The 72,089-nt window shown below is 33.9% G+C and overlaps 6 protein-coding genes and 1 pseudogene across 7 annotated transcripts; 3 read left to right on the top strand and 4 right to left on the bottom strand.

Annotated features, from left to right (window-relative positions):
• Positions 1–4,094: 4,094 nt before the first annotated feature.
• On the bottom strand, positions 4,095–5,902 carry LOC111917745 (uncharacterized). The gene is made up of 7 exons (XM_023913404.3): positions 5,747–5,902; positions 5,510–5,636; positions 5,277–5,425; positions 5,105–5,200; positions 4,963–5,013; positions 4,507–4,878; positions 4,095–4,419 (listed from the first exon to the last, which is right to left on the bottom strand). The coding sequence occupies exons 1-7, from the start codon at positions 5,858–5,860 to the stop codon at positions 4,114–4,116; spliced, it is 1,215 nt and encodes a 404-aa protein (XP_023769172.1). The 5' UTR covers positions 5,861–5,902; the 3' UTR covers positions 4,095–4,113.
• A 3,004-nt stretch (positions 5,903–8,906) lies between these two features.
• On the top strand, positions 8,907–10,632 carry LOC111917744 (GDSL esterase/lipase At1g28570-like). The gene is made up of 4 exons (XM_052770190.1): positions 8,907–9,239; positions 9,356–9,577; positions 9,712–9,831; positions 9,952–10,632. The coding sequence occupies exons 1-4, from the start codon at positions 8,969–8,971 to the stop codon at positions 10,230–10,232; spliced, it is 894 nt and encodes a 297-aa protein (XP_052626150.1). The 5' UTR covers positions 8,907–8,968; the 3' UTR covers positions 10,233–10,632.
• Positions 10,633–13,999: 3,367 nt separating this feature from the next.
• Positions 14,000–15,724, bottom strand: LOC111917743 (GDSL esterase/lipase At1g28650). Its single transcript, XM_042901827.2, has 4 exons — positions 15,392–15,724; positions 15,012–15,275; positions 14,800–14,919; positions 14,000–14,680 (listed from the first exon to the last, which is right to left on the bottom strand). Exons 1-4 carry the CDS (start codon positions 15,660–15,662, stop codon positions 14,604–14,606), a joined length of 732 nt encoding a protein of 243 aa, XP_042757761.2. The 5' UTR covers positions 15,663–15,724; the 3' UTR covers positions 14,000–14,603.
• Positions 15,725–17,508: 1,784 nt separating this feature from the next.
• Positions 17,509–19,158, bottom strand: LOC111917716 (succinate dehydrogenase [ubiquinone] iron-sulfur subunit 3, mitochondrial). The gene is made up of 5 exons (XM_023913383.3): positions 19,098–19,158; positions 18,544–18,830; positions 18,236–18,474; positions 17,935–18,144; positions 17,509–17,845 (listed from the first exon to the last, which is right to left on the bottom strand). The coding sequence occupies exons 1-5, from the start codon at positions 19,156–19,158 to the stop codon at positions 17,653–17,655; spliced, it is 990 nt and encodes a 329-aa protein (XP_023769151.2). The 3' UTR covers positions 17,509–17,652.
• Positions 19,159–30,785: 11,627 nt separating this feature from the next.
• LOC111917768 (protein ALP1-like) lies at positions 30,786–31,484 on the top strand. Its single transcript, XM_052770827.1, has one exon. The coding sequence runs from the start codon at positions 30,786–30,788 to the stop codon at positions 31,482–31,484; it is 699 nt and encodes a 232-aa protein (XP_052626787.1).
• Positions 31,485–37,919: 6,435 nt separating this feature from the next.
• On the top strand, positions 37,920–41,323 carry LOC111917767 (NADH--cytochrome b5 reductase 1-like; annotated as a pseudogene).
• A 12,687-nt stretch (positions 41,324–54,010) lies between these two features.
• LOC111917742 (RNA demethylase ALKBH10B) lies at positions 54,011–57,814 on the bottom strand. 2 transcript variants are annotated; one of them, XM_023913403.3, is made up of 8 exons: positions 56,707–57,814; positions 55,864–55,986; positions 55,668–55,786; positions 55,472–55,589; positions 55,262–55,369; positions 55,069–55,181; positions 54,821–54,975; positions 54,011–54,718 (listed from the first exon to the last, which is right to left on the bottom strand). In XM_023913403.3, the coding sequence occupies exons 1-8, from the start codon at positions 57,287–57,289 to the stop codon at positions 54,310–54,312; spliced, it is 1,728 nt and encodes a 575-aa protein (XP_023769171.1). In that variant the 5' UTR covers positions 57,290–57,814; the 3' UTR covers positions 54,011–54,309. The 2 variants fall into 2 exon arrangements, with proteins under 2 accessions (XP_023769171.1, XP_023769170.1); XM_023913402.3 differs by having other exon boundaries at positions 55,668–55,789.
• Positions 57,815–72,089: the final 14,275 nt, after the last annotated feature.

Genomic DNA, 72,089 nt, shown 5'->3' on the forward strand with positions numbered 1-72,089 from the left:
TTCGGGTATTTTCGGATCGGATTTTCGGATGCGGATATTTTTTACCACCCCTAATGTAAACTAATAAACACTAGAAAAAAAATGTTGTTAGTGTTTCATTATTGTAAAGTATATAATGCAAGAAATGGAAAAGACAATAATAAATAGAAAAAACTATCTATTGTAAACCAAACTAAATGGCTAAATTAGTACTCAAAACATAAGGAGCCTGACAACTATTTATTAGGGAATTATGCTAACTAGGAGGAGAGTTTTATCTATGTATAAAAGGTGCAGTGATACACAAAACCTAAAACGACTATAGCTAAATGAGATCAAAACCTTGGAGGCAACTTGGCTTAACTGATTGGCTGGATTAATTTATGTAAGGTAATTTTCACATTCTTCTAGAGTTTTCGATCCCACTATTTTTTCCAACAATTCCCCACTCCATCTATATCTCGTTCTAAAACTTTCAAAGTAAAATAAAAGACTATAATATTAACTATAATCATGCTAATGTGGATTTCTTTTGACCATTGGTGGCACTTCTATAGGCACTTATTTGATAACTTGATCATCTTACTTGTAGAAATTTGTATGGAAGGTGAACTCAGAACACCACTCAAGGTATACCTTTTTTCATTCATATTATTACAAGAAGTTTGGAATTATGTTTTTTTTTTGGAATACCGTCCTTTTAAACAAATAGTGTAGGGGGACTGTTCTCGGTAGTGTAAGGAATTATTATAATTGCTTTATGAAATGTAGTGCGATTTTTTTTTAGAACAGGGAGTTATTATATGTCTGGGATTAAACCTATGACATCCTTGTTGGAAATACTTTGTTAGACACCTTGTTAGCCAAGTAGACTAGCCCCAACTTGTGTGCAAATTATTTAATATACAAGAAAAATGGGTCCTCCGGTTCCCAATTGGTTTGTATATCTTTTTTTTCTTCTTCATTTTCAATTATATTTTATTGTGTCAGGTTAAGGATTGTTAAGTTTAATCAGTTTTACGAGGAATGCAATAGATGAACTTTAGTATCATTGTTTGTTTGTTTGTGTTTTTTTTTTTTTGAAATGATTGAAGATTTTTCTGTTTTAATTGATGAAAAAAAATGTTTGTCATCAGCATAAGTTTATATTATCTATGTGTGTGGATTATGAAGATGGGGAAAAATTATCATTTATTTTTTTCATTTTAAATTCTGTTCATATATTCATGTGAGCACAAAGTCTATTTCGAACTATAACTAGGTTCTACAAAAGATGCATTGAGATTTTGATTTACATTGATCTATTTCTAGGTCATCCAAAATGCATTGTCACATCATCATTACATTCTTCATACAACTCTATCAAAAAATTTCTACAATGTATTGAACTCTACAAATTTAAGAATTAAAAGTGTTTGATTTTTACAATTAAAGAGTTCAATGACCATTTAACTTATTATACATGACATTTCACAATAGTAGAGTTTAATCAATTAAATATCAATTAAACATGTCATCTCATTCAAACATCTTATTAAACCATGTATTAGGGATGCTCGATGCTTTAGGAACGATTTAGGTTTTACAACTTATAGATTTCATAAAAATATCAAAAGTGACACAATATTTGTTGACAATCAACTTTTATTTTTCCTACAAACTAAAACAAACAAACATGAACAAAATATTTTGTTAAAGGCACGAACATGAACAACAAAATGTTGGTGATTTTATATTAGGGGTGAGCATTTGGACCGGTGAACCGGACCGGACCGAACCGTTTTTTTGGACCCCCGGGCCGGTTCTCGGTTCTAAGATTTCTCGCCGGTCCGGTCCGGTTTTTACCGGGTTTAGAACCGGTTGGACATGATTAAGATTTTTGTGACGTTTTTTAAACACACATAACTCATTCGTTTTAAGTCGGATTGACATGCGGTTTTTTCCAACATTTAGTTTATAGTTTGTAGATGAATTTAGACTATAATTTTGTTTATTTTGGTATTATATTTACCGTGTTTCAATCCTTCAAAGTAGAGCTATCAAAGCTGAAAAAATTCAGCTTTTCAGCAACATTTTGTAAGCTGTGACGTTTTTTAAACACCCATAACTCATTCGTTTTAAGTCGGATTGACCTTCAATTTTTTCCAGCATTTAGTTTACAGTTTGTAGATGAGTTTAGACTATAATTTTGTTTATTTTGGTATTATATTCACTGAGTTACAATCTTTCAAAGTAGAGCTATCAAAGTTGAAAAAATTCAGCTTTTTAGCAAGATTTTATAATCTGACGTTTTTTAAACACCCATAACTCATTCGTTTTAAGTCGGATTGACCTACGGTTTTTTCCAACATTTAGTTTAAAATTTGTAGATGAATTTAGACTATAATTTTGTTTATTTTGGTATTATATTCATTGAGTTACAATCCTTCAATGTAGAGCTATCAAAGCTGAAATATTTCAGCTTTTTAGTATTATTTTATACTATAATTCCGAGTCCGCGTTTAGCACTTGTGGTAGAGTTGTAAGTGAGTATCAAACTAGTTTATCGACATTGATAGTTGAAGCTTTGTTATGCACCCAAGATTGGGTGATAAAGTTTACAAATCCGATAGTTGACAACGTTGATGACATCTTGAACGATGATGATATAGCTTTGGGTAAAAAAATTACAATCTTTATTCTTTTTTTATACAATTATTACTTTTTATTAAATACTAACAACATTTTCATTTGTGTTTATGTAGAGATTGCACAAGCTTTAAATATGTTACATATGGATGACAATGATATGGGGAAGAGGCCAATGGAAGATTAGATTATGAGTTTATGAAATTTGTTAGTTTGATTGATTTTAAAGTTTAAACTATGATTTTGTTGTTACGGTAATACTTTTGTATGTTTGTCTTAAAATTGTTTAACTTTTGTTGGTGAACTTGATTTATATGTTAGTTGCTTTTATTTGGAAAATTAATTTTTGCAAATTGCAAGCTATAATATTATACATCAATGTAGATTAGTTAGGCGTGAAACGGAAACATATTAATTTTGCAAGTTATAATATTATACATCAATGTAGATTACTTATTATACTCTAAGCAATTAAAGTTGTACCGGTCCAAACGGGTCCAAAAACCGGAAAACCCGGACCTGGATCCGGACCCGGACACGGACACGGACACGACTCATCCGGTCCGGTCCATGGTCCACAAAATTCTCCATAACCGGTCCGGTCCAAGAGCCGGTCCGGTCCGGGCCGGTCCAAATGCTCACCCCTATTTTATATCATCAATATTATTTAAGTGTAATAGATTAAATTTGTTGACCAAAAGTGATATTGTTGAATATTGAACAAATTTGGATGGTGTAGGAGTGCACACTTGTTCAAGTTTTTCAAGATTCAAAGTACACTGTTATTTAGGGGTGAAGCCCCTAAACGAACGGGGGTCTGGGGCAGCGCCCCTAACTGGGGTCGAAAGTTGACATTTTTTCCTTGAGATCCGTTTAATGACATGTTTGGTAGTTTTTTATGACAGTTTTCAGGAATCATACAACCGTTTTGGTCATTTTTCTGGTACATCTTTTGAAGAACATTTCACATACATTCTCTGATTTCGTATCTCTGACTTTCATCTAATTGAGTGTTCGGTCTGTACCATTGAAATACTTCAATTTGATAGTGATTCACGACTTTCAGAGAATCCAAGCAATCTGTTCATCCCCTTTTTCTAACACAAAACTTATTTTTTTAGAATGGCTTACACATGCACCCACTAACTCTACTCTAAAATCTACATCTTTCACATCAAGGCTTGAACTCTAAAGGTTGAAGGACACTTATTCATCGACTTGTTAAGGGCCAAAGACCATTTGTTTATCTATTTGTGTTTGTTTATTTGCTCAGTTCACTTAAACAAACAAACATGAACATACCCTTGTTCTTGTTTGCTCGATTTGTTTACAACCCAAATTATATTCAACTTTTATGAAAATGCATTAGTGTTAATTTCTATTAAAAACTTGATTTTGATATCATTAAGTAGGATTTATGTTTCTTATTTGCTATGATATTTTAACATCACTTCTAATCAAAGATTGTCTTTAGTAGAACAACAAAATTAATCAAGCAACTAAGTCTCATTCATAGAAAATAGATTGGTTTGCAATCCAATCTGGTAGTCTAAAAACCAAATTATCCCATAAATTACTCGTATATGCTTCCCATAAATCAACCACATCACAAAAACTCACCCAATCATGTTCCACACTCCCACCACCATTAAAGATCACCTCTGCTAAATCTTCATCCTTCAAACTTTCAACCTTCAAAAGGCGAATTTCCTCCCTTTGTGACATAGAAACCTGAACTACATTCATAGCTTCCATTTTGAATTCTGATCTCTTCAACTCTGTGGGACCCTTCCAATGGTAAAACTGAACCACCTATTAAAAATTTACAAAAAATATTGGTAAAATTGATTTGGTTATCAACAGTGTTCAGATATTTAAATAATAGTCAAACATTTTCACCTGAAGCAGATGTAATATGTTTGAGAATTCCTTGTCAAACAAATCATTTCCTTTTACCAAATGTAAAGGTTCAAGCAGTATGTCAGAGAAATCCATGGACGATTTTACCCTTGCATCTTTACAACAAAACTGGTATCCTAAAACATGTAGTCTTCCACATCTTATATCAAATCCTGATTGGTATTTTAAAGATTCTTCAGATGGAAACCAGTACATGTTCTGTGAGGCTGGAAATGGAAGGTAGGGTTTTGAATAGGTGTCAGAAGAATTGCATGGATGTTTAGTTAGAGATGAAATCAGTTTAACATCTTCATCATGAGATTTATCACGGGTAAACCATAATGTTAGAGTCAGTCTTTCACCATTTGTAATCTGCAATTAACAAAATTAAGTATTTCTATCTTTATAAATAATACTGTCAAAGTGATTTACAGTTTATGAAGTTTATAAAGATACCTCTTCGACAGAATGAACATTTCGGGTGTCAGCAGTGTATATTAGAACATCCTAATGAAGTTAGAAGAAGTAGCAGAAAGCCATTCGACATAAGAAGAAGAAGAAGAAGAGAATATATATAGTAACAGAAGTATAAACTTACACCAGCCATGGGGACGAATGTTGCAGGGTTGCCATCTTGGAAGTGAAAGAGACCACCATTAAAATCGACGCCATAACTATTCAAATAACATACTGCCTTAAGAAAAGTTGAATACCACGATTAGAGTGATGATGAGCATTAATTACACAATTGAAGAATGAAATTTGTGTACCGCATAATCACGTTGCTTGAGATATGGTCTGTTATCGTCGCTATGCCACCCGATGCTTGCACCTTTGCACCAACTGATCAAACCAGTGAATTCGATGAACAGCTCATATTCACAACCGAAGAATTCTTCCACTTTCTCTTTGAGTTTCTCTGTGATTCACCAAAACAAGATAACTGTTATTAGTATTACCAACTAGTTTTTCACTAATTGCAAAAAGAAATCGAGTCCGTTACCTCGAATGGGGAGAAAGGGAAGAATCAAATGAGGAGAGTTGGTGGCAATGAGATGAGAAAGTGTAGTCGAAAACACATTTTCTCTGTACCCGATTGTGCTGCAGCTCTTGTGTATGAATTCAAGCTCCTGTAAGTCAATGGATTTATATGTGAAGCCCTAATTGAAAATTAATAACCATGAACAGGGAAATAGTATTTGTCAAGAGTGCCGGTAGAATGTCGTGAATGGAGACGAACCTTGCAGAGATCAGGGGAGAGAAAGTCGTGGAGGATGAGACGCGGATGTTCAGAGTCCGCCATTGAATTAGATGTACCGGTGGCGGTGGGGGAATGAATTCCGGCGGAGGACATAGTTTAATTCTTTTTGTTGTGATATAAAGACCCCTAATCATTTGTATAATAACACTCTGCCCCTTTACATTTTTCCCCCTACTCATAGTCGTTGCCGTTGCCATTGCCATATCACCCGACCTTTTTAGCTAGACTCATCAACATTTTTTAATCGGGATAATAGTAATTTAATAGCTTAATATTGTAATGAACTTTTTTGATTTTGTTATCTTACCGGTATTTTATGGGTTTACTAGTTACGATTTTACATGACATATCATTTGTCTCGATGTAAAAGAAAACAAAATGTTCAATGATAGAATTCAAACTCATGATCTCATGAACAAAGGCACAAGCTTTACCACCAAGCCAAGGTGTAATTTTGTAATTGATCCTTGACCAATACTCCTATGTAATTTATACATTCTATTAGGGAATATATATATATATATATATATATATATATATATATATATATATATATATATATATATATATATATATATATATATATATATATATATATATATTAAGAAATAGGGTTATACAGCCATTGTTTTTTAAATTGACGCCACTTTTTGTTCATACGTGTTTTTTACGGTAGAAACTTTAACTACAAAGCTAGCTAAAAGCAAACAAAAAAGAATAACGTAGTTCAAAATTACATGACCGGGTTATTGGTACGCGGCCAATGACATCGGACTGGACTTAGTCATATAAACCGTGCGTCGTCACCAGTTATGGTTGGCCTTAGTATTTCTATGACAAGGCCATTTAAAAGCAAAAGCTACAATAGTATAAAAAATGGAAGCTTTTCTATATTGTTGATGCCGGAAAACTATAGTGTTTGTAAGACCACAAAACCCCAAGAAGTGTCGAAAATACCGATTCCAAGAATTTTCGTTTCAATTGGACCACCATATGCAACCAATCCATTGAAATATATATATATATATATATATATATATATATATATATATATATATATATATATATATATATATATATATATATATATATATATGACGTTTGAAAAATAAGGATTATCCATGTCTATCCAAACACACATTATTTGTCATATCTCACGAGCCAAATCACAACGAAGAATAAATGATAGACACCTTCTAAATGAATAGATCAATAGGATACAAAGTTGAGTCAATGTCAATCCCTCTTTTATCCAAGTTCACTGGAGTAGGAAGACGATCAAAAACTAACGGCCAAACAAAAATGTTAATCTTTATAGGAACAAACCTATTCCACCTAGTAAGTATGTCAATAGATGGGAAAACCACATTATCGATCTGATGTCGCACTGATACAGTTGTGAACTTACCCGACGACTCCAAATTACACCTCTATCTACCCAAAGAATCGGTGATGGTGACCTCCACTAGCAAAGACATCAAAGCAAAGCGTTGAATACTCTCTTCACCACCCCGAATATCATGTCTCCAAGAAAATCTCCAATTCTGCATAAACCAAAAGTATTAAACAAGTGTATTTTTATTGTCCGTAAGAGCAAACAATCTAGGAAAATGTTTTTTAAAAAAGGGTTCGTTTCCACACCACAAATCTGTTTAAAATTTTGAATCTGTCTAATCCACCCACTTCTAGCATGGCCTCTATCAAATCACCCAGCAAACCATAACAAGCTTTAATCACTCTAACCCAAAGAGAGTTATAATCATTAAAAAAAACGTCACCTCCAGTTATATAACAAAGAAAAATTAAAAGAGGACAAACTCCCAACATCTAAGCCCCCATTACCTCTAGAGTTTAAAATAACATTCCACTTTACTCAACACAACTTTCGTTTATGTGGTTCTGCACCCCAAAAGATCTAGCCTTAATGGACTCCTTAGCAACACCAACTGAAAGTCTAAACAACGACATGTAGTAAATCCTTAAACTCCTAAGAATCGACTTAAGCAAAGTAAGACGACCCCATATGGAAAACATTAAAAAGAGTTAGAATCATTAAATAAAACGCCACCTCTACTTCTACTATAATAAATGAAGATTCATTTTTTCACAGTCAATCAATCATGAATTTTGACAATTGTCATTTTATTATATTTTTAAAATAAATAATATCCACATGTCAATTTCTGATTTTTTTCAAATTTTAAAATTTAAAAGCCATATAATACTTATAATTATATATATAAACTAGGTGTAACACCCGTGTGTTACACGGGTTTTGATCAAGGTTTAAACACGGGTGTTCGATACCTGTCTATTGTGCTATGTTATTTACAACAAGATACAATGCCTTAGGTAGAAAGTAGTTATATTGGTAGGATAAACTGTTGCGTAATTATCTACCGTAATAAATGAAGGTTTTTTTGCCACTTGTCATACTCTCATTCAATTTGTCACATGTAATTTTATGGTAATTTTACATTAATTTTTATTCCACTTGTCATTTTATGGTTTTTCTATTTTAAATGTCAAATATTATTTAAATCTAATAATAAATGTATATCAATTTCATTAATGGACTTTCCTTCTAATTTCAAAATTACTAAATTAAAGTTTCATTAATTTCCTTTATTTATTTATTTAAATTATTTGTTTAAATTTAAAAAAAGAAAAAAAACACTTTAATTTTTATAATTCAATATTTTTCTCACTTTTCTTATAAATTCAAACTTCTCAAATATTTTAAATTTTATATTATTTTTTTTAAATAAAATCATTAATACATGGGTCTCATACCTAGTCTGTTATTTAATAATTGTCAATACAAGGCAGAAATCGAAGTAAATACATATATTATTTAAGTAAAGAAGGATAAAACCTAAATTAAACATGCAGCAAAATCTGTGATTTGAAGCAAATACATATATTTATAAGTTTTTAAAATGTTATGGGTGGAATTGTTTGTTTAAACAAATATTTCTAGAGGCATTAGCATTATATTGAGAAACATATGTTAAAATGGCCAAGAGATTTTACATATTTTACAAATAAAACGAATAACATGTTATTTTTCTTTTTTATGCCGGCTATATAACGCGCGTACAAAGGGAACTCGAAATGGATATATAAGACATGCCAAAACTTTGAAAAAAACAATTCAGAGCTTCTTCTTTCTTTTTGAACAACTCTGGAGCTTATTCTATAATGGCGTTTTCTTCCATTTCTTGGTCCTTTACAATATTTTTCATAATTTTGCAAATGTTAATCATGTTATGGAGTGGTAGCTGGCATGCTAATGGATGTTATACCTCCATCTTCAGCTTCGGTGACTCCCTAACAGACACCGGTAACTTAAAACAAGTGGCCTCCATAACCGACGGGTTCTTTCCTTTTCTTCAGCCGCCTTACGGTGAAACCTTCTTTCATAAACCCACTGGTCGTTGCTCAGATGGCCGACTAATCATTGATTTTCTAGGTAACTCCTCTTCCTCTATGTGTGTGTAAATAATACTATCTACTAAACGTTTCTAGGAAGAAAATAATGCATGCACTTGGTGAATGACTACATTGTTTTTTGGTTTAATTATGAAGCTGAGAGTCTCGGGTTGCCATTGGTACGACCATTTCTGCATGACTGTGACAGTGTCATTGAGCCGGGACAAGGAGTTAACTATGCTGTGGTGGGCGCGACAGCATTGAATTCATCGTTTCTTGAAGCAAGAGGAACTGTTAATGATTTGACAAATGCCTCTTTAGGAGTTCAGTTGGCATGGTTTAAACAACCATTAGCTTCTATTTGCAGCAACGTTTCAGGTAACCAATTAAGCAGTTGTAGTCTATACTCTATACAACAAGGTTCTACAATATACCATATTTGCAGCCATATGGGTGGAATTATATCACTTGATATTAAATTAACATTGTTTAGTGTTTTTAATTGTTGGCAGATTGTAGAAACTTAATTGGACGTTCTTTGATCTTAGTTGGAGAGATTGGTGGAAACGATTACAACTATCCGATAACAGATGGAAAAACCATTGATGAGGTCGAACCATTCGTTCCTCTAGGTAACTGATACCATCGTCTCAACTGTCGATGTAATTAGAAGCCACTCAACTCATACAAAACACATTTTAAATCATCAACATCAACATCACGCCCAAGTTAAAATGTCTTTCAAATACAAGAATTAATTCAGATGGGGGCACAAACACTGGTCGTTCCAGGAGAATTTCCACTTGGATGTTCTTCTCAATATTTAACAATACGTGGTTCCGAAAGTGAAGAGTATGATAGCACAACAGGCTGCCTCATCAAGTTCAATAAATTTGCCGAATACCACAATGAACTGCTGCAAACGAAACTAAATCAGCTTCGAGAGCTTCATCCCAATGCCATCATCATCTACGCTGACTACTACAATGCTGCCATGCAATTTATCCGTTCTCCAGATAAATTTGGTGCATAATATATATGTGTTCCGAAACTAACTTGAATCATTTTCTGCATCTCAAATATTAATGTGATTTCATGTCTATATTGTCCATTAATGGCATTGTAGGATTTACAAATGGTGCTCTGAAGGCATGTTGTGGAGTTGGAGGTCTGTATAACTACAACAGATCATCTCAATGTGGATTGCCGTGTGTGCCTGTGTGTGATGATCCGAATACATATGCTGTGTGGGATGGAATACACTATACAGAAGCAGCATACAGAATAATTTCCGACAGTTTATTTCAAGGGCCATACACTTGGCCCCAGTTTAATTTGGTGTGCCCATTTCATTTGGTGGCGAGCTCATAGGAATATGTATGCTAATATGTAATCTAGATATTTGCTCAAATCCTCCTTAATAAATAAAGAACTTTTTGCCACTTGTCATCTTCTTAGACATTTGTCCACATGTCATTTTCTTATAATTTAGGTTTTCTTTTTACATAGTCTAGAAAAATTACACCCTGGATTTTTTAAATAAGGAAATTTTTTCAGAGTTAAAAATATTGATTCCTAATTTATGGGGATTAATTTTGTGGAATTGATTTGGAGGAATGATTTGGGCAATTTTAAATGAATATAAGTTCAAAGCAATTAATTAATATCATAACCAAGACACGTAATGTGACATCCCCAAAATCACGGCCAGAAAAGACCGGTTTGTTTATGCTTTGTTTAAAAATCAGAGTTACATTTTAAATAAAAGTGTTGCGGAATTTGTCCCAAAACAAGATATGATAAAGATTTATCAAAAGCATTTCCATAGAAATGTATTTCATTAAAAGACTTGGGATGTCATGTTCGTACAGATCAAAAGCATAAACAGTACAATATAAGCCTTACTACATTATTTCATATCTACAGGCCTATATCCGTAATCCCTCGTCCAAAACATCACATCTATGCTCATGCGCCACTACCTGTAATACATAAAACTGAGTGGGTTAGGCTTGGGAGCCTGGTGAGCACATAGGGTTTTCAACCCACAATAAATAAGTTTATTAATTTCATCAATCAACAATAACCCGATTACCCGTTCCCGTTATCCTCACTTTACGTCCCTAAACACCTATCATAAGGGACCTAGCCTAAGGATCATCATCGGGACGGACACTACTACTAAGGGGATTCCTCAGCAATAAATGTCCTAAAGGCAACCATGTGGGGGATGGAGTACACCGGTGAACACATCGTTCACAAACACCTACAGGTTGCGAGCCTGCTAGTGTTCCACTGGACTGTCTAGAAGAGTCCGTGGTCGTCATCCATACTCCGCTAGATGACAGAAACAACAACATCAACATCGAGGCCTCTCATCATTTTATCACACATCAGCTATTACATCTACCCATGTTTTACCCCAACATTTTCGTAGATATAAAATACATATACATTTTAAATCATTGAAAACATGTATAACAATGTTCATCCAGCATAGATAGCAAGTATTCAGATAATATACACACATAGCACGTAATTTATATAAAATACTTCATATCTATGTATAAGCTGAAAGTAACTATGCACTCACCTGATTAGGTGGTGACTCAGCACTCGGACAGCGCTTCGATACTCTCAAAACGATATTCCTTCGATAAAACAGCGATTTTTATCGAGAACCGGGACTTAATTGGAGCAGCGTTTCGAAACCGAAAAACTCCTTTTTCTCGGGACTCCAGGAGCCTCGGGGCTTCCCTAGGGTGCTAAGGGGCTTAACTAGGGTTTAGAGGTGTTTTGGGGTTGTAGAGAGAGAAAGAAGTTAGAGAGAGAGTGAAGAAAGGTGTGAAAAATGAAGGAAAATCGGCCCCTTTTTATAGTCCTGCGAGGCCTCGGTACGCTGGGCGTACCTCGGACCTACGCGGGGCGTAACCATCGGATAAGGGCGCCACCTCGGTCCAGCTGGCTTGCACTCCGGAAGAGATAAGGGCGAGGGTACGCGGGGCGTACTGGCTTCGGACGCGGAGCGTACAGCGAGGGCAGGTGTCATCATCCGAAGCGCGTTCCTTCATCAGCGATGGGCGGCCCAGATGCAGCCACGTCATCAGCCTCGCAACAGACTTCGCATTTTCATACTTCAACTTTAAAAATTCGTAACTTTCGCGTACGACCTCTGTTTTCGACGTTCTTTATATCCACGCGAAGGTGGGAACGTACTCTACAACTTTCGTTTAGACTCCGTCGGCTAATTTTGGCTCGATTTTAAATTTTATATTATTAACGGGCCGGGACACGATTGGTCCGTTAAATCCTCATAACTTCTTCATCCGACATCCGTTTTCACCCATCTTTTTCTCGTTACGCTACCCTTAACGAGATCTTCGATTCTCGTTCAGGTCGTGTCGGCTAAAAACCGCTCGATCTAATATTCGAATTTCAGGCTGTACACTGCTATTCCGAAACTTCGAAAAATCATAACTTCTTCATACGAAGTCAGATTTGGGCGTTCTTTTTATCGATGTTCTTATTTTAACATATTCTACGACTTTCGTTTAGATCGCTAAGGCTAAATCTTGCTCTATCGTAAATTCACTATTTACGCTTCCCGGTGCCGTGCCGGTTTTACCGTAAAACTTCGACGGGTCATAACTTCTTCGTTATAACTCGGATTTCGGCATTCTTTATATGTACGGAAACCTTGAGACATATTCTACAACTTTATGTAGAGATATCGGGATTATCTTATACTTTAATTTTGACGCTTATTTTTATTATTTATTAATTATACATTTATAATTAAATTATAAGCACATAAATACACATAATTCACATAATACTCAAATATTTCATCTTTATTACTTCAAAAAGAGTTACAAGAGTTGACCTAGACAATTACATTGACAAAAATGCTTAGCCCTGAAACCCGGGCGTTACACGTAATTTCTTTTTTTGCTTTTTCATATATGTCATATATGTGCATTAAAATTTTACTATTTACCGTTTTGACAATTCATATTTCTAAATAAGTGAGTTTGTACGTACGTTTATTGAATTGTTCCTTGTAATATCTTACATTCATTTCTTTCAATAGTTATCTTTATTAGTATATATAGATTGAAATACTTACGTATTCATCATTTAAGTTGTATTTAATATGAAATTATACTTTAAAAATGTTTAATGTTTAAACCTTGATCAAAACCCGTGTAACACACGGGTGTTACACCTAGTTTTTTTCACACAATTTGTTACAGGTGTAAGGTGTAACACCCGTGTGTTACACGGGTTTTGATCAAGGTTTAAACATTAAACATTTTTAAAGTATAATTTCATATTAAATACAACTTAAATGATGAATACGTAAGTATTTCAATCTATATATACTAATAAAGATAACTATTGAAAGAAATGAATGTAAGATATTACAAGGAACAATTCAATAAACGTACGTACAAACTCATTTATTTAGAAATATGAATTGTCAAAACGGTAAATAGTAAAATTTTAATGCACATATATGACATATATGAAAAAGCAACAAAGGAAATTACGTGTCTTGGTTATGATATTAATTAATAGCTTTGAACTTATATTCATTTAAAATTGCCCAAATCATTCCTCCAAATCAATTCCACAAAATTAATCCCCATAAATTAGGAATCAATATTTTTAACTCTGAAAAAATTTCCTTATTTAAAAAATCCAGGGTGTAATTTTTCTAGACTATGTAAAAAGAAAACCTAAATTATAAGAAAATGACATGTGGACAAATGTCTAAGAAGATGACAAGTGGCAAAAAGTTCTTTATTTATTAAGGAGGATTTGAGCAAATATCTAGATTACATATTAGCATACATATTCCTATGAGCTCGCCACCGAATGAAATGGGCACACCAAATTAAACTGGGGCCAAGTGTATGCCCCTTGAAATAAACTGTCGGAAATTATTCTGTATGCTGCTTCTGTATAGTGTATTCCATCCCACACAGCATACGTATTCGGATCATCACACACAGGCACATACGACAATCCACATTGAGATGATCTGTTGTAGTTATACAGACCTCCAACTCCACAACATGCCTTCAGAGCACCATTTGTAAATCCTACAATGCCATTAATGGACAATATAGACATGAAATCATATTAATATTTGAGATGCAGAAAATGATTCAAGTTAGTTTCGGAACACATATATATTATGCACCAAATTTATCTGGAGAACGGATAAATTGCATGGCAGCATTGTAGTGGTCAGCGTAGATGATGATGGCATTGGGATGAAGCTCTCGAAGCTGATTTAGTTTTGTTTGCAGCAGTTCATTGTGGTATTCGGCAAATTTATTGAACTTGATGAGGCAGCCTGTTGTGCTATCATACTCTTCACTTTCAGAACCACGTATTGTTAAATATTGAGAAGAACATCCAAGTGGAAATTCTCCTGGAACGACCAGTGTTTGTGCCCCCCATCTGAATCAATTCCTGTATTTGAAAGACATTTTAACTTGGGCGTGATGTTGATGTTGATGATTTAAAATGTGTTTTGTATGAGTTGAGTGGCTTCTAATTACATCGACAGTTGAGACGATGGTATCAGTTACCTAGAGGAACGAATGGTTCGACCTCATCAATGGTTTTTCCATCTGTTATCGGATAGTTGTAATCGTTTCCACCAATCTCTCCAACTAAGATCAAAGAACGTCCAATTAAGTTTCTACAATCTGCCAACAATTAAAAACACTAAACAATGTTAATTTAATATCAAGTGATATAATTCCACCCATATGGCTGCAAATATGGTATATTGTAGAACCTTGTTGTATAGAGTATAGACTACAACTGCTTAATTGGTTACTTGAAACGTTGCTGCAAATAGAAGCTAATGGTTGTTTAAACCATGCCAACTGAACTCCTAAAGAGGCATTTGTCAAATCATTAACAGTTCCTCTTGCTTCAAGAAACGATGAATTCAATGTTGTCGCGCCCACCACAGCATAGTTAACTCCTTGTCCCGGCTCAATGACACTGTCACAGTCATGCAGAAATGGTCGTACCAATGGCAACCCGAGACTCTCAGCTTCATAATTAAACCAAAAAACAATGTAGTCATTCACCAAGTGCATGCATTATTTTCTTCCTAGAAACGTTTAGTAGATAGTATTATTTACACACACATAGAGGAAGAGGAGTTACCTAGAAAATCAATGATTAGTCGGCCATCTGAGCAACGACCAGTGGGTTTATGAAAGAAGGTTTCACCGTAAGGCGGCTGAAGAAAAGGAAAGAACCCGTCGGTTATGGAGGCCACTTGTTTTAAGTTACCGGTGTCTGTTAGGGAGTCACCGAAGCTGAAGATGGAGGTATAACATCCATTAGCATGCCAGCTACCACTCCATAACATGATTAACATTTGCAAAATTATGAAAAATATTGTAAAGGACCAAGAAATGGAAGAAAACGCCATTATAGAATAAGCTCCAGAGTTGTTCAAAAAGAAAGAAGAAGCTCTGAATTGTTTTTTTCAAAGTTTTGGCATGTCTTATATATCCATTTCGAGTTCCCTTTGTACGCGCGTTATATAGCCGGCATAAAAAAGGAAAATAACATGTTATTCGTTTTATTTGTAAAACATGTAAAATCTCTTGGCCATTTTAACATATGTTTCTCAATATAATGCTAATGCCTCTAGAAATATTTGTTTAAACAAACAATTCCACCCATAACATTTTAAAAACTTATAAATATATGTATTTGCTTCAAATCACAGATTTTGCTACATGTTTAATTTAGGTTTTATCCTTTTTTACTTAAATAATATATGTATTTACTTCGATTTCTGCCTAGTATTGACAATTATTAAATAACAGACTAGGTATGAGACCCATGTATTACATGAGTTTATTTAAAAAAAATTAATATAAAATTTAAAATATTTGAGAAGTTTGAATTTATAAGAAAAGTGAGAAAAATATTGAATTATAAAAATTAAAGTGTTTTTTTTTCTTTTTTAAATTTAAACAAATAATTTAAATAAATAAATAAAGGAAATTAATGAAACTTTAATTTAGTAATTTTGAAATTAGAAGGAAAGTCCATTAATGAAATTGATATATATTTATTATTAGATTTAAATAATATTTGACATTTAATAAAATAGAAAAACCATAAAATGACAAGTGGAATAAAAATTAATGTAAAATTACCATAAAATTAATGTGGCAAATTGAATGAAAGTATGACAAGTGGCAAAAAACCTTCATTTACTAGGGTAGACTATTAAATATAATATATGTGATACTAAATCACAATTAATAACTTTCTTTATTTCTTATTTCGTAATTTTATTTTAAAAAATAATTATTGTTTACATTTTGTTATTTAATAATGTAATATGTAATTCACGGATCTGATAGTATATAACAAATAAAAATCAAAAGAGGACAAACTCCCAACTTCTAAGCCCTCGCTATGTCTAGAGTTTAAAATAACATCCCACCTCAACCAACACAACTTTTGTTCCAATGGTTCTACACCCCAAAAGAATTAACTTGCTAGTCACTCCAAAGATTGAGCAACACCAACCGAAAGCCTAAACGATGACATATAGTAGATCCTCAAAATCCCTAAGAACCGCCTTAAGAAGCATTTGTATGTATTATTTTATATTAACATGCATTATATACATATAATTGTTTACATATAAATAATTTTTTATAAATAATTATATATTTACTATGCATAGATACATGTTATTACATAGAAACTATACGCGCTTTTACATTGACAACCCATATAAATATAATTTTTTTAGAAAAAAACCTCCGATTAAGTCTAAATATTTTGAGTTAGGGTTTAATTACAACTTTTATTTTTTAAACAGAAAAATCCTGATTATTCTATATTTTACTCAAATTAACAAAATAATTTTTTTTTTCAATAGAAAATGACAAATTATTATATAAAATTAATAATTAAAATTTTTCTATTTAAAAAATAAATATTAAAACTAAACCGTAAAATGATTTAAAATATTGATATTTTATCAAAAATTTCTCATTTTTTTTCATTAAAACTGTATTTATTATATTTTTATATAATAGATTCAATTTTTCTTTTTCGTCATTCTTTACTTTGTCTGTGACTTTAGACATCCCGTCAAAATGCTTTTGATTGAAAATGCCTCGAATCGGATAGAAAACAAAGACTTAATCTCTGATTAATAGCAAGAAGTGATTCCAATTTAACTTAACAAGCTACAAGAAATGAAGAAAATAAACCAAAAGTGAAAAACCAAACATTAAACATGCATAGAGGCCCTCGATCGATGTTAATCATGAGCAACGACTGTCCATAACTCTCTGTCCATATATACACAACTACACATGGCTATCAAATACATTCCAATTGTCTCACATCAAAACAACTAGAATCCCACGTTCATTTCGCAATCAAGCTCATATTTTAGTCTCTGCTATACTTGCAGAAAATCGATTCCCAGACTTCATAGCCGCCATTTGACGAATAGCAAGCGCAGGATTCAAGCTTTTAGGACATGTTGCTGTACAATTCTTTATAATTCTACATCTGTACAACCGTTTGTCATTCTCCGTCAACGCCTGCAATCTCTCCTCCGTGTAGTCATCGCGACTATGATCAACAAAACAAAATCTCAGATCAAGAAGATGATCAATCAAACGGCTTAATTAATTGGGTGCATGCATGCCCTAAATCATCACCTGTCGGAGATCCAACGGTGAGCGTGTAACAACGCCGCAGGTCCGTCAAACTCCTCCGGGTTCCACCAGTAAGACGGACAAGACGTGCTACAACAAGCACACAGTATGCACTCGTATAATCCATCTAGTTTCTTTCTTTGTGCTGGTGTTTGTCTGTATTCTCTTCCATCTGGTGGAGGCTTCTTCGTCTTCAACCATGGCTCAATCGACCTATGTACAGTTTCAACCTTTTATACTAGCCAACACAATCATCGTCTCTACATATGAACAAGTACAAAATTAAGGATCTTATATATCTTACTTGTACTGATGATAGAAGTTGGTAAGATCGACAACCAGATCTTTGATGACATACATGTGTGGTAAAGGAGTGATATATGTAGCCTTACTGGTGTCTGTATCGATTGGCTTAAGGCATGCGACTGTGTTGGTTCCATCGATGTTCATGGCACACGAACCACATATTCCTTCTCTGCATGACCTTCTGTAACTCAATGTTGAATCATCTTCTGATTTTATCTTCTGTAGTGCGTCCAAAACCTATATGCAACAAGTTAATCAAATGTCAAGTTGATTGATCCTATTAAGGTGAAATTACGATCGATATACCATGGGGCCACATGTGGTGAGATCGAGGAAGTAGGATTGGAGGAAGGGTTTTTGGGAGGGATGATCGGGGTTCCATCTGTAGACTTTGAACTCTTTTTTGAGAGTTTTGATGTTGTCTTTTAGGGTTTGATGATATTCGGCTGCTGCCTGAGCATGGTCTTGACCAACCGGGTGGCCTTCAAGAACTCCGAACCTCTGCTGTTTTCGGTTCACCAGACCACCCACCACCTTCTTGTATCCTTCCGTCAACCACTTCCGGCCGGTGCTCTTCAACCCCATCGCCCTCTCTAATTACACACACAGTTGACACAGCAAGGAGTGGGGGCTTTTGAATGGCTTTCGTGGCGTTTATGGATTGACACGTGGAGGATATATGGTGACACGTGTATACGTGACTTTTAATTTCAGAGTTAGGAGCTAGGACTCTTTCAATTCTGGGGCTCCTTAAAATAGACGGTTTAAGACGGGTTCAATAGGGGGTGGGAGTACTTTTAGACACTAGCAGTGTCGTAAAACTTGTCGAGTTGGTCGATTACTCGGAGTCCTCCAAGTACTCGCTACTTCCTCTTGCCGAGGCGAGTTACATAATCCCGAATACTCCTTGGTCGGCCCCATTACGAACTGAGTAGTGTTGTGAAATTCGATCAACTCGGTGATTAATACGTATAATATACTTAATGATTTATTATTTAACACAAACACATGTGATTATTACTACATATATATCTTAAATTTTCAATAATTATTCACGAAATGAGACCATTATGTTTTTTCATTTTTTGTGTATTTACATGTATCCAATTTTGTTATATATTTCAATCAACTTATGATTTTATCTTATGATTTTGACATATATAATTTCCCTAAAAATATTTCTACACAAATTTCCAAATCCGAGTACTCCCGAGTACTTGGTACTTGCTACTCGGTAGTCGGCCGAACAGGTAACGAGTAATGAGTTCTACAACCTTGACTTTTAGCACTTTGGCATGTCAAATTTTTAAGTGCCACATCATTTTTTTGTCTTAACACCTAATTCTTAGCATTTCAAAGCATTCATTTTTTTTTCTTTTTCAAATTTACTTAAATTATATTTTTTTTAATACATAAACATTTAATATTACAAAAAATTCTATTTTTTTAAATAAAAACATTTAGTATTTAAATAAAAAAGGCTACACTAATTTAAAACATAATACTAAATAAAAAGGTTTCTATTTTGGACAAAAAAATACCAAGTCGCTTAAACTTTAGGACAAAAATAACAAGCTACTGAAACTTTGGGGGCAAAATATGTAAATTCTTTATCTTCTTCCCAAATTCTAAGTTTTAGCAAGGAAAATCTTAGCAATAAAAATCGAAGCTTCCACACCTCCCAATTGTCAAAATCAGAGGGATTTTTTTATGAATTTGTCAAATATGAAATGGGATCCGATTAGAAGCACCAATCACAGCAAGCCAAACTCTCTCTCTCCTCTCGCTATATACCTAGTGATTCACTGGTAGCGAGCTTCCTAACGTGCGCTATGGGGTGGTGTATAGCGTGCTTAATGAGCTCCTAACAAGCGTTTGTAGCGACCGACTCCTTTCAGCCTAATATCTGCATTCCATACAATTTTATTACTTTATTTTTTTATCCATAATATATCTACGATCCATAAATTTTATTCTTTTTATTTTTAAAATGTATTAAAATCTATAAAATTCAATAAAATTTTACAAAATGTAATTTATAATAAATATTTAAAAATTAAAAACTTTCCTTCTTTTCATTGAAAAATTCAATGCCCATTAAACTTCAAATTCATTTAATGTCAAGATGACATTTCACAACAATAGAGTTCACATTGGTTTGCCACGTCGTTTAACTCTCACATTGAACTCACAATTATAGATGCTCTGTGACTTGACGGTTTAGTTTAGTGGTATGGAGAGCAGGTTTTCATTTATATAAATCCGGTGATCTAAATCTGTCTTGGTTTAAAACTAGCGGGTGTGTCCACTCTCCGGGTGGAACAGACGGTATGTTTTTTATTTGTAAATTTCCAACTGCTTGAAAACAAATAGGAATAAAAATAGATTTAAGCAATAGGACTTTGAAATTGTACGTAAATTCAGGGGCACTCAAACAGCCCACAAACATACACACATCACAGATAGTTCATACCGTTGTTTTTAACGCCTAAATCACTCAATATTAATACTAAATATCTGTATAAAAATGTATTAATGTAAATTGCTATTTCACACAGAAAAAAAATAATGTTTTAACCCTTAATATCACTCAATATTAAAGAAAAAAACTGCATTAAAGTATAGAAAAATCACTCAATAAGCGGAGAAAAATAAAAATTGGGTTTAATTCAAAAAATCACTCAAGTAACACTTAAAATTATACATTCAATTAATGCGGAAAAATAAAAAGTAACTTGTGATACATGTTTATTTCAAAAAAAAAAAAAAAAAAAAAACGGCACAATACAATTTCATTCCTTATTCTTGTTTTGATTCCCAAATTGAACATCAGCAACCTTATTCTTGAGTTGATTAGTTTGTTGTTGATTCGAGATATTAACCAAAATAGTTTGGAACCTCAGCAACCTGATGAGGTAAGTCAACAGATAACATTTGAGAATCATAAGACATTGTTGCAGCTTTCAACATATGGATGATGTTTCATGTGTAAAAAATAATTAAAAATTAAACCTATGGATGTTGTTCTATGTGTAGAAATCATGGGCACCAATAATTCACTACTGGAGCTATAAAAGTTTCTCATGCTAGCCTGTTGAGAAATGTATACCAAAGACAAACACTTTAATTTCTCGACCTCCATTTGCGTTTATGTATAATATTTATAAAGAAAAAAAGTAAGGAACAACACAAAATCGGTTCCTACAAGAAAAAAAAATCATAATGTGATAAAGAAAGTCACACAAGCATTTCATCAAACACTTATTGTGCATAAGATTTAAAGTTGCCAACTTTTTCAATCAGGTTTCACATAAACCCATAATTACATTTCGGAATCATGATTAAAAAAAATCCAGATTAAAATTGATGCAAATCAGAAAACACGTTTTTGAATTTCTTCAAGTCAATCAAATTGAAGATAACCGAGTGAAAGTGAAAAACAACAATTACACATTTGGAATAACAAATGACAAAATTACTTTTGGGTCTTTGAATGAAGTTTTCATGGACTTGAGGTTCGTCTTTGGTCTGATTTTCATCTTTATAGATAATTACAAAAACTAAACACCAATCTACACTGGAAAATCAAAGTTGCACAGAAAACAGAAAATTTAACCGTGCCAATGTTTGAACTTGAATTTGGGCAAAACTATTATTTAAGATCACTTATTGAGCCTAATGCTCTTTCAAGTTTCTTAGGGTAGTCGGTATGGGTTCAACAAGAAGCGACGGGGGTGAGGTGGCACCCCTCAACGCCGTTATAACTGTTGGATTAGTGTCTAAGTCAGTAACCATATTTGGTATATACTTGACCCGAGTGTGCATGGTCCTTTTGGGTTGCCTTCACCAAAGCAACTTGACAAGGTAATTTGATAAGAGAGAGGAGATATTATGATTTATTAATATATTATAAGAATAATATATTAAAGGAGAAATCATATTTATTTAATTAGTATTAGTCATAAATTAATTAGGAATTAATTTGGTGACTAAAAGAGATTAATTAAATAAAATGGTATAAACTGTCAAATGTGTGATAGTTGAGTTTTGGGCTAGGAAACCTAATGGACTAAGGGGGAACGAAATTATGATGAAGGATCATCATATTTTCGTCCAAGGCCTCATTCCATAAGGTTCCTTGGGCTGCTTGGTGGCTAAGTTGTCCATTAGGGTTTTGACTAAAACCCTAGCACCCTATAGTATAAATACATGCCCTATGCTTCAATTTAAGGCCACTTGATTCCAAGGAAACCCTAGGGCCGAAATTAGCATCATTCCCTTCTCTCTCTTTGTTGCCTTCTTGCTTCAAGGTGTTTGTGAGCCATTAGAGGCACTACAATTGTGGTGCTTGCTTTCAAGAGTTCAAGAGAGTTCAAGAGATCAAGGAAACTAGTTGTTATTGCTATATAACAACAAAGGTATGTTTACTACACTTCTATGTAATTTTCGAAAATTATAGAAGCATGCAAGGTTTTTTATTTTGTGTTCATAAAGTTGTATGTCTTATAGTGAAAACATAGATCCAACTAGGGTTGCATGCACACATAGGATTGTTTGTATAAAACCTAACAGTGGTATCAGAGCCATTGGTTTTTTTTGTTTTCAATTGGATTTGATGCATATTATGAATTTGACAAATTAGGGTTTATGGCAAGTAAACCCTAAGGCTTGGTGATTTTCGCAAATTAGGGTTGCAAAACCCTAGTTGGCGATTTTGATAGGGTTCTTAAACTCTTTTTGCCTAGCCTCCAAATTTCGAAATTAGGGTTAAGGAACCCTAGGGATTTCGAAATTCCCTTGCCCCCCAAGATAAGATCCCAAGATTTTAGGGATTTGGATATTGCTATCTTTATGATTATCCATTTAATTGTTTAAACTAGATAATTGAAGATCTTGTATTATCCTTTCCATATATTTAAAAATCTAGGGGATAAAAGGATTAATTAAATTAATAATTTAATTTTATGATAAACCTTAAAGATTTAATAGTTCAAATTAATTGTTTAATTTTGATAATTATTAAATCAAAGTTTTCTTGGTGTTTAAAATTTTTAAATTAAATAGCCCTAATATTCGAAAATTTTAAATACACATTAAGATACTAGTATTTTGAAATGCTTTAAAATACACCCTTATACAATTATGATATTATAAGATTAATTATTATATATGTATAAGAATAAGCTAGTCTTATCGCTAGTAGGCCTCATTCACGAAGCCGGTCTATAAGGTGGGTATAAGGTTGCTGCCTATAAAATGGCGCTTAATGGATGTACACTCACATCTACCGCTTGCTTGACTGGTGGAGGGTCGTTAGCCGAACGGATAGGATAGGGCACTTAATTCCTCATTAAAAGTATAATGGAAATATTAAAGTAACTACATTGTTTTACAAATTCCCACTCTTAGTTACTTTAGGGTAAAATGTGAAAATGATGCTAATCCATGGAATTACACTTCGTACCCTTGTCAAACGTTGATGGAGCGCGTGTGGTTAACCGGCACATCAATTTGGGGATGACATAGGTAGCGAAGGGTGACTCGATGTTTGTCATAGATCAATGGAGCGTGTGTGGTTTACCGGCACATTGATTAGGTGATAGTGACGTTGAGTGCACCACGTTAATTCGCATGGTTATTCACAAATTTGTTTGCGATCCTCGGCATCCCAGTCGCAAATGTGAAATGCATATCGAGATTTAAACATGCCATTGAAAAGTTCAATGAATCTCAAAGATCTAGGAGTTTTCAATACATTTAAAACCTAAATTGCTTTTTCGTTTTTCATGGTGAGAATTAGTGAATCGTCATTCACTTACCTTCAAGTTATTTACTTTTAGAGTACGGCATCCCTTTCTAAGTTGTAAATAATGTTGTTGGATCCTAGCCCTAATTTCTCATTTGGGTGTTTAATTAGGGATTCATTTCTAATCAAGCTTTGTCCCTTTCTTTTTCAGATGTCTGCTAACAACAACAACAACAACGCTTCTGGGTCATTCTCATTGATGAACTTGTGTCAGAAAGTGACATTTGATGGTTCAAACTTCAACGAATGGATGAGATACATTCGCATGATCACACGCTACGAGGACAAAGAATATGTCCTCGATGAAAAGCTTGAGAAGATCATCCCAGATGTTGCTACTCCTGAGGAACTGGCCGCCTTTGAGGCCCACGAGCGTGATGCCACGAAAGTTCACTGCATCATGCTGGCCACCATGAACCTCGAACTCCAAAAGTCCTATGAGGACATGTATCCATATGAAATGCATCAGGATTTGCTGGACAGGTATCACCAGAGCGCGAGGCAAGAGCGCTATGAGATCATTACTAACATGATCACCGCTAAGATGGGGAGTGGAGAATCCCTAACCTCTCATTTGCAGAAAATGCAGAGGTATGTTGATCGTCTTCTCAAACTTAATGTTAAGTTTGATGAGGATTTGGCTATCGACATAATCCTCCACTCCTTGCCCTCCTGCTACAATCAGTTTAGGATGACCTACCATATGAACAAAGAGGAGGTCTCCTTGAGCAAGCTCCAAGGACTTTTGAGGACTGCTGAGAGCAACCTCAAAGACAAATCCGTTGCACCGTCCCCTGCTGTGGCCGCTCCTGTGATGGCAATAGGTCAAGGAAAGGGTAAAAAGAGGAAGGCACCATGTAAGAGCCACCATAAGGGGAAACCCCGTGATGGTTCGTCATCAAGTGGGACCAAAGCAGGCCCCATTAAACCCTCTTCCGATCCTAAAGAAGCAGAGTGCTTCTATTGCCACCAAAAGGGCCACTGGAAGCGAAGCTGCCCACAATATCTGCAAGACATAAGAGATGGGAAGATCAAGCCCACATTTGCAGGTATGTATTCTATTAAATCTAATAACTCATCATTTGCTACTTCATGGGTTCTTGATACAGGATGTGGTTACCACATTTGTTCTGATTTGCAGGGCCTAAAAAGAAGTAGGGAGATGGAGCATGGGAAGATGAACCTGATTATGGGAAACAGAAGATCGTCGCCTGTGACCAAAGTCGGTGTTTATTCTTTAGTGTTAAGTAATGGGTTAGGAATAGATTTAGAGAATTGCTGTTATTCGCCAGATATGGCAAGAAACATTATTTCTTTTCATGGGTTGTTTAGACAAGGTTTCAGATATTCTTTTGATAATAGTAATGGTTCTATTAATGTTTATTTGAATGGTGTCTTTTACTTCAATGCATTACCTTGTAATGGGATTTATGAATCAGTGATGATTGTTGATAATTTTGGAAATAATGTTTTGAATATTGATTCGTCTACTAGTCTAGACAAATCATGCTTGTGGCATTGTCGTCTTGGCCATGTCAACAAGAAACGCATAGCCCAACTCCAAAAGGATGGAGTGTTGGAGTCATTCGACCTTAGAGACGATGACACGTGTGAGTCTTGTTTACTTGGGAAGATGACCAAGTCACCCTTTACTGGCACATGTGAAAGGGGTGAGGGTTTATTGGATCTCATACACACCGATGTGTGTGGGCCCTTTAGATCCACCACAAGGGATGCTTGCCGCTTCTACGTGACTTTTACAGATGATTATAGCAGATATGGATATATCTACTTGATCAAGCAAAAGTCGGAAACCTTTGAAAAGTTCAAAGAGTTTAAGATTGAAGTGGAGAATCAGCTGGGCAGGAAAATCAAGATGCTTCGGTCAGACCGAGGAGGAGAGTACCTAAGTCTTGAGTTTCACGACTATCTAAAAGAATGTGGAATCGTTTCGCAATTGACGCCTCCGAGAACGCCACAATTGAATGGTGTGGCTGAGAGACGTAATCGGACCTTGTTGGACATGGTTCGTTCTATGATGAGTCGGACTTCGCTACCAATAGCTTTCTGGGGGTATGCCTTAGAGACTGCCGCCCATATACTTAACTTAGTTCCCACTAAGAAGGTTTCCAAGACTCCTCACGAGATGTGGACAGGGAAGGCTCCCTCGTTGGCACATATCAAGGTTTGGGGTTGTGAGGCTTTCGTAAGACGAGAGACTCACGACAAACTAGAACCTCGCAGTGAGAAGTGTTATTTCATCGGCTATCCGCAGAAATCTTTTGGCTACCTTTTCTATAGACCGAGTGACAATGTTGTCTTCGTTGCTAGAAGAGGGGTTTTCCGAGAAAGGGAATTAATAAGCCAAGAAGACAGTGGGAGGCAAATTGAACTTGAAGAAATTCAAGATCAAAGCGATGAAGGAACCTCGGACACTGGCACTCAACTTGAGGAGGAAACTCCTGTTGAACCTATTGACGAGTCCCTACCTCTTCGACGTTCCACTAGGGCTAGCGTTCCACCCCAGTTTTATGGTTTTCATATTACTACTGAAGGGGATACATTTATTAGTGATAGTACACTAGTAAATTTGGATGAACCTAGCAGCTATAAGGAAGCCATGGCAGGCCCGGAGTCTGCAAAATGGAAAGAGGCTATGGACAGCGAGATTCAGTCCATGTACGACAACCAAGTTTGGAATTTGGTTGATAATGTACCGGGTCGTAAGACAGTCGGGTGCAAGTGGATCTTCAAGAAGAAGACGGACATGGATGGGAAAGTGCATACTTATAAAGCGCGATTGGTTGCGAAGGGCTTTACTCAAACTCCCGGAGTTGACTATGATGAGACCTTCTCACCAGTTGCGAAGATAAAGTCTATTAGGGTGATGCTTGCCATAGCTGCGTTTCATGATTATGAAATATGGCAGATGGACGTGAAAACCGCCTTCCTTAATGGAAAGTTGGCTGAGAATGTCTATATGAATCAGCCAGAAGGTTTTGTCGATGTGAAGCATCCGAATAGAGTATGCAAGCTTGAGAAATCTATTTATGGATTGAAACAAGCATCTCGCAGATGGAATCTTTGTTTTGATGAGAAGGTTAAAGAGTTTGGCTTTCTGCGAAGCGAAGATGAATCTTGTGTGTATGTCAAAGCCAGTGGGAGTATAGTAAGCTTCCTCGTATTGTATGTCGACGACATACTACTCATAGGAAACGATGTCCCAACCTTGCAGGAAGTCAAGTCCTGGCTTGGGAAATGCTTCGCTATGAAGGACCTCGGAGAAGCCGCTTATATTCTGGGAATAAGAATAGTAAGAAACAGGGAAAAGAGACTGATAGGACTCAGTCAGGATACATACTTGGAAAAGGTACTAAAGCGTTTTAGTATGGAAAATTCCAAGAAAGGGGAGTTGCCAATCCAAAGCAATACCAAGCTGAGTAAGACTCAGAGCCCGAGTACAGAGACAGAGATAGCTGATATGAGCCGAGTACCTTACGCTTCCGCAGTAGGCTCTATCATGTACGCTATGACTTGTACTCGCCCTGATGTGGCCTTCGCTTTAAGCATGGTCAGCAGATATCAAGGGAATCCTGGTAGGGCACATTGGATTGCAGTTAAGAATATTCTTAAGTACCTTCGGAGGACCAAGGGATGGTTTCTAGTCCTCGGTGGGAGTGATGACTTAAGGGTACGAGGGTACAGTGATGCTAGTTTTCAGACGGATCGGGATAACTTTCGATCGCAGTCAGGCTGGGTCTTTACCCTAAATGGAGGAGCAGTGACTTGGAAAAGTTCCAAGCAAGAGACCGTAGCTGATTCAACGTGCGAATCAGAGTATATTGCGGCGAGCGAAGCGTCAAAGGAGGCTATATGGTTGAAGAACTTCATTGGAGACCTTGGAGTTGTGCCATCCATAAAAGAGCCCGTGGAAATTTTCTGTGATAATGAAGGAGCGGTTGCCTTAACCAAGGAACCAAGGGATCATGGCAGATCTCGACATATCGACAGGAAATACCACTTTATTAGACATCGGGTAGAAGAGGGACTCCTCGTTGTGAAGAGGGTATCGTCAGAAGATAACCCAGCAGATCCCCTTACAAAGGGACTGAGTAGGGTCAAGCATTTGCAGCACGCTAGGAGCGTAGGGCTGAAGGACGATATTAGTTTAGATTAGATAGGTAGAAAACTTGTAATAGATAATGTCATATTCAACAAATGATGATTAAATAAAGGTGTGTTATTTATAAGAAAGTTTCTATCTTGTGTTGATTATTTATCTATTGTGTCGATTTTGCATGTTTTGACTTCCTGAATAATAAGATTATTCGAACAGTTCACAATCGCTCATATGTTGGAAGTAGATATGAAGGAAGATTGTCATAAATTTGTTTGTAGATTGTCTGAAAAGTTTTAGACATAGCAAAGGTTTGCTGCAAAGTTTATGAGTGCTTATGAAATTTGTATTGAGCATTGAAATAGACCCACACTTGCTGGTATTACTTCATGAAGGTTATCACAAGTGATCGCAAGATGATAATATCATATAATCTTTAAACCTAGAGATATGGTTATTGTTTATTAGTTGATTATACATTGATAATGCGAAAACGCATCAGTAACTTGATGTTATAAAATGTATTATTGTGTGTGGTTTAACTAGTAAATGATAAAGGCATATTAGTCAACGTTTTCTGTTCCTTTTATTCTGTGAGGATAAAAGCGATATCTCGGCCACTTGATGATTTGGTTTGACTTATGTGCCGGGCCCGGTCAGGATAAAGTTGATGTGTTCAACTGAGTTCTATGTCGAACAAATCATAAATCAAGAAATAGAATGCTAGACAATAAGTATTGTTAGCATGATATCTAGAACAGAGGATTATACGATCCCTTATCTAAAGGACAGATTATTGGTCAGAGTTGACAGCGGCTATTGAAAGCTACGATTGCTATTGGGTACGGAAGTTATACGTGAGATATAGTTACTAGACTTATCCAAGTGGGAGACTGTTGGATTAGTGTCTAAGTCAGTAACCATATTTGGTATATACTTGACCCGAGTGTGCATGGTCCTTTTGGGTTGCCTTCACCAAAGCAACTTGACAAGGTAATTTGATAAGAGAGAGGAGATATTATGATTTATTAATATATTATAAGAATAATATATTAAAGGAGAAATCATATTTATTTAATTAGTATTAGTCATAAATTAATTAGGAATTAATTTGGTGACTAAAAGAGATTAATTAAATAAAATGGTATAAACTGTCAAATGTGTGATAGTTGAGTTTTGGGCTAGGAAACCTAATGGACTAAGGGGGAACGAAATTATGATGAAGGATCATCATATTTTCGTCCAAGGCCTCATTCCATAAGGTTCCTTGGGCTGCTTGGTGGCTAAGTTGTCCATTAGGGTTTTGACTAAAACCCTAGCACCCTATAGTATAAATACATGCCCTATGCTTCAATTTAAGGCCACTTGATTCCAAGGAAACCCTAGGGCCGAAATTAGCATCATTCCCTTCTCTCTCTTTGTTGCCTTCTTGCTTCAAGGTGTTTGTGAGCCATTAGAGGCACTACAATTGTGGTGCTTGCTTTCAAGAGTTCAAGAGAGTTCAAGAGATCAAGGAAACTAGTTGTTATTGCTATATAACAACAAAGGTATGTTTACTACACTTCTATGTAATTTTCGAAAATTATAGAAGCATGCAAGGTTTTTTATTTTGTGTTCATAAAGTTGTATGTCTTATAGTGAAAACATAGATCCAACTAGGGTTGCATGCACACATAGGATTGTTTGTATAAAACCTAACAATAACACGGGGAACACCGCCCCCTACTCGTTGCTTCTCGTCGAGTTGAATCTCGTTGCGATGGCGACGGGAAGAAACGAATAGAATTAAAAAAAATGACCGTTTTAAATTAAAAAAAATAACCGTTTATTTGCAACGGTTTAAAAAAAAAAAAGTTAATTACTAAAAAAAAAACATTTTATCCTATAAATACTCTCATTTTATTTAAAATTTTAACACATTTTCTCTTATCCTCTCTACATACTTTCAATTATCTTCAAAAAAAATATGGATCCTTTCGACTCGTCCGATGATTCAGATGACGATATTTTCTTTAGGATGATGTATCATTATTACACTACCGACCTGCTACAACCAGACCCAGTCCCGCTACTAACAAGACGTGCGATGTTAAACAGAAATCGCGAGGAAGGACACGAACATCTATATAACGATTACTTTGTGGATCATTATGTATACGGGGCGAAGGACTTCAAAAGAAGATTTCGTTTGAGTAGGGATGTGTTCTTACGAATCGCCAACGCCTTGGAAAGCCGATATCATTTGTTTACTATATTTTTATACCAAATAAATAAAAATATACTACATGTTTCTTTAATTTTACAACATATGCAATATATTTTTAAACTATAGTTAATTTATGTTTAGGTACGAATTTTTTCAATTAAGATATGATGCTAGAGGTAGACGGGGGTTTACAACGTTGCAGAAATGTGCTGCGGCCATTCGTTTGATGGCTATGGGGGAGTCACCCGACACCATGGACGACTATATGAGAATGTCCGAAAGAACCGCAAGAGAGAGTTTGTATACATTGTCAAGGGGTGTTGTTGAAAACTTTTGGAGATGTGTATTTGCGGAAACCTTCGTTGCATGATTTGCAAGAATTGTATGCGGCGCATGAAGAACGTCATGGGCTTCCCGGAATGATCGGAAGCATTGATTGCACACACTGGAAATGGAAAAATTGTCCGGTAGCATGGAAAGGGCAATACGCAAGTGGTCATCACGGATCACCTTCATTGGTGTTAGAGGTTGTCGCTTCTCAAGATTTATGGATTTGGCATGCATTTTTTGGGGTTGCGGGTTCCAACAACGACGTCAACGTTCTTGATCAGTCGCCAATATTCGGCAATCTTTTGAACGGAAAAGCCCCGGATGCTCCTTTCACGGTGAATGGAAACGAATACAAATATGGCTATTACCTTACAGATGGAATATATCCTCAGTATTCCACATTCGTGAAGGCATTCCGCCACCCGGTTGAAGAACGAGACAAATTTTTTAAGAGAAGACAAGAAGGAGCACGTAAGGATGTGGAACGTGCTTTTGGAGTGCTGAAGGCGAAGTGGCATATAGTTGAACATGCAGCACGACCATTGGATTTAGAAACTTTACGATATATCATGTATGCATGTATCATAATGCATAACATGGTAATAGAAGATAAAGGGAAAAATATTGCACACTATATCCCAACAGAGCCTAGACACGTTCAGTTTCAACCAGGAACAACAGATTATTTGCATCGCGTTGTTGACATTCATGACGCAAATAAACACAAACAACTTCGAGAGGATTTGGCGGATTATATCTTCTATGGTAACAATAACGATAACGAATAGCGTTGTCTTTTTTTTTTTTTTTTTGAATTTAGATGTTATTTCTTTTTTGTTTTTGGATATTATGTGTAATTTAGCCTTTATATTAATTTTAATCTTTAAAAAATTTTAATTTTTTTTATAATTTTTAAACATTATATTTTATTTATTATTCATATATAAAAAATATTTATATCAATTTATAAAAATCGAAATAAATAAAAAATAAATTATAAAATGAAAAAAAAAGTATAAAAAAAACGAAATAGTAAAAAAAAAAAAGAAAAAATTATTTATTTTCAAAAACTTGGTGTTGCATCTTGTTGCCCATTTCCCCACTTGGTGTTGTAACACCACTTGCTTATGTGGCATGTGAGGTGGTGTTGCATCTTGTTGCCCACACCCAATGCTCTTAATCATAGAAAAACTCACCTGTTGTGAACCATGTTTTTAGGGCATGTTAGCGTTAAGATATCGGCTCGCTTTCACCAAAACCTCATATAACCTCATAAAAAACAAAGATACACCAAAACCACATATAATCATTAAATTTGAGCTAAATTTAATATAGGATTTAGGTCATTTTTATATGACAAAGGGCCCTCGATACACCAAAACCTCATATAACCTTTAAATTTGAGCTAAATTTAATATAAGGTTTAGGTCATTTTTGGTCATTTAACTTTTGGTTTTGTGCTCATTTGATCAGTTAATTCTTTTTAAGTTTTAAATGGTCATCAAACTATTCGCTTTGTACTCATTTAGTCACTTAACTTTTGGTTCGGTCACATTTAGTCATGTAACTTTTAAAATTGTGCTCATTTAGTCATTTAGTCACTAAACTTTTAAATTTTTTCAAAAGTTTAGTGATTAAATGAGCACAATTTTAAAAGTTAGGTGACTAAATGAGCACAAATCTAAAAATTAAGTGACTAAATGAGCACAAAGTCAAAAGTTTGATAACCTTTTAAAACTTAAAAAGAGTTAACCAAATGAGCACAAAGCCAAAAGTTAAGTGACCAAAAATGACCTAAACCCTTTAATATAATATCTTTGTTAATATGCAAATAAGGAATGAGTGTTTCTGACTATTAGATTATAATTTTTTTATAAGAATTTTTTTTTGAGTTTAAAATGATTAATAAATTTAATTTGGATAATTGTATATTGAGTAAATTACACAAATGTTCCGTATGGTTTGGGGTAATTTGTATGTTGGTCCCTAACATATTTTTTTAATTCGGAAGGTCCCTGCTGTTCATTTTTGTTTCGTGTTTGATCCCTACTGTTTGTTTTTGTTCCGTGCTTGGTCCATGTCTTATCTAAAAAAACTATTATTTGAATAGGGAAATTTGTGGAGTAGGTAATGTAAGGTGAGAGGATGATGTTGGGGTATGTTTATTTAAATAAATTAAAAAATCAAGGGAAAATAGTCTTTTTTTGATAAGACAGGGACCAACTATGTAATAAAAACAAATAATAGGGACATTTCAAGTTAAAAAAAATAAATTAAAGACCAAACGCGTAAATTACCCTAAACCATAGGGACCATTTAGGTAATTTACTCTTGTTATTAGTTTTGCTATGTCATTATTAAGATATGCAACGGTTTTAAGAAGGCAGACTAAAAAACTATTATTTCTTTATAAGAAATGGATTTATATATAAACAAATATCAACAAATTTAACTTAAATATTACAAAAAATTGCTGATGCTTGGATTTGACTTTTTATCAATTTTATAAACACAAAATCTCTAGAAACATATATAATATTTAATTAAACTTTTAAATATGCTTAGATAAATATAAAAAAAGTTAAATATGAAAAAAAAATCATTTAGACACAGATAAAATAGATTTCATGTGGTATTGCCAAGTAACTTATGTATTAGGTTATTAAATATTCATAATTATCAGCAAAGATAAAAAAAAAAAAAAAAGAATACAAAACCTCACATAAGGATCGAGCACCGATTTTTTTTTCAGAAGGTGTTGGACGCTTTACCAATTAGGCTACTATTAGATTGTTTTCCAATTTCGTCACAGACATATATATATATATATATATATATATATATATATATATATATATATATATATATATATATATATATATATATATATATATATATATATATTACCTGATTTAAAATTGGGCCCCAAGAATAAGGATGCCTAAGCCATTAGCTTACCCCCCTCTTGGTCCAGGTCTACTTCAAAACAAGGTCATGACTCATGAGGATCAAATATGGTACTATGATACACAAATAGCATGCAACTTATCTATAAGATGTGTTGCATAAGAAAGTAATTCTTTCAATGTAACAGCTTTACAACTGATTTTTGTCAAGTAAGATTATTACTCTAAATCGTGACTCTGTGAGAGAAATTTCAAAAAATTCATTAAGTTTTAAATAAATTTTCAGGTAATGTGTAGTAACTGGCGACATTTATACTACTCAATATGATACTGATTTACTGTTATTTCTTTGCATCATAATATATTGTACCGTTTATAAACGTGGTTTATGCAAACGGTCAAATTCTTGTTTTTGAAAATTGTCCACACCTACACATTGCACAAGGGTGAATAAATTTAGACATAAATTTATGATATTTTAATAAAGATTAATAAACTTTTTTAATATAAAAGATAAAACGTTTTCGATAAGTCTGTTGTATATAGCCCTAGACAATGCTACTAAGGACACATCAATCTACATCACCCTCATACACCATTAGACTTATCTTTTAAGTCATTTTGGAATATCATTTAGCCTAATCATTATATTTAACAATAATTCTCTTACAACCTGATCATTTCATTACAACTTTATTATTTAATTACTATATTATTTTTATTACTTTCATTATTTCAATGTTTAACTTCATCATTTTTATCGAACCGACGTATCAATAGGATATATAAACAAATTTTACATATCAGGTCTCTTATTTTATACATTATTTTCTAGTTTGATCTTTCAGTATTTTTTAGTATAAATAAACCCATCATATATTAGCAATTTTACATATACAGTCCTTTATTTTATATATGATATTTTATTTTAATTTTTTATATTGATTAATATAAATAAGTTACATGTACGGACCTTACTATATTCTATATATATATATATATATATATATATATATATATATATATATATATATATATATATATATATATATATATATATATATATTGTTTATGATACGAGGAACAATATATTTTATGTTTGTTCGTTGAGATACTAAATGAATGAATATAAATCATCATTCTTAATGATAGAAGAAAAAAAAATCATTGTTCATGCTTGTTTGCTTATTTAAACGAAAAAAAATCATGCTTAGAATCGTTTGTTTATCAAATAAACAATAAATTTATTTTTTTATAGTTTATGAATGTTCGGATATATATATTTGGTTTGTTTATCTTTATATTTTAGTTAAAACTCTATGTTTAAAAATATAAATGTTAAATGACATATTAATTAAAACTTAGTTGATGTTACAAAATATTTTATTTGTATTTTGCTTTAATATAAAATAAATTAATTAAAAGTCATTGGAAAATATTATTAAGCTTATATTTATTATTAAGCTTATAGTAAATAAAAGTAATTTAACTGCAAGGTTTAATATAAATATCATAAAACTTAAAGGTTTAAATTAAGAGTTTGATGTCCTTGAGGATTAGTTTGTAAAATAAATAAATAAATAATAGGAAAAGGTTTAAAAGCTATGTGGCTTCTTAAGAGCGTGGTCTTTTTCTTGTAAAAGAAATTCATTGATTTTTGTAGATCAAGGAGGTGTATATGGATATTAGATAGGCTGCTATTAAATAGGCTAATATTAGATTTGTGTGTAATTTTCTTATTGGAAACGCTTATCATTTGATCCCCATATTAATTAATATTATGTATTATATTTTATATCCAATGATATTTGGATATTATATTTTTTATTAGTTAATCATTTGATTTAAGAAAACAATAAAAACAAATTATATAGTTTAGAAAAAAAAAACTTATATATATTAAAAGTAGTTGTCAAAAGTGTTAAAATTAAAAAATATCGAATATTATAAAACATTTTGATTAAATAATATTTTATCTTTTTATTTTTTGTAGTTTTATAATCTTTGATATATGTATAAAAGATAATGATAAATTATAAATTATGTGAGGGCTTTAATAAAATATTTAATAGAGATAAAAGATAAATTAGTTAAACTAAAAAAAAGTTTTTAAAATGGTTAACCATTGGAAAATGTTTCTACTAAATTTTTTTTACTTAAATAAAGTTAATGGGTAGATTCTATGGCAAAAAAATAAGTTTTTTTTTTTTTTTTTTTTTTTTTTTTTTTTTTTTTTTTTTTTTTTAATTATTTTATTAGTTTAACCATTAAAGATGTTCTAATAATAATAATAATAATTACACCATTAATTAAATAAAACTAGTTTTCTTTTTCCTTACATATATTGTTGTAGGGGTGAACATTATGCGGTTTGGTGTGGTTTTAGATCCAAACCGAACCGCAAACCGCAAGGTGCGGTTTTTGAATTCTAGAAACTGTTGAGTGCAATTTTTCAATGGTTCGGTTTTAAGGTTTTTGAGTGCGGTTTTGGTTTGTACCAGTTCAGTATTGGTTTTAAACCGAGTCAAACATATGGTGCGGTTTTTTATGTTCACCGATACGATTTTTTTAACCGTGGTGTTTATGTGAAGATTTATGATTGTATGACATGCTGTCATTTCATTTCCTCATATATAGAAGTTGTAATGTTGAGTTTTTTATGTTGTTTACTTGATCACTTCATTTGCATCTCATATATTCCAAAGCTCATTTTTTTATTTAATTTGTGTTTAGAAGTTTCAAGCTTGCAAATTGTAACCCACATAATGTTTACATTTTACACAAACTCATTGAGTCATAAACACAAAGTGACAAACTCACATATTAAACCTAATATCTAATTACTAATTTCCTTCAAGTTCAATATATAATATATGTATAAATTAGAATTTGTTAGTTTTTTGAAATAATATGTATAATTGTATAATATAAATTAGTGATTTATTTTATTGTTAATAAATTTGCGGTACGGTTCGGTTTTGGTGGATCGGTTTCTAGATAAAAACCGCACCGCACCAATATATTCGGTTTTTCAAAAAAATAAAATTCGCACCATCGGTTTTTTCGTCAGTTTCGGTTTTTCGGTTGTGATTTATTGCGATTTTTGCGGTTTTTTGTTTATCGGTTCGGTTTTTGCTCATCCCTATATTGTTGTCATATTTTAACTTGATCGTTCAAAATAGTGTTTTCAGTAATGGAACTTGTCTTTCAAAATTTAGAATATTAAATGAGAGTTTTTAAAAGTGAAGCGATTGAACTTGAGAAATATAAACATTTTTGCAAAAGGAAAGGAAAAATAACTTTCGAAATGGTCGTGGATAGGACGACTAGGTTGATTCTCTTTACATAATGGTTGAACGTTTGTTAAAACAACAAGAACTATTAATCGAATATCATAGAAAAAAACTTTCCCATGGTCCTAACACGACATACCCACGGTCGATTAACTCGATTAAGACTCTTCTTAAAAAGTTACATACAACTTTAAGAATATTATATCAAGTAATGTTTATGTGATCACAAGCTTATTTTCCAAGTTTTAATGTTACTTTGATTTGTATTTGTGCAATATCAAAAACATTGTCTAGTTTTAAATTGTTAGATAGCTAATTGGAGAGTAATTTTTGCTCAAATGTAATAACACTTATAAAATATTGTGATTAATTACCGGAAATTACTAATCTAACTTTTTGTTGGGTGTTTTTAAAAAATATAACTTTAAAAAAAATGACCACTTATTCCAAAATGTGGCATTCCGGAACATATTTCGGACTCATTTTCAGGTGGGTTGGCCCATTACCATGCCTCCGAAATTCTCATTACGGGCTATCCGTCCGTGTTCCAGATCGGGAATTTGAAATTAAATTCCGGAATATACACTATGATAGTTTCGTTTTTATTACTTCTTTTCATAGTTTATTTTTAGTCCAAACCATCTCATTTTAGTCAATCTTCATGCATATTTTCTATTTTTTGTCATTTTTCTCCTTTACCGGGTGTTGTGTAGTCTTTTGAGCTTAATTGCAGGATTTTCCGAAGACTATTTGTTATTGGAGGCTTAGAAGGATGCGGGACTCATGGAGGCATGTGATTTGCTTGCGGACTTGAAGTGGTGCGATTGGGCTAGGTGCTTGCGTAAAAGAAGAAATCAATTTGGATCTAATTCATGGGCAAAGATGATGATGAAGCGGCGCGGAATCGAGCTACAAGAAAATTTGAGGAGTATTGGGTCAATCATTAGAAGGCTTTGGAATGGCAAATGGGTCTTAAAGAGTTATGATTATGGGCTGAAGTTAAAGAAATGAAGATTGGGCTTAAATGCATGTTAAATGGCCCAAGTTTCACATTCAGCGTGACCCACGCGGTCCGCATGGGTCCATACGCGGTCCGCGTGTATTGTGCTGAGTTGTTTCCGGGTTTTGACTTGTTGACTCTATTTGTAGAAGTTTGGTGGGTAGCTTTTGGTCTCTTTTTGAATCCGGAAATTGGCTCTCTTTAGCTGGAGATTGGAGGCTCATTTCGGGGACTTGAAGAACATACTCCACTTTTTTCTCTCTAAGTAGCTTTGGGAAGATTTGAAGAATATTTGGAAGATTAGTGTAATTTCCTTTTATCTTGCATCTAAGACAATGTTTGGTATCTCTAATCCCTCTTGTTTTTGTTTAATCTTAGCCATGCTTGGCTAGATTTTCATTTGGTTGACTTGGATGTAATTGCTTGAATGTTTTGGTTATTTTGAAGAACTCCATGAACTTGTGTTGAACATCTATGATTATATTTTCTATGAAAACTTCCTTCATGTTTATATATCTCTAGTCATGAATATTGATATATGAATGTTATCTTTGTTGGTTAAATTCTTGGCTAAGTAATGGGTCTTCAATTTAACAAGCAACAATTAGTTTAAATGTTTGTTTTCATTTCATTTAGACTAAGAAAATATTTTCTCCATAGTGGTAATGAAAGCAATAGATTACTCTTTGGATTTGGTGACTCTTGAAGCCCAATGTTAATTGATTTTCACAAAATTACATGCTTCATTAGTTTTGTGACTTTGATTTAGGAAATGTGTTATGAGCTTCTCTAGTCATTTTAATACAAAAGAAGAGTTGAGTCAAGTTATGCTTATAAATTGCTATAGTCAAATTAGATTATAAACACAAGTATTGCACCTTGGTATTCTAATGATTATTTAACCAAATGTTCAAGTAATGAAAGTCTAAAGTCAACCATCTTTCCCCTATTGATTTTACATCAAACTTTTCTTTTGTTGAATTGTGTTTTTAAAGGTTAATGTAATTCTAGTTTTATTTTAAACATCTTGAAAGATCAAAATCCCCCAAGTTTATTTTATTTTAGTTTTACAAGTGTTTGTACACTAAGATTATCATAGAAGTAACAAATTGAACCAATCTCCGTGGATATGATCCCTTTACCACTATACACTATTTTAGTGTGTAATATTTAGGGTATTTATTTTGTTGGCCTCGACAACCACCACACTACTAGAAAACAGTCCTTTAATGACGCGCAAACAATGACACTCGTTGATAGAGGACGCGCATTTGTGCGTGCCCTAAAAAATAATGTTAGTTTTTCAAAATTTGAAGGATAGAGGACATGCATTTGTGGGTGCCCTAAAAATAGTGTCCAACAAAAAAAATTAAAAACACGGAGAACACCTATCATAAAAAAGTGTGTCGTCTAAAACTGTCGCTTTATATTTTTCTTTATGAACGCGCGTTCTCCAATTTTTTAATTGCCAAGGGGGCAATGAAATCCAAAAAATAAAAACCCTGCCTTGATACTCTTGCCCTTCTTCTTCTTCGTATGTAAAATCCTCTTCAATCAAAAGAAACCCTAAAAGCATTGTGTGTAGAACATCGATAATTTCATACTTGAAGTTCCTAAAATCTTCATCGATCAAAACAAACCCTAAAACCCCGCCTGATACCCACCTCAACTACCTCAACCCACACCGACTTTCCCGATGTTTTTCTTCCTAATCATCCCCTTCTTAGGTATGCCTTCATGTTCGGCAGAGAAATAGGCCTCTAGAACTATCCGAACTAATCTCATCGAACCCAGATGTTGTTCCGATTTGTTTTCAAGGTCCGAGTGGGTTACCAGTTTTGAATCACAGTACTGGACCACCTATGCTTCCTGGATCTGGTCCCGGTCCCGCTCCTTCAGCTCCTGGTTCTTCCAATTCCGTTCATGGAACTAATCTTCCCTTTGCTTCTTCCCCTCTTAATCCAGTTGTCAGGTAATTCTGTAAATATCTTTCTTTTAATGACTTGTTTTTTGTTTCAAATTTTGATTTATTTATTTTAATGTATGTAAAGGGAGGGAAGATACGGGATCCCTAGAGCGGGGTCGTTATCGGTACAATCAAATGTTGTCTGCAAGAAACGCAAATCAGTCGAGTTTGACTCCAAAACCCCCCATCTTTGACCCTTTGGATTCATCATCTACTCTATTTCTGGCTTCTTTCTTCCCCACTTCATTCCCACACCTTCTGGTATGTTACGTCCTTCTTCCACCTGTTCTGATTCTTCGCAGATCTGTTACAAAACTTATTATTGTTTTAACTGGTGGAGAAATTTGAGGTAATGCTACTCCTCTATGGTTTCTGTTGGATAATTTGATAACTGGATTTGATGTATCAACGCTTAAGAAATTTGATTTTGATTCAGAAGTTATTACGAAAAAGCCTCATGATCTGTGTGCACATTTAGGATAGTAATTCAGAATCAAAGCAGTTTTCTGCATCCTCACCTTTAGTAATCCAACTAATTACATTCTTCTATTCAGAGGTGAATGGACTTGAGCTTTAAATATTTTAAATTACATTTACAGGGACGCTTTAGGTATCAACCAGGTTAGGTTAGAGCCTTTGGAATGATAGCTGGTGGATCTGGCATCACTCTGATGTTTCAGGTGTTTATTTATTTATTTTAAACCTTATCAAGTCCTTTTTTTTAAAATAAAATAAAACAAGATGGTAATTTATATTCTATGTTAGGTTGCTAGAGTTGTTCTTGAAAACCGTTCAGACAAGACAAAGATGCATCTCATCTATGCTAATGTCACATTTGATGACATCCTTCTTAAGGCAAGTAATTAATTAATTAATTATATATACACCTTTTTAGTTTCTTATAAGTATTTAATCAAGGATAATTTAAATAATTTGATGAGGGATTAATTACACTTACAGGAAGAACTGGAGGGACTTACTTCTAATTACCCTAATCGCTTCAAAGTTTACTATATATTGAATCAGGTAGGTATTATTCTTAGTAACAAAAAGCCTATGATAAACAAATCAATGAAAGTAGGTTGTTGTTTGTTTCATTGAATTAAACCTAATAATTTTTGGGTTTATTATAAAATATAAATTAAAATAAAGGGCCTGGTTTTGTAATTATGAAGCCACCGGAGGGATGGATAGGTGGCGTTGGGTTTGTATCAAAAGAAATGATCGAAGACCATTTACCTTCACCTTCATCTGATATCAAGGTATCTTATTCTAATTTTACTCCTTTCATTCAAACATGTTTTCAAATATTTATTCAACAGTGGTAAAAAAGGCTAAAATACATATTATGTGTTTGTTGTGTGAACAGATTTTACGATGTGGACCACCACCAATGAACAAGGCGATGGTTGCTCATCTTGAAGCTTTGGGATACGAATTAGATATGTTATTCCAATTTTAAATTCAAAACCTCCTATTCAGTATTTGAGATTTGAGATTCTGTTTGTTGTATTTGGGATTTTGTTAGCCAGGGTTGTGTTGAATAAAGTTTTATTTTCCGTCTCAAACTCTACAGGTTGAGTAATGTACTAACTAAAACATACCAGATGATCAAAGTCTCTTTTAAATCCTTCTTTTTGCACCAAGTTAATATCCAGGTTTAAATCCTTCATTAACTACTATATTATATCAAATCTTGATGTTCTCTTTCATTTTTTACATACACAACTTTTTCTATAAGCATCATTCCAACTTGATGGTGTGTTTGTGACATAAAATTGGTTTGTTGTCATGTTATCATGCAAAGAAACTTGTAAAAAAATGCATAACGATAAGCACATTGCATTTATGGAGAACTAATGATAGATAATATGCTTTTGGTTTTATCAAAGAAATTTGAAAATATGAAGCTATTACAAATATCATCTATTGGTGATATAATTTTTAAAACTGTTCCCCATTTAGGTTGTTTGCTTATTTGCTGAGCAATGGAGTTCTTGCAAGCGCGTGAGATCCAAATTGGCATTGGTTTTGTTGTTGTCATTGTTACCCTTGTTGCTTTCATCCTTTTCTCCTCCAAGAAAACCAAAGGTTCATCATACTCCATAAACTCACTTCATTTTATTATTTTTATTCCAAGTTCCATTTTGGCTCATGGGTTCCATCTGGTTTATCTGAAAGACTAAATCATAAGTTTATGTGTTTTTGTGAACAAACAGGGTCCATAGATCCTGGAAATTTTAAGCAATTCAAGCTTGTTAAGCGCATACAACTTAGCCATAATGTGGCCAAGTTCAGGTTTGCTCTTCCTACACCTACTTCAGTCTTGGGACTTCCTATTAGACAACATGTTAGTTGCAGGTATTGATAGCAAACTGGTTTATCCATTTCAAATTTTCATCAAAATTGACATGAAATTCTACAACTCTCGAGAAATTAATTGTGGTACATCGGAAAAGTCTTGGGAAAAGTCTTGGATACTCAGGTATGAAGTTAATGATTTAATATATTTTAACTCAATTAAAAGGTAATGGAGGGTTTGTGAGTATGTTGGTCGTACACTAGGTATGCACAACGTATTCCTTGCATGCGTGCCATCATGGTGATCCCGACGTACACTGGGCGTACTCAAGCCAAGGGCAAACCCTATTTAGGGTTTGCACCCTATTTAAAGACCTTAAGTACCTCAAGTTCATTACCCATTCAGCATGCAATGCCCTTTTAGTGCCAATCTCGAACCCTAACCTTCTTGAGTGCATTTTTGAGCTTACCTTGAGTGTTTGGGTGTTCTTTGGTGGTTTTGAAGAAGAAGGAAGTTTGGGAAGAAGCAAAGGATAAGAAGGAGCTTGTAGATCCAGATTTTGTGCACCATTTCTAGCTTATTGAAGGTATAAAGTTTGAACATTGATCATTATAAGATTAGATCTAGGTTTAGGGTAGATTTTAGCATCTTTTGCTCCCATAACTTGGTTTCTTGGAGTATAAGCTACTCCAGGCCATTTGAGTTTTCCTTTTGGACTCTTGGAAGTTTATGAAGTCATAAAAATCATATCTTGGGGGTTAAGACTCAACCATGCATGTGTTAGTGACCACATAAGTGAGTTGATGGGCTTAATTCATAGTTTAAGCCCCAACGAGGCATGAAAAGCATAATGTTTGCAACTTTATGGCTTAATAGGCCATTATAAGCTTGGATATAAGTTTTGGATGTTAAATCTGAATGAATTAAATCATGGGAGAAAATGGGTTGACTGACCAGTACTCTAGAGTACGTTGCACGTACTGGGACAGTGCTCCGATTCCAGATTGTCATCAGCGTACGTTGGGTGTACAAGTTATGTACGTCACGCGTACGTTGTCTGTGGGCTTGTAAGACTTTTGGGCTCATGTGTTGGTTGGGATTTGTACTTGTTTAGGTTGGGCCTCAGGCCCACCTGTTGTAGCAGGGATTTTTTTTGATGGGTTTTCTACATAGCAAACAATCATATGTGTGCATGCAACCCCAATTTGAGGATCTATGTTTTCACTATTAGAGATACAAGCATTAAACACAAAAAAAATAGAAACCCTAACATGCATCTAATAATTTAGAAATCAACATAAGAAAGATTAGATCACATACCTTTATTGCTATATAGTAATAACAATGATTCCTTGATGATCTTGAGCTTTGAGAACAAATACCACAAGTGTAGTACCTCTAATGGCTCACAAACACACTAGGGCAAGAGGATGATTATGAGAGAGAGGAGAGAGGAGATACTTGCTCAGAATTTTGGCTCTTCTAAGGTTGCTTGGAGGTGTACGAAATCATGAGGGCTGGGGGGTTTATTTATAGTTGGGGCAACTAGGGTTTTGAGGTGGAAAACCCTAATCCCTTAGCTTAGGGCCTAAGAAGCCCATGAAATCCATTCCTTAATGCTTGGACGAAATCCTCTAGAATATTCTAAGGATTTTTGGCCCTCCCCAATAAGGGTGATCCAAGAGCCCAAAACCATAACTAACAAATAATTTCAAAACAGCCCCTGTACATTTAATCAGTTCCTTTAATCCAAAAATTAATTCCGAATTAATTTTTGATTAAATACTAATTGATAATATGATTTATAATTAATATATTATTCTCATAACATATTAATAAATCATTTTATATACCAATTTATTTTTCCAAATAATAAATTCAACCACTCTCTCCAATAGTCATCCTGTCTAGTTGCCAATGTAAAGATAGCCCAAAAGGACCATGCTACTATCAAATCAAGTACGTGCCAATTATAGTTATGGGCTTAGACACCTAATCCAATAGTCTCCCATTTGGATAAGTCTAATAACTATGATTGAAAATATGACCTTTTATTTTGACTATCAATTATAACTCTCAAAGCCGCTATCGAACTCTGACCCATTCAATTATATGTCCTAAGATAAGGGATCATATAATCCTCTATTCTACAATATATCATGTGGACAAATGAAATGGAACAAAACCATTCTCATTGTCCATCAGTTTGTTTCCCGATTTCTGATTTGTAATGACAAAGAACTTAATTGAACACATCAATTCAGTCCTGACCGAGCCTGACACCTAAGTCGACACCAAATCTTCGAGGGGCCCAAGATATCGCTTTTTCCCCTTAGGGAAAAAGGAACATATAAACTTTGACTTATATGCTTGTACTATTTACTCATCAAATCGTACACAACAATACGTTTTATAACATTAAATTACTGATGTGTTTACGCATTATCAATGCACAATCAATCTTAAACAACAACTCATATATCTCAGTTTAAAGATTATACGATATTATCGTCTCACAATTACTCGTGGTAAATTCCATGAAGTAATTCTCTGAGCGTGGGTTAATCCAATACTTAAATCCTTATTTCAAAAGTACTCGTGAATGTTGTAGCAAAGCATTGCTATGTCTAAACCCTTAGACAATCTACAATCCAATTCACGACAATCTTAGTTCACTACTTACTTCAAAAGTATGATCGACTATGGATGTCTTGAATAATCCATTTATTTGGGAAATAAAACATGCAAAAAAGAACCACAATGATAAACAATTGACAAAAGATAGTAAACAATACTCATAAATAAATCTCCATTACTTGATCATCAAATGTCATTACATTTATATTGTTACAAGTTTCTAGGTATCTATCTAATCACTAAAACTAATATCATCATTTAGACCAATGCTCCTCGCATGCTAAACATGCTTAATTCTACTTAGACCCTTTGTGAGGCGATCGACAAGATTCTGTTCTGATGATACCCTCTTTACGATGAGGTGTCCTTCATTTACTCGGTGTCTGATAAAGTGATATTTTCTGTCAATATGTCTAGATCTACCATGATCTCTTGGTTCCTTGGTCAAGGCAACCGCTCCTTCATTATCGCAGAAAATTTCCATGGGCTCTTTTATGGCTGGTACTACTCCAAGGTTTCCAATGAAGTTCTTCAATCGTATAGCTTCCTTTGACGCTTCGTTCGCAACTATATACTCCGATTCACATGTAGAATGAGCTACGGTCTCTTGCTTGGAACTTTTCCAAGTCACTGTTCCTCCATTAAGGGTAAACACCCAACCAAACTGAGAATGGAAGTTGTCCCTGTCTGTCTGAAAGTTGGCATCACTATACCCGACAACTCTTAAGTCATCATTATACCCGGTAAATCTTAATTCATCTCACCCGCCACCACTACCACTGTCGGTTGCTGACCCATAGACTGATAAGGACCAAATTATTACTCACTTGCAAAACAAGATCCGTCAGTTGAAAAATAAGCCTAGTGAATGTCGCGAGCAGTTGAGGTCACACGATGAGCGTTTAGCAGAGCATAACGCTCCTTTGGCCAAGCTTCTAAAACTTATCAATAAAACTCCCAGATACGATTTTGGTACCACAGAGTACAATGAAAATGACTTATGTGACCATGATTATAGGTCACACACACCCGAAAAGCCGCTGCATGACGGCCCTGAGCAGCCGTCCTCAATTATTCATTTGTCGGATATAAAAGAGATACTGCAGGATCAATACAAACGCTCCTGCCAGCACTTCAGCGTTCTATGCGCCAAAAAGTTATGTCTATATGGTATAAGTCCTCATGGTATAAATGAAGAGAAAAGGTGTTATACGAAAACAACCAGCACCGTTGGATAATATCTTAAAACCTGCCAAACACACTCTTTATAAAAAACGAGATGGTTCGGTGTTGTTCACTCACCGTTTTTTGACCTCTATTCTAACGATTGAAGTTTGTACGCGCTTATATGCGGATAGTCACACATGATAGCTGGAATGTAATGTAAGTTACATTATTAGCCTCCTTATTTATGTAATACGCTTCTATTAACAACACTTACTTAACCGTAAATATTTTAAAATTAGCATCACATCATGTTGTGGATCTCGTTGTTGGTAAAGCCTAGACAGGATGACGCTTGGTGGATGGTTGTACCGACAACTTTCAACACTCATTTGACTGGAGTGACATGGCTGACCGACCCATTTACCCAGCTTGGGTAGACTATGATATGATATGTTGTATTTGAATTACATTACCTAAGTATGTATGTACTATAATGTTATGTTATTTGATTTTTAGTAATTTCTAACCTTTTTGTTGCTTTACATCTCAATTAATATACCAATTGTTCACTGGTTTTTTTGGGTGCTTTGAATTTGAAGACATTCGAAATGACAATATACAATAGTCTTTGGAAGAGCGGCTACTATTCAGAAACCATGAATAGGTTTATCGATATGCGAGCCCGCATCCACAGACTGCTAGTGGGTACCAACTACTGGGGTACCAAACCAAGTAATGTAATCACACCTGAGAGTTTCAACATCACCCTCAAAAAGGTGCCATAAGTACCGCAATAATTTAAGAGTAGAGGGGATTGAAGGGTGTTTTTGTGTTGTTCCTAGAAGCATTGATCACTGGGAAGTCGTATTCAATAAATGGTAAAACCGGTCCATGGGGTATGTCATATCGTAAACGATTGGCGGAAATAGTTTGGGGTACAAGGAATAAGATGATTTGAACATTTTAATATTACTTCTATTGGGTTTTGAGCATTCTAACACTCCTATGGTGTACATGCAACCCTATAAACCTTGGATCTATGTTTTCTCTAAAATACATGCAAATAAGAATTTCCAAGGTTTACATCCTAACTAGCATGGCATGGGGAACTTGAATCATAAAAGTACTAGTAGAATGACATACCTTTTAGTAGTGGTTGATTCTTTGGAGTTTGAGAGCCTAACACCAATAGTGTGGATGCCTCAAATGGAAATCACAAATCACCACAAACTTTGGAAAACTCTTGAGAGAATAATGCACACTCTTGAATTTGGCCACCACTCTTGTTCACACACAACTAGTCCCAAATCAAGTGCCAAGGACTCCTTTATATAGTGTGGAGGATTAGGGTTACACCCATGTAAACCCTAATACCCATGACTCTTCTTTTCCAAGGATCCATGGGTTAAAAGCTTCATGGACTCCCATGCATGCCAAGCCCATTCCAAATGAGTATTAGCCCACACTTATATAAATACAAGAGCCCATATTTAATTAGTCATCTTTTTGATCACCAAATTAATTCTAAATTAATTTTATGATTAATACTAATTAAATAGTATGATTTCATATTAATATATTATAACTTATAATATATTAACAAATCATAAGCGTATTATTCTCAAAAGGTTATCCAAATCGTTCGAGTGAAGTGCAACCCAAATGGACCATGTCGGGTCGGGTCAAGTGCATCTCAAATATTGTTATGGACATAGACACCTTATCCAACAACTTCAACCTAATCCCTTTAGTTATATAAGGTTTATTTTGTTTTTGTTTATTTTGAGATTACCGGTTGCATTCTCCAGAACAATGTGTTCCAGAGAATGTGGTTACTTTAAAAAAGGGTCATTTATAAAGGTCAGGTTACTTAATTTCCCATAATTACCACTAATTTTTATGATTTTGTTGGCATTAAATACATATTAAAATTTCAAAGATGCAATGAGTGACACTACAATAAAGGAAATATAATAAATTTTGAACATTGTATTCAACATGACACCTCATGCTTTGATCACTATTCTCAATCAAAATGTTCGGGAGTTCAAAAGTCTTTAGGTGATTTTTCAAATTTTAAAGCAACCGAGTATGCTTGTAATGTAAGTGTTGAAGAATTTGCACAAAATGATGGAAACGAAGAGAACATTTAAATCTATATAGTAAAAGCATCAATGGCTAAAGATCTACTAACGGTCCAAGCTAGTAACATTGCTTTGGAATGTTATTTCTCTTAGTGTCGTAATATTAAATGCAAGAAGGTATATGTTGACATATAAATCGGTTCAAATGTCCGTGATAATAAAAGACTAATATTGATTGGGAAAATGACGCTACGACCCTATTATCTTTTTTGATTTTGTGCATCCAATCCCTAAAATTTTTTTCGTTCCCTCTAAGGGAACAGAATGGTTTTCGTCGGGTCGAGTTGGTCCTTTTATAAGAGTTGAAGGGGTCATCCGGTAACATATGTGCCACTTCATTTAAAATTGCCACGTTTAAATGTTGATTGTGTCGCGTTAGGGTTTTTAATGAGTTACCGACAATACTTCATCAACTCTAATACATTCCATCAACTATCTTTGTCGACTGTTTCGATTTCTAATCCTCCAATTTCTTGCTTCAACCATGGCTATCTACATCGCTGTCCATGAGTACTTTCAAGGCATCTTTGAAAGGTACCCCATACGATACGTTTCTGGTACTAATCAAAGACTAGGCGACATTGATTTTTCCGCCATGGACAAGAATGAGTGCTACGCTTTCATGGAAAGATTCACAAGATAAAAATGTGAGAAACTGTATTATTGTCTTCTTGGTATCGATTTTCTAAAAGGTTTGAGGTTAATTACAAACGAACTTGATTATGTCGATTTCATAGCCATTGTGTATGAATGTGGTGTTGAACTCCGATTGTATGTAGACCATTTTGGTACTGCTAACATGCAGGAGTGCTTGAGAGGAAGTTCTTGATCATATCCAAGAAGAAATTGTTGATAATGGTGAAACAGATGACATAGGGCATACCGGTGACAATGGCCCAGATTGTGACATGGGTGAAAATGTAAGTGAAGGTGAACCTATTGATGTTGACATGGGGGAGAATGAACATAATGAGGATGATGTTGCTACCAATTTTCCAAATAGGTTCAATGAAGAAAAACCTTGAAAGGAGTAGCAGCTTGTGTTAGGTATGAGGTTTGAGAATTCCAAACAACTCAAACACATGTTATGAAATTATGAAGTTGCTAATGGTTATCAACTATGTTTTAAGAAAAGTGATAGTATTGTTGGATTAGTGTCTAAGTCCATAACTATAATTGGTATGTACTTGACCCGATTGGCATGGTTCATTTAGGTTGCATGGCATCGGAACAATTTGGATAGACTTTTGTGAGAAAATGATATTTATGATTTGTTAATATATTATAAGTTCTAATATATTAATATCAAATCATATTATTTAATCAGTATTGATCAATAATTAATTTGGAATTAATTTTGTGATCAAAAGGAGACTAATTAAATATATGGGGATTGATTGTGTAAATCATTCATTCTTATATATGTGGACTTATGATCCATAGTTCTTCATGTTGGGCTAAACCCATGGAGTAACCCATGGATAATCCATGGAGGTTTTAACCCATGGAGCATGAAGAATATGGAAAGACATGATTTACATGGTGTAACCCTAATAGCCACCATATATAAGGACCCCATGGCTCAAGAAATTGGCACTAGTGTGTGTACACATGAGGGGTAGCCGATTTGAGCATAGGAACCTTTTCTCTCAAGTTATTCCAGGTTGTTGGTGATGTTGTGTGAACTATTTGAGGTGTCACACTTGAGGCACTAGGCTCTTAAGCTCCATGGAATCAAGCTACATGAAAAGGTATGTCTTCTAACTTGTTTATATAGCCCAAGTATCAATGATTGTATGCTAGTTAGGGTAATACCTTGGAAAGTTCAAGTTTGCATGTATAATAGAGAAAACATAGATCCAAGGTATCTAGGGTTGCATGTACACCATAGGAGTGTTAGAATGCTCAAAACCCTTCAAGTATAAGGTTGTTAGTTACATGTTTTGATGGAAACTGTACTTTTAGGCTTTAGGGGTCATGGATGAGTGATGATAAGTCTTTCCAGATCAAGTCTCTGATAATTGACCACAATTGTGCTAGGAATTTTAAATTTAGGTCAATTGTCACTTACAGATGGATAGGAAGCCATTTCACCCAATAATTTGAAACAATCTGAGGATGAGTTTTAGGCTGCTTAAAGAAGAGGTGAAAAACACATTTGGCATTGAAGTGAGTATGAGTCGGTGTAGGAGAGCCAAGAAATATGCATTTACTCTGGTTGAAGGTACAATTGCAGACATCTATGCTAAGTTATGGTCTTATGGTGAGGAGATAAGAATATTAAAACCAGGTTCAACTGTCAAATTTGTTGTTGGTTCAATGTAAGATGGTAAAAATTACTTCAGTAGGATTTACATATGTTTTCATGGAGTTAAAGAGGGTTGGGGGAGGGTGTAGAAGAATAATTAACCTTGATGGTTGTTTTCTGAAGAGTTATTACCAAGGTAAGCTACTTTGTGTTATGGGTAGGGATGCTAATAATGCGATCTTCCCAATTGCTTGGGTTGTTGTATGTATGGAGAACAAAGACAATTGGAAGTGGTTTATTGATAATCTTAGAGAAGACTTGAACCTTGATTCTAAAGGGTTTGGTTTTGTGCTAATATCTGATCAATACAAGGTATGGTACTACTTCTTAATGTATTTCAATATATGGTATGCCACTCTAAAGTTTTTTTTTTTATGATTCAACATATGTAAGGATTTATTGAGGCAGTGAAATAGTTACTACCAACAGCAGAACATAGATAGTGTGCAAGGCATATCTATGCTAACTTTAGAAAGCAATTTCCAATAGCACAATTTAAGAGGATTTTCTGGATGGCCAATAAAGCAACTACTAAAGAACATTTCAATGTAGCAATGAAGGAGATTCAAGACATAAATCCTGCTGTCTTTGTGCATCTTATGGAGAGGGATCCTAAGACATGGTCTTTGGCTTTCTTCAAAGTTCACCATGCTTGTGAATCTGTGGAGAATGGATTATCAGAAAGCTTCAATAGTGTTATAATGGATGCTAGGAAGAAACCCATTATCAGTATGTTAGAGGATATCCATATCTATCTCATGCAAAGGATGGTCAAAATGCAACTTAAGGGACAAGGATGGGATCGTTTAAATGTTTGTCTAGGCATTAGGGAAAAGTTAAATGTGTTGAAAATAAAGAAAAGATATGTCGCTATCCTATTCAATGAGTAATTTCAAAAGTGTTAGGACTAATTAATTGAACTTACTAAGTATAGGTATTGGCAAGTTATTTCTTGTGGGGTGATGAAGTTTGAAACAAGAAACTTGGATCAGTCATATGTGGTTGATGTGTAGAAGAGGGAATGTACACGCAGGTTGTGGCAATTAAATGGGTATGGTTGTGTGCACTCAGTTGCAACATTGTCATTCTTAAACACTCAACATTATCATGCACATGTGGACCAAATATACTTTACAACATTGTACCACAATACTTACAAACAACCAATCCAATGGATTAATGGCATGAACATGTGGCCTCCTACATAAAACATCCCTATTTTACCCCCAATTAAAAGAAGGATGCCTGACAGACCTACTATGAAGAGGAAAAGAGATGTTTTTGAAATGCCTCATAGACATACTGTATCAAAGGCTGGGAAACCTTTTTGTTGCAGTATATGCAAACAAAGAGGACGCAACAAGAACACTTGTCCTCAAGTTGAAAGGCTTTCTAAAACTACTGTTAGGACAAAAAAGAAGCTGCAAAACAAACACAAGAGTCAGTCAACATGGAAAGGGTTGGGGAAGATGTTATCATTGGTGATAATAATGATGAAGATGTCGGGGTTAATAATTATGCAGTGAAGGTTGGGAAAGTGGAAAAACCAAGGCTTAGGAAGTCGTCTGAAAGAATCGTTAAAATGAAGTTGGGAAAGAAATTGGTAGGTAAAGGTAGTGCATCAAATGTTATGGATATTGATTAGTATGGGTGTAGTGTATGGGGGAGGGGCATTTATGTAATTGGATCCCTTATGTAATCTGGTAACATGTTATTTGGGTAGTGGTTAGTTATGGAATATGTTGTAATGTTGTTATGAAGAAGTGTATTTATGTACTTTGTGTTGGTTATTAGAATTATTTGTTTATTTCCACTTTCAATTAAAACATGTGCTCCCAAATCTATGTATAGAACAATATTCCTTACTAAAGTGAGACTAACACACATATGCATAAAAACATGTGTATATCCATACTAAAATAAAAGGAAAACGTGTGGTACCAATTTGGCATACAAAACAAAGTTTTCAACTTAAAGCATGTGTAAGTGGTCCCAAATCGATATATAGAATACAAACAATATTTTTTAAAAAAGAGGGACCAACACACATGACCAAATTCTACCTTTTTGTCCTACAACATAGAATATGAATGCACCTGTACTAAAATCAAGGGAAAATGAGTGTATATACATAATATTCGTTTGCATTGATCTAGGTTTTGTAAATCCCTTCTTAGTACATACTACAATTATAGTTGCTTCCATATTTGCCACCCACTTAAAACAAAAAGAGACTATCCACCAAACAAAATCTAGACTACCATAAAGCAACATCCAAACGCCCAAAATCCAAAAACAACCTACAAAAACACAAAACCCAAACAAATGCAAACCTAACTACCCTTTCATCCGAACATTTTGCAAGCTGCCACCCCCCACAGAACCGATCACTCCAAACACATCCGAAAACAAATAGCTTCTTCACCTTAGCAAGTTCAGTTGTTGCCCTCATATACGCCGAATGGAGAGAATAGAAATGGCCCCTCAGGCCGTCAGTCAAATGAGACACCTCCATGTGGCCAGCCTTGATGTCATCTACGTCACGATTGAGGGCATCCAACGAACACTTTCCCTGAGCTGTCGCAGATCACCATTGATTTCGTCCCTTATAAGGGACACTTCAAGTTGGAGTTGTAGCAACGTGATCTGGATGTCCTCATGATCAGCTGAAGCACTTCCATTGGAGCACTTCCATTGGCTTGTATGTGGCGTCAGTCTTCGAACGACCAATTATGGCAGTGAGACATAATTGACGACATTTTGTCTAGTTTTGCGATACACACTGTTTTACAAGATTAGATTATCAAAGTTGAAGATGGTGCTCCTTTTAGGGCACAAACATTAGTTTATATAACCAAGTGGGGCATGAATAGTCGGAGTCTTGCTCCCAAAGGGACGTCTGTAAACGATGTCGTATTACTTTCTTGACCAGTGTCAGTTTCATTATCAAAACGACGTTGTATAGGTCGACGTAGACGCTTACTTGTCTTAAGTTACAAATGTGGCACTAGTTACCGGTTAAATTAAGTTATGGTGACTAAATAGACAGGTCATATTTTGTTCCCTTAGAGGACACGAAAAAAACTTTAGGGACTGAATGCACAAAATCAAAAAATATTGTAAGGCAGTTGCATCATTTTCCTATATTGATTTGATGGAGAGAGAACAGAACAATACGGGTTAACTCATATGAAAAACGGGATTACGGAAGGTAGTTTTAACCCATATGGAAAACGGTATTCAGAAGACGGAATGGAAAGGTCAACAAAGCTGTTATCATATACTAACACCAAACCTAAAGAAGTCTAAGGAATGAAATGCAAATTACCCAACTACATTGTCCACCACCCCTCCGACGACACATAATTATTGGAATTTTCCTCCGGTATGCCGTTTCAATAATGTTTATGTTTTACAATTTATGTAATATTATGAATCTTTTATATTAATAAAATATTGAAGTTTAAGAGGAGTTTTTCATTTATCCGAACCAGAAAAAAGAAAAACAAAACTCCACCAAAAAAAAAAAAAAACTCGAACCCGAACAAAAAAATAACAAATTTGCCAAAGATCAGACCGACCCGAGACTGGTTTCTATAACAATTAAGAGAATGTAAATTAAGAATATGTTAAAATTGATTATAAAGAACAAAAGGGAGGAAGAGTTGATATACTAATTAATAACTAATTAAGACAACAAAAACGAGATTTCTGTAATAGAATAATAGAAGCCAACTTTTTTCAAGTTCCCCCCTTTCTTTTTCCTTCTTTAATTTTCATAATAAAGTCACGTTTCAACTCTCTTGTTCCGCCGCCTTTTGCAATCTGCATCAAACCTCACTGCAGTTTTTGTGTTTGTGGTCCCCTCTCAAAACTTTCCCCACCGCCTTTCAATCGCCGCCGCCGTTCTGTTTCTTGTGGTGGTCGTCACCACCATTCTCATCTTCATGCTTTTTCCCTTCTTTTTCTTCAAACTGCTGTTCCTCTGTGGAGTTCCCAGATCCCGGAGGAAGAAAAACTCCAGTGCCAGGTGGCGCATGCTGCCTCAGAGTCACAGGAGCCCCCGTCCACCCTCCAACTCCAGAAGCCGCCGGAAAAGCCATGGCCGGAGCAAAAACATTTCCAGGTGGTGGTGCTGCTGTTGGGGCAGGGACGTAGTGCTTCGGACCCACACCGACACGTGGTCCATGTGTGACTCTCTTTGACCTGGTCAACGTAACAAGCACGCGTTGTTTCCGGATGGAAGGAATCGCATGTTTAGCAATGTCCGAGGATCTTCCTTCCATAACTATCATCGATCTACAAATACAAATACAATTCAATTTTTTTTTTCTTTTTAATAAGTAATTATAATAATATCACACTAATTATAGTAATTAACAATAAGAGAATAAAAGGTACCCAGGTGAAAGAGAAAGATTCAAACAGCCTCTGTAATCTCCAGGGTGGTCAACGCTAATCACTTTACCAAAAGTCAACTCACATTCAGTCAACAACAAAACACACACAGGCCTTCCAACCCAATGTGGCCATATATGAGGTTGTGAATGGTCACCCTACACCACAATTAATAATTAATATCAATAAATAATACAATTCTTACTTTTTACTTTTTACTTTTTACTTTTTACTTTTTACATTTTACTAACCTCGTTATAAATATCAATAACGCATGAGTCTGGCTTCGCTGTGAGAATTTGCATGGTGATTAGGCGATCGATGACATCTTGAAATAAATTCGGTATTGGTTCTATTTTTCGATCTGAAAAAATATTTTTTTTATTATTTTAAACAGAGGTAATACTAATAACTAATAATTTATATTTTTTATTTTTTACATGCCTTTGGAGGATCCATTGATGAGGTCATCAGCAATGGGGAAGCCTAACTGAATCATCTCTCTTCCATGACCTTTCATGGGTCTTTTTGAGACAACATATGTATGTCCTCCTGTTACAAATCAGAAAAAAAAAATTTATTTACTGCTGTAAATGTAATTATTCATACCCAAAATAAAAAAAATAAAAAAAAAAAAAAAAGTGGGTGACCTGCCTTGAAATTGTCCTTGTCTTCCTGCAGTTCTGAAATTATTTACCAAGTTGACCATGTTTTCAATTTCAGTGTCATCAAATAACTTGTCATACATTCTTAACCCATCAACAACATTAACCTAAAAAGAATTTTTGTTAATTAAATTATATTGGATTAATTCATGGAATAAGTAAATAATAGGGTACAAAAATGTTACTGTTTTTCCATCCAGAGTTTCATTGCCAACAAATGTTTTAGCTGTGGGTAAAATATTTGGCTTTTCATTTGAGATTTGTGTAGAAGATGATTCATGCTCCAGATGTGCATTAGAATATCCTTCTTGAAAAAAAAAAACAAAAAAAGACAAATGAGAGAATTTACTCTTTATATTGCCCTTTATGGGTAGAAAGTACCTTTTGAATTTAGATTGCCCTTATTATCCACCTCCTTTGACTCACATTCTGAATTGTTTGACAAAACTGTTTTCAAGTTTAGATTGCTTTCATTGTTGTCCACATCAGGTTTTGTGTTTGAACCTGTTCAATATCAAATGAAAAATAGTTACAATACAGTGGATTTTTTCCTTGAAATTAAATTTTCAATATGAGTTTCAACCATTGAAATGTATGGTGTATTGTGCCCTAATGGAGATTAGAGTTTCACTGTTATAAATGATTCATCCAAGAAAAAATGTAACAGTTGACTTAACTTGATTCTAATAGAAGGTTATGACTAATAATCAAATGCTCAAATTTACCCTTTGATAAGACAAGATTGAGATACAATCAATATCAATCTTCACCAATAGCTTGTAATGCTAGCACTTAGCAGATGATTAAGATTTTTGTTTGTACAAACTGTCAAGAATCATGAGTCAACAATAAAAGTAAGATTTACTAGTGATTCAAGACTGTTTTATAGTCTGAGAAGCAATTCAAGAATCTATAAAATCGATATGCTAAAGAAAATCTTTCACTATGTAAGAAGCCATTAACTTAATATGATAAGGAATTTCAAAAGGCTTCAAGTAAACACTAGTGTATAAATATAATGCTTGTGAGATAAAAGAACTGATTAGCATGATTGTTGTAAGAATGGAGATAAAAGAAAGAGAAATTTTAGAACTTTTGTGTATGCTTCTGATAAATAAGGGAAAATCACCATCATATCAAATAATACAAACATCAAAACTTGTTATATCCATAATATGTTTGGTAAACAGTTAGTATAAGAAATAAACTTTACTCATGTCTTACCATCGTTATACTGTGCAAGTGTGACATCCTTTTCATGAGATACAGAAACTTCATTAGTCACCAAATTGGCAGAGCCATTTGCATTACCACGAGGACTTTTGAAATCTGCAGTAGAAGTATGGCCTTCTTTCACAGGAATTTCTATCCTATGGCCCTGTCTGAATCCAACACCATTAGATCTCTTAATCTTCACTGGATCATAAAAACCACCACGATGCTGTTGTTGTTGTTGTTGTTGTCGTCGCCAGGTGGCCTGTTGCAAGGAATAAATGACCTCCGCCACAGAAAAGTATTGCTGCATATGAAGCACAGGGTTCCAATTACACCTTCTCTGTTGTATAGATCCTATAACCCCATCATACTCACCTGGTTCACTAACGCTCTTCAAATGATGACATAACGAATCAATAATGGCATTTGCAGCTGCAAATTCCCCTCTCAACCACGATATGAACTCGTCTCTTTCATCCGGATACCACCCAACCGTACCGCCGGCCATCTCTCCACCGGCGGTCCCAACCCCACCGCCATTAGGAAACTGCATTTTATCCGAAATTACCATGTGCCCCGATGGCATTGCCATAAATGCTAATACTGATATAGACTTATACGAACTATTACAAAATCGATTCTAATGAAACAACAGAGATTCGCAGCTCATGTCCGGATCTAACACGGGATTACCGAATTAAATAACTAAAAAGCCACAGAGGAGGATTCGTGCGATGATCAATTAATACGGCAACAACAAAATTGACGATTAGATTAGCTGAATTACGAATGAAAACTACGTGAAACTCAAGAAATGGTACAGAATTATGCAATGCGAACAAGAAAACAAAAATATAAAATCTTTGTAATGGAGTTTGGTGTTGAATTTTGTTTTTCAGATCTGAGGAAAAATCAAATGCGTGTAATAATGTTTTCTAATAGCGTGGGAAATTGTGGGAATTAGGGTTCGTAGGAAGGTGATGTAGAAGAAAATGCATATGGCTTATTGACCACGCGGATTTGTTACCCTCTTTCACTCCTTTCCTCCATATACACGCACCGGATGGTGAGTGTGTGTTTTGTTTCGGCTGTGGACGGAGAGAGAATGTGTTTGGTAGAAAAAGGAATGTTATAATACACCACGCCAAAATAAATCCTTAGTTATTATAATACAATGTAATTATTATTATTATTTTTTAATCAAATTACAATATTTTAAAAGAGTTATTTTAATGATTTTTGTTGATGAAGAATTACTATGATGTAATCATGTAATAGGAATGATTAGGATGCATAACGACAATGACTTTACAATACTCGACACCCTTCACCAATAAGCAATTAGGAATAGAATGGAATTTTATTGCTTCTAAAGAGAGTTTCGTAAGAGAGCTTCTGTTGATGGCCTTATTGAAAGGTTAAATTAGCATCATAGTGTAACACCATATTATGAAATTATATCTATTTAAATGGAAATTTAAAAGTTGAACAATCAGAGTACATAACAAGTGGAGACAACTTTATATTGAAATTGTAAATGTAAATTTGGTCAATAGTTTGTTAATTTCTTTGGTTCCAATCAAGTGAGTTTTAGAACTGTGGATTTGATGCTTTTGGCCTACTTTCATTCTGAATTTGGACCATGGAGATGACCCGTTTGTTTTGGTATGCTAAGTTTGCAAAAATGACCATTTACCTTTAATTTAATATATTCAGTTTATTATTATTGGAATATGTTTACAGAAATCATTATATGAATGAGAAAAATGATGTGGCACTAGCAATGGTATCAGTGAATGAGAAAAATGAATGTTTTTTTTACATGAAATGGTACGTAATATTTTCATTAATGTAATATTTTTTTTTTGAGTGGGTTTTATTTTTAAATATTTCATTTGATTTATTTATTTGAAAAAATACTACACCTAAAACCATGATACATTAGACTACCCACATTCATGACAATACTCAACTTAACCTTTAATTAAAATAATAATTTCTCTTTCATCATAATTGATATATAGCCAATTGAGGACAACTTTAGCCCTTCATATCAACCTCATCTTTATTTTTTATATTATTTTAATTGATTTTTTTGTCTTTTAGTGAACAATTAGTTGCAAAAGACCACCGATAGGAGTAGTCTTAGATAATATAATATTTAAAAATATGGTTAATTTTATTTGTGGCTTAGTTTAAAAAAATATAAAACTTAAATATAAAAATATCAAGAAAATATCATTACATATATATTTGGTTTGAAATTTAATTAAAAAAGAAAAAATTAAATCCATTGAACCACTCAATGATCATATAAGTCTTCCATTCAATTTTCCTACATATCATCACTCATACTTCATTCAACTTCTATTATATCATAGTCATCATATATTCAACTCTTTTACATGTAAATGGAATATATTTTAACTAATACCAAGAATAAGTATATATCGTCTCAAATGTGGGGAATATGAAAGATACTTGTTTAATGAGAAGCATGAAGCTATTATGATGGATCATCATCAGGATTGTTTCGTCAAGAAGTGAAACCAATACATTTGTATCCGAGCTTCACCCTTCTTTAGATTGGACTTTAATAGATAGATAGGTATAATAAAACAATACTCAAACTAATTTGCAAGTTAACTACTTATCAATAGACAAAAATTTTAACATGGACAATTTTTGTCACATATAAGTCGTGTTAGGAGAATATAACCAAAAACTGTACGAAACAATAAAAGCATAAACTTCTTGACTGAGGCATGTGTTTAACACAGTTTCCTTAAAATAAATTCGGCCTATATGGGTGTTTGTTTCCCAGGATACAACAGTGGAAAGCAATTCTTCTAGATTGCCTGAACCCTCACTTGGCCTGGATTATACCTTGGTTGCAGCAAGAGAGAAAAGATGAAGCAGAAGCGTAAGTGAGGAAGAGATTGATTTCGTTTCATTCAGTGTGTTTAACCAGTCACATAGGGATTGTATATATACTACTTCAATGTAACCGATGTCATTAAAACGAAATCGTAACTGTCACAATTAAATAACAAAAATTAATCAAAGAATCAAAACCGAAATCTATTAATAGCTCTTAATTTGTTTTTGTAACAGTTAACCAAAAAGAAAAAAAATGCAAAACAGGTCCTTGAACTTTTCTGGTCGACCGGTGGTGCATTCGTGTCTGCAGGACGCGCGCTCGCACACAAGTTCAGTGGCCCGAAGCCAATTTGGCTCGCATTTGCACTTGCTTGCGTGCACGCGCAAGAGAGAGCCTTAGTTCTAATTAGTCTTACAAAGGTAGCTAGTCTTTGTAGTTATAAACCAATTTTCTTTTCCTTCTTCCACCAATGTGGGATGAGTTTTAAAAACTCACTTGAATCCTTTATCTTCTCTTCAATTGCCTTACTTTGACAAGTAATTTCCCATTCATTTTTCATCCGTTCTGGACGTGTGATATATCGAAACGTAGATATCACGGAGGAGTACACAAATATATAATCAATAACTTGTTTTGATTATATTTAGAGTATTAAATTTGCGCTAAAAAATGGAGAAAATCCATTGTTGGAAAATAATTTTTGGAAATTAATAAAATTAATTTTCCAACAATCCCCCACATGAATGAAAATTGCTTCAGCATCCGCAATTGCTAGCTGCTTTAGGTAAAATCTAGCAGTTGAATCATGCACAGGATAGGTAGGTTTGACCCTTTGAACCTTCCCTTAAGATACATATTTATTTTACTAGCGGACCAGTAACGCGATGTCCTTGAACTGTTCTGTCATTTGTGTAAATAATCAATAGATGTCTCACATGATTCTCCCTGACCTAGTTAGGTTCTCATTGATGTGTCCATTTTGGTCGTGAACACTTGCCTGGTTCTGTAAGAGCTCTTAGGAACTTGCCCATTCAATTCCCTTTGAAGCGACCCCACTTCTCTCTCACATAGGTGATTATAACAATCATTAAAAGCTAAAGCTTGATGATTTCCAACTTATCACCAACTACTATAAGCTTAACCTGCATCACTGTTATTTATAGGAATGGTTTGGGGTTGACCCCCACAGTGATCCACATATGTTATATGCAAGTAGGTTGTCCTATTGAACCTAGATCTTGGGATCTCCAGTCACCTAGGTTGGGTTTTCCTTCGCAATAACTTATTCGTTCATGGGTTTTAATCCCATTCCTTTTGACGAATTTACAACTAACTCCCTATTTAACCCTTTGGTTAGCGGATTCGCAATGTTATCCTTGGACCTTATGTAGTCAATTGAGATAACTCCAGTTGAGAGTAGTTGTCAAATGGTGTTGTGTCTTCGACGGATGTGTCGGGACTTACCATTATACATAGCACTTTGTGCCCGTCCAATTGCTGATTGACTATCACAATGGATTGAGATTGCAGAAACTGGTTTAGGCCATCCTGGTATATCTTCCAGAAATTGTCTTAGCCATTCAACTTCTTCTCCACATTTACCAAGTGCTATAAATTCTGATTCCATGGTGGATCTAGCTATAACTGTTTGTTTTGAAGATTTCCATGATATAGCTCCACCTCCAAGTGTGAACAAAAACCTACTGGTTGACTTGGAATCTTTAATGTCGGATATCCAATTGGCATCACTATACCCTTCTATGACTGCGGGATATCTTGCATAGTGAAACCCATAATTGCGAGTGTACCTTAAGTATTGTAATACTCTTTTAATACTCTTCCAATGTGCATCACTCGGATTACTGGTATATCTACTTAGTCTGCTTATTGAAAAAGCTAAGTTAGATCTGGTACAACTCATAAGATACATTAGACTACCAATAATTCTTGCATATTCGACTTGTGAACCTCTTTCACCTCTATTTTTACTTAGATGATGACTTGTATCAATTGGTGTCCTAGCGACAGTAGTATCACCGGAGTTGAACTTCTCAAGAATTTTATCCACATAATGGGTTTGATTTAATGTAAGTCCATTTACAATCCTTGTGATCTTCACACCAAGGATGACGTCTGCCAAACCCATATCTTTCATGTCGAATCTTGCCTTAAGCATGTCCTTTGTTGATTGAACAATTTTATCGTTGCTACCAACAATAAGCATATCATCAACATAAAGGCACAAGATAACATAACCCTTACTTGTGTTTTTAACATAAACACACTTGTCACATTCATTAATTTTGTATCCATTTTCTAACATCACATGGTCAAACTTTTGATGCCATTGTTTTGGGGCTTGTTTCAACCCATATAATGACTTCACTAGTTTGCAAACCTTTGATTCTTGTCCTGGGGTAACATACCCTTCTGGTTGTTCCATGTAGATTTCTTCTTCTAAATCCCCATTTAGAAAAGCTATTTTAACATCCATTTGATGTACTTCAAGATTTCTTATAGAAGCGATTGCAAGTACCAATCTAATGGATGTAATACGTGTGACAGGAGAGTACGTATCAAAGTAATCAAGGCCACTTTTCTGTTTATATCCTTTTATTACTAGTCTTGCCATGTACTTGTCAATGGTTCCATTCGCTTTCATTTTCTTCTTGAAAATCCATTTATAGCCCAGTGGTTTGCAACCTAGAGGTAAATCCACTAGCTCCCATGTATGGTTATGCAAGATGGAATCCATTTCGCTTTTAATTGCCTCTTTCCATTGAGGTCCTTCGGAAGAGGTGACTGACTCTTTGAAAGTTTGAGGCTCTCTTTCAACCATGTAAGTGTAAAAATCATCTCCAAATGACTTCTCCACTCGTGCCCTTTTACTTCTACGGGGCTCTGCTTCTTCCTCTATTTCTTTTTCATAGGAGGATTCATTGTGCTCAATTAACTTTGAAGCATTTGTCTCAACCTTATGAAGACATAGAAACACACTTTCAAAGAACGATGCATTTCTTGACTCCATTATTGTGCCTTTTTGAATTTCTTGAATTTTTGAGTCATGCACAAAAAATCGATACGCACTACTGTTTTGTGCATATCCAACAAATATGCAATCAATAGTCTTGGGTCCTATCTTAACCACCTTGGGTGCAGGTACCACCACCTTTGCAAGGCACCCCCACACTCGAAGGTATTTGTAGGAAGGTTTTAGGCATGACCATAACTCGTATGGTGTTTTCTCCGATTTCTTTCTTGGGACCTTATTTAAAAGGTAGTTAGCGGAAAGTATAGCTTCCCCCCATATTGAAGGTGGCAACCCAGAACTTAACAACATGGTATTCATCATTTCCTTTAAGGTCCGATTTTTCCTTTCTGCCATGCCATTTTGTTGTGGTGAATAAGGTGCAGTAAGCTCGTGTATGGTACCATGAGTTGCACAAAATTCCGCAAATGGTGATACATATTCACCTCCACGGTCACTTCTCAGCACTTTAATTTTCTTATTAAGTTGATTTTCAACTTCACTTTTATACACTTTAAAATTTTCTATTGCTTCATCTTTACTTTTAAGTAAGTAGACATAGCATAATTTAGTGCAATCATCAATAAAAGTGATAAAGTACTTATTTCCACCTTTAGATGGAATTGATTTCATGTCACACACATCGGTGTGAATTAATCCAAGTGGTTCGGTTGTCCTTTGAATGGACTTGAAAGATTGTTGTGTTAATTTTGATTCAACACAAGTGTTGCATTTGTATTTTGAGTCAATGTGAAAATGTGGTATGTGATTGAGTTTAATTAAACGACGAAGAGTATCAAAATTAACATGTCCTAATCTAGCATGCCATATATTTGAAGACTCAAGCAAGTAAGTAGAAGAGTTATTCATTTCATTATTACTGTCACTTGGCTTAAGAGCCATTACACAAAGTTTGAACATACCCCTATCAGCATATCCCTTACCCACATACACACCAGTTTTGGTTAACACAAATTTATCTGACTCAAACACCAAGCGAAAACCATGCTTGTTCAACAACCAACCCGAGACAAGATTCTTTCGAATTTCGGGTACATACAACACATCATTCAATGTCAGCTCTCTTCCTGACGTCATCTTCAACACAATCTTTCCAACACCTTGGATCTCAGAAGTGGCCGAGTTTCCCATGAACAGCTTGTCACCATTATCCACACCCTTGAAGTTTTTGAACCATTCTCTATTCGAGCAAACATGACGGGTAGCTCCCGTGTCAATCCACCACTCCCTTGGATTGGACTCCACAAGATTCACTTCAGAAATAACCGCTACAAGATCGATGTTAGACACATCTTTGGTTATATTCTCCACAACGTTTACCTCCTTAGCCTTCTTTGGAAGCTTGCAGTTTGCAGCCCGATGACCCCGCTGGTCACAGTTATGGCAGTTCCCTTGAAACTTTTTCTTGAAAGTTCCACCTTTGGCTCCAAAGTGTGAACCCATTCCTTTCTTTTGTAATTTTCCCTTTCCAGACTTGTTCTTCCCAGAAATTTAACCATGCTCCACCACATTAGCTTTCTCAGAAGTAGGGGTATAAGTACTTTTTTGAGCTATCTTATTGTCCTCTTCAATTCGAAAGACGAACAATAAGGTCCTCAATGGACATCTCCTTTCTCTTATGTTTCAAGTAATTCTTGAAATCAACCCAACTAGGGGGTAGCTTCTCATGCATGTCATGTAGGAGGACTTGTAGTTCTTGGACTTGGGACATAACAGTTTTGCCATCGACCATTTTATAGTCAAGAAAACGGGCAACCACAAATTTCTTTGTCCCGACATCTTCAGTTTTATACTTTTTGTCCAATGAGTCTCATAGTTCTTTGGCAGTCTTTGTTACACAATACGCATTATAAAGTGAATCAACAAGTCCATTAAGAACATAATTTCTACACAAGAAATTAGAATGTTTCCAAGCATCAATAGCAGTTAAAGCTTGCACATCTCCTTCCCCCTCGGGCTTTCGAGGAGCCTCTTCAGTTAAGAATCTAGCAAGATTCAATGTGGTAAGATAGAAGAGCATCTTTTGTTGCCACCTTTTAAAGTTCAATACATAGAATTTCTCAGGTTTCTCAGCATTATTGACAGGCATGGTCATCATTTGAGCTCCTTGAGCATTAGGAGTACCATTAGGCTTTGGTGGTTGGGAACCTTCACCAGTAGTCATGCTACAAAAGAAGCAAATGTAAAACTGTTAAAGATTAAAATCAATAACAACTAATACTGTGAAGTATTGTTTATTTCCAGAAAACAAGTTATGAAAAGCTTTGGAACAAAGAAAGAATCTGAAAACTATTTTAGAAAACAGTTTCTAAAAGCAATAACAGATTATGGATGCAATAAACTTAAACATATAGATACAAACATAAAATGTCTTAGAAAACGATTTCTGAAAATAGATGCTGCAAGTCTGAGGGAAGGAAAAAAAAATCGTTTTTATAAGCACTGTAAGACAAAACAAAGACAATATATATATATATATATATATATATATATATATATATATATATATATATATATATATTTTTTTCTCAAAAGTTCGTTTCACATAAACGATTTGTTTTAAGACTGTTAGGAAAATATAACCAAAAATTATACGAAAGAACAAAAGCATAAAGTTCTTGACTGAGGCCTGTGTTTAACACAGTTTCCTTAAAACAAATTCGCCCTATATGAGTGTTTGTTTCCCAGGATACAACAGTGGAAACCAATTCTTCTAGATTGCCCGAACCCTCACTTGGCCCGGATTATACCTTGGTTGCAGCAACAGAGAAAAGATGAAGAATAAACGTAAGAGAGGAAGAGATTGATTTCGTTTCATTTCGTGTGTTTAACTAGTCACATAAGGATTGTATACTACTTCAATGTAACCGATGTCATTAAAATGGAATCGTAACTGTCACAATTAAATAAGAAAATTAATCAAAGAATCAAAATCGAAATCTATGATTAATAGCTCTTAATTTGTTTTTGTAAAAAGAAATCAAAAACAAAGGTACAAACAAAGCCAATTTGGCTCGCATTTGCACCCTCCTACATGTGTGCATAAGAGAGAACCTTGGTTGTAATTAATCCTACAAAGGTAGCTAGTCTTTGTAGTTATAAACCAATTTTCTTTTCCTTCTTCCACCAATATGGGATGAGTTTTAAAAACCTACTTGACTCTTTTATCTTCTCTTCAATTGCCTTATTTTGACAAGTAATTTCTCATTCATTTTTAATCCGTTCTGAACGTGTGATATATCGAAACGTAGATATCACGGAGGAGAACACAAATATATAATCAATAACTCGTTTTGATTATATTTAAAGTATTAAATTTGTGCTCAAAAATGGAGAAAATCCATTTTTGAAAATTAATAAAATTAATTTTCCAACAAGTCGAATGTTTAACACCTTTCACATTCAACTTCATAAAGGTTTTTTAATATGAAAAGAGACTAAATAGACATATAGAAAATTATAGTTGTGTCTTTCCATATAAATGGTCATGTATATCAATAATGAATAAGGTACGCCTGATTTGCAAACAATATTGAAGACGAATAAAAAGAAAACTATGACACATAAAACAAAATATATTGGAGTATAATGCATAGACAATACGGCTCACCAAACAGTTTTTACGTGTTTATCTAGCTCTAACTTAATATTAAATGATTAAATCCATATTAACAGTTCAAGTGCACGATTATCATGTCTCATCTCTCCTCAATTTAGCATTACGAACACGTATTTATGATTTAAGTTTTTAAGTACGGAAAAAACTAAAATGCAAGCACAAGTCACATACAAGTCCAAATAACTCAAAACCGGATGTTAGTGGGTATTTAGATGGATACCACATAAAAAAAAAAAAACTATTATTGTTAAAACTGTATTATTTAGCTTTATACATTTCATAAAATTGATTATGATTATGTCAGTATTTCACCATCAAATGACACAACTTACTTGAGATCGGAGCACGACGAAGGATTATTGATATTATGAAATAACGAAAAATTTGAATGTATTTGTAACTTTCTGAAAATTTCAATTTCAAGATTTTAGGATATTAAGAGTAAAAATAAATAATAATGAGAAGAATGTTTATGTATTGTACTATTTATAACATATGCCACAGAGAAAGATGCAATAATATGTGGATGAAGAACAAGGGTGAATGAATCTTCGGTGTACAATATCTTAAGTGTTGTTTGATTTTTTGAAGCAAAAATTCATGAAGTCTGCAGACCACCTCTGCAACGCTCTGCAGTAAAAGAGGTGGACCAAACGGCTGCAGAGTATAATAAGAAACGTGTTTTTTTTTTTTTTTTTTTTTAACATCTGCATACTAATTTTATAAACTGAAAATAACTTTTTAATACGTAAAATTTAATAATGTATAACATTTCGGTAAAAATTAATGATATTTCAGTAAAAAATAATGATATTTCAACAAAAAATAAAGATATTTTAGTAAAAAATACTGATATTTCATTAAGAAATTATCATTATTGAATATAAAAAAACGAAAAATAAATTCATCAAGAATAAACGAAAAAAAAATGTGAAATAAAATTTATACAACATACAATCAAAATTTCAGCAATAAAAGAAGAAGAAGAGGTTGGAAGAGGTAGTACAAGTGCTGCGCCAAACAGAGCACGCACAGGGGTTTTTGACTTAAAAGACTTCTAAAAAACAAACATGTGCTAGATGAAAAGTGTTGCGCGTGTGCTGCGTCGCGCAGCAATAAAATGTTTTTTTTTTTTCCAAAAAACAAACATCACCTTAGTGTTTTAAAAAGGGACAAAATATAATTCACAAACGTATAAGTCTTTATAATGATCTATATGATTAGAAAAGATGGAGTGAAGGTTATACGTATCATTATAGACAATTGTATGATAATGGAATAAGAATGCAATCAAACATATAAAAATATGACAAAAACACAAATTATGTTTTTACTAAGTGAAGTTTGGGGACAAAATAGAAAATAACATTCTTAAAAACAAGATGTGATACTTATGTCGTATTGGAACCTTAAACTAAGATAGAGTAAGTGAAAATATAAGATTTCATGAACCATAGTTTTGCTTAAAAGCATGTAAGAAGTAAGTGAAATTTGTTATAAACTAAATTGAATAAACATGATATATATATATATATATATATATATATATATATATATATATATATATATATATATATATATATATATATATATATATATATATATATATATATATATATATATATATATATATATATATATATATATATTAAATTTTGGTTAGAAAAATGATAATTTCAGTATTCTTGACATGCTACTGTTATAAATGAAGCTTGGATTATTAATATTTTGTTGATTTGAGCCAATAAACCTAAAAATGTAACTCTAAATGGATTGCTTTGCATGTTAAAATCAAGGGCGGGTTCTACTATGGTGCTCGTACTGACACTGACAACCCCTAATTTTTCCGGACATAATGCAAAATTTGTTGATTTTTTTTCTACTATCATAATACTACTAAAATTTTTTGTGACACACCTACTATGGAATATTGTGTCCACCACTTGTTAAAGTTTTCGAAGTTGTAGTTGTGGTCCATATTTTGGATTTGGCTTCACACTTAGGTGTTGTTTGCTTTTCTCCGCAAATCTTTTTGTCCTCTTCTGTCTGCGCCGCGTAGACCATACACAAACGTTAGACTTCGCAGACCTTTTGTTTTTTTTGAAAACTGCAGACCTAAAAAGGTCAGAGTGTCCTCTTCTTGGCGCAGATGTAGACCAGCGTTTTTAAACCTCTTCGGACATCTTATTGCCTAAAAAACACGTATATTTTTGTTTTCTTTCGTTTTTTTGTTTTCTTTTAAACTTAGATTTATTCCAACTTTATATATGACAAACAATTTTTAATTAAAAAAAAAAGTTACAATACTTAAAGAAAAAAAGTTTGACGACACAATCATGAGCTTTATGACAAATTTATAAATAAAGATTTAATTACAATAAAAATTCCTAATATTGTCTTTTTTTTTTTTGTAATATTATCTTATATTTTTGTGCCATATTTTACAAAATATTATTCAATGTAGTATCATTCATTTCTTGGGAAAAATATTTATGTTCAGTTTTTAATTGATTTAATTAAAATAGTAAACTGAAAAGTTTGAAATTTTTTATTTAAAATCAAAGTTTATTTTCATCTATTTTATGTGTTAATTTTTTTTATCCTTAATTACAATGTTTAGATATAACTTTGCGACCAAAGTTTGTTATTTTTTTTTATTAAATACATACATTAATATGTACCATTTTATTGTCATTTTTATACAATAATACGTAGAAGTTGATCTACATTTGTTAATTATCTATAATAAAGTCATAAAATTATTGAATAACTAGTTTAAGTTTTTTTTTTAAATAAGTTTAATTAGATTTTAGTTTATTCTACCAGTCTGTAGATGTTAAATAAGTCATAAAATTATTGAATAACTAGTTTAAGTTTTTGTTAATTATCTATAATAAAGTCTTTTTCTTTCAGACAGCAGACATTTAGTCCACCTCTACTATTACAAAGGTCTACAGATATGGTCTGCAGACTGCATACATTTTGTCTCGGAAAAAACAAACAACACCTTATGGTAATCTAAAACTTCATTTAGTTTGATTAATTTACCACCTTACATCTCGATTTTGGGGAAGATGGTGAAGAAGATGACATGAACTCATGATCTTACTTAGATGAATGAGATGTGGCTATTGGTTTTGACCAAAACCTATATTTTATTATCCTCCTCGACTAGTTGAAGTCGAACAATGCAATACATTTCCTTCTCAATAAGTCAATGTAATAAATTGAGATACCAGATGTGAGAAGTAGGAAAATCTACATAAAATTCCCAAAATTAATAGAAATGTCTTAAATTTTTTTTGAATGAAAAAACCTAGAAAGCCAGCTAATGTTTACAATTTGATCATTTGTGACCTTTTCAGCAAATCACCTGCTAAGTTGGAATGCCAAGGTGGAATGGTGGTTGACGTGGCAGCTGACGTGACGTCATCGTATTAAGCTGAAAATAAAATAAATCGCGCAAAGGATGAAAATGAGGTGAATAGGGATCAAACTCAAGACCAAACGATCTTCACATGCAACGCTTACCGGTTAGGCTGCAGACATTTTTGATAAATTATGTATGATTTCGTTAATATAAATCAACGCCAACAAATAACAATAAAATTGAAAAAAAGAGGACCAAAAGTTTTGAACCCCAACCTCCCACACTAAAATCAAACACTTAACCACTAAACTATAAAGCAATTTATTTTTTTTGTTCTTTGATTTCTCTATATAATACGTAAATGTAATTGTTTGTTATAACTATAATAATAAGATTTATTGTTTTTTTAATTATTATTATTAATAAATAAATTACTTTTTTTAATTCATTTTTATCAATAGTTATATAAATACATTTTAAGTATGTATTTATTTGTATAAAAAAATATTTATACGTAACAAATAAGTATAAATATAATAAATACATGTATAAAAAAAATTAAATGCATTTATAAAATTTTACATGCATTTTTTAATAATATTAATATAATGAATACTATAAAAAAAAAGTATGTATAAATACGTTTAAAATGTTATTATACAATAATATTGATAAAAAACGAATTTAAAAAATATTATATTTATTTAAGTTTTTAATAATAATAATAATAATAATAATAATAATAATAATAATAATAACTATAACTAGAACGAATGATTCTATTTATAAAGAGAAATCAAACTAAAATCATCAAAGCTTTTGCTAGCTTGGTGGTTAAGGTGCTTGGTTTTGGAGCTGTAAGTTTGGAGTTCAATACTTGTTGACGTGCTTTTTCCTATGTTATAAGAGTATTCTTATAATTTTCGATATTAATTAGCGAGATCACATAGTATTAAAAAAAATGTTTCAGCTTAGTGGTAAGTCACGTGTGTGGGCTATTTCAAGGTCTCGAGTTTGAGCCTCTTTTCCTTTGTTTTATTATACCTTCTTCGCTATTTATTTTCTTTTCAGCTCAATGCTACATGGAATGCACGTCAGCTGCCACATCAGCTATCAAATCCACCCTGGCACTCCACCACAGCATGTGACCTGCTGGAAAGGTCATAAATGGCTAAATTGTAAACATTAACTGGTTTTTTGGACTTTTTTATTTAAAAATAATAGAATTTTTCTGAAACTTCTCTAAAAAGTTTGGGAATTTCTGAAGATTTCCCTGAGAAGAATTAGAACTCTAAATGATTTAACCCTAAAGTCATATGGTGTCATACCACACTCACCACACTATTATAGTGACACGTCATCGCCACATCATTTTTGCCTTCACCCCACAAAACCAAAGGGTGCCATAACACACCTTACTACATACACACACAACATAAATGCACATACTCCAACAGTCAAAAACAAAGAAAAATGGTGTGGTAATAGCTTCACATGTAATATCCTAACCGCGGTCGAACCGAAGGGGTCAGTGTTGTGCTCACCGCACACTGCGATGCCACCTCAGCCACCACCGTGTGCGCTTATGGGTGTACCAACCAAACTAAATTTTAAGATGTTAAACTCTATTTTGGTTTTCTTTCCCTTTCTTTTTCCGTGCATGTTTTATGTGAAGGAACCCTAAGACCAACTCTAATGGATCTCTAAAATACCATTTTAGAAGTCATTTTCACTCTAATCAACCTTCAAATATCACACCATTTTTATGTTGGTTCATTTTTATACCAAACATAGAGGCCAAGAATGTAAAACCTCTAGAAAACATCATTTTAAAGGTTGGTTGGAGTCACTATTTTTGTATTAAACCATCACCATTTTTGTGTTTATAGTTGGAGAAGGGTATTCTTTACAAAAAAAAATGTCATGTCACATTTTTATCTTGTCAGTTTATTCAGAAAATTTGCTATGGGTTTTAAACAATAAAACATAATACAAGGGTTTTATGAAAAAACAATAAATACAAGGCTTTTAGTGTACTAGGTTGTTTTTTTTTTTAATCTCAACTCTTTACAAAAGAATATATATCTTTTATTATCTTAAATTTTGATAACGATATTAGAGATAACTATATAAATATTTACACTTTAAAAGTCTTTATTATTATCCCAAAAATATGCTAAGTCGTCCTATTTATTTGGAATGCAAACCTCACCTGAATTAATAGTTGTAAAAGTTTGAGGTGCTATTGCAACAGATCAAGTTCTTAAGTGTGTATTTTTGGGAATCAACCAAAGATGAAGTTTTTTTTTTTTTTTTTTTTTTTTTTTTTTTTTTTTTTTTTGGATATTCATTATTCAACCCCAAATGCCACATGGACAAATTTTCACAGGGATCGAAACAACATCGTTTTCCACCTTTAGGTTACCCAGAGTAGAGAGTGGAGGGCTAGAAGGCGCGTGGGAGTTGACGTGTC

The sequence above is a fragment of the Lactuca sativa genome, chromosome 4 (assembly GCF_002870075.4).
Source record: "Lactuca sativa cultivar Salinas chromosome 4, Lsat_Salinas_v11, whole genome shotgun sequence".
NCBI lineage: Eukaryota > Viridiplantae > Streptophyta > Magnoliopsida > Asterales > Asteraceae > Lactuca > Lactuca sativa.

Excerpts from the sequence above, each read along its gene's own strand:
- LOC111917742 (XM_023913402.3), bottom strand. The coding sequence starts at position 57,289 with ATGGCAATGCCATCGGGGCACATGGTAATTTCGGATAAAATGCAGTTT. Across the intron at positions 55,987-56,706 it reads ACTTGCACAGTATAACGATG|GTTCAAACACAAAACCTGAT; the intron begins GTAAGACATGAG and ends GATATTGAACAG. Across the intron at positions 55,370-55,471 it reads AAGACAAGGACAATTTCAAG|GAGGACATACATATGTTGTC; the intron begins GCAGGTCACCCA and ends GATTTGTAACAG.
- LOC111917744 (XM_052770190.1), top strand. The coding sequence starts at position 8,969 with ATGGCGTTTTCTTCCATTTCTTGGTCCTTTACAATATTTTTCATAATT. Across the intron at positions 9,240-9,355 it reads ACTAATCATTGATTTTCTAG|CTGAGAGTCTCGGGTTGCCA; the intron begins GTAACTCCTCTT and ends TTAATTATGAAG. Across the intron at positions 9,832-9,951 it reads CGAACCATTCGTTCCTCTAG|AATTAATTCAGATGGGGGCA; the intron begins GTAACTGATACC and ends TTCAAATACAAG.
- LOC111917768 (XM_052770827.1), top strand. The coding sequence starts at position 30,786 with ATGATCGGAAGCATTGATTGCACACACTGGAAATGGAAAAATTGTCCG.
- LOC111917743 (XM_042901827.2), bottom strand. The coding sequence starts at position 15,662 with ATGGCGTTTTCTTCCATTTCTTGGTCCTTTACAATATTTTTCATAATT. Across the intron at positions 15,276-15,391 it reads ACTAATCATTGATTTTCTAG|CTGAGAGTCTCGGGTTGCCA; the intron begins GTAACTCCTCTT and ends TTAATTATGAAG. Across the intron at positions 14,920-15,011 it reads TCTATACTCTATACAACAAG|ATTGTAGAAACTTAATTGGA; the intron begins GTTCTACAATAT and ends AATTGTTGGCAG.
- LOC111917745 (XM_023913404.3), bottom strand. The coding sequence starts at position 5,860 with ATGTCCTCCGCCGGAATTCATTCCCCCACCGCCACCGGTACATCTAAT. Across the intron at positions 5,637-5,746 it reads TCTCCCCTGATCTCTGCAAG|GAGCTTGAATTCATACACAA; the intron begins GTTCGTCTCCAT and ends ATTGACTTACAG. Across the intron at positions 5,426-5,509 it reads TCCCTTTCTCCCCATTCGAG|AGAAACTCAAAGAGAAAGTG; the intron begins GTAACGGACTCG and ends GGTGAATCACAG.
- LOC111917716 (XM_023913383.3), bottom strand. The coding sequence starts at position 19,158 with ATGGGGCCGACCAAGGAGTATTCGGGATTATGTAACTCGCCTCGGCAA. Across the intron at positions 18,831-19,097 it reads TCGGCAAGAGGAAGTAGCGA|AGAGGGCGATGGGGTTGAAG; the intron begins GTACTTGGAGGA and ends GTGTGTAATTAG. Across the intron at positions 17,846-17,934 it reads CACCGTTGGATCTCCGACAG|TCGCGATGACTACACGGAGG; the intron begins GTGATGATTTAG and ends TGTTGATCATAG.